Below are 72,089 nucleotides of genomic sequence, written 5' to 3'. Positions count from 1 at the left end.
ACTAAATACTTCGGATGAGAAGCATAGCATAGCTATTTAGGTACTTGATCAGAATTTGTAAGAGCACACAAGCTGTCACCACAGTCGTTATGTTTATACTGAACGTCACCTTGACTTATTTGAATAGAAATGAACCAGGCAATTAGATAACAGCATCTCCATTTAGCCAGTAGTTCAGACCAATGGAAGTGCTTTCATGCCTCTGTAAATCTGTCTCCTTATTCCACTTGCCTTGAAGTCTACGTTTTTCCATTCCAAGATACACGCATTTTCCCACAGAATATAGTACAGGGTGTTTTATATAAGTGAGAAAATAAGTTTTTGATCTTCTTCCCTGGATCTATTTCTTGACATATGCCTGTTCCCCTCCCATTTCATTTGGCCTTAGGAATGGGGCTGCTCTGGTCAGGAATGATTAAGTGGTTTTTTTCCACCATGAAAAAGCAGGCAGATTTCCTGAATATCATTTCTTCTGTATTCCCTTTTGTCTTGGAGATTGAAAAATATTGCTACCAAAAGTCCATTATTTGGAGTCTTGTTTGGTTCCAGAGGGGATTCTGTAACAGGTTCTCTTCATACTGAGTCTTTTTGGAGTAATTTAGGAAAGAAAAAAAAAAAGGAAAGAAAAAGCGCCACAACTATAACCAGCTCAAACAATTATTTACCTTCTGGCAGCCAACAGTTTTTATATTGCATCCTCTGATTTGATTTACAAGCTGTTCCAAGCTCCTGGCAAATGCCACAATAGCTTTTAAGATTGCTTTGTTACTTGCTGCTGGGTTTTGGGGATTTGGAGATTTTTTGTTATTATTTTATTCCAGTGTTTACCTTATTTCTAAGCTGTATCATTCCCTTAACTTCTCCCTTGTATTGTCACACCAGAGAGAGTTAATAGCTTTACCAGTGCAGCATTTAGCATATGCATGGCCTGATCCAACTATAGACCTGGTAGATTATCTGTTATTTAAAGCAAGACCAGGTGCCTATCTAAAAATTGTACTCTCATTCAATTGCAAAGACTGGAGATGTACCAGGATTTTGTGCATGAAATTCTACTATTTCCATCCTAAATGATCACAACACTTCTTCCCAGGATGTTAAAATACATGAATCTATGAAACTTTTTAATCAAGTTTTTAACCTTTAATGGTAGTAACGTTTTTAAGCCATCTTCTGTTTAGTTTTGAATGTTCTAAGTCATTAGTAGAACTTATTTATGCATAATATGATAAAAGATAGTAGGCATAAAACCAGTTATCACACATTTTTACAATTTATGGAGAGTGGGGGAAAAAATGACATGTAGTCATAAACGACTTGTGGAGTTGACTAGTGAAGTGAGAAAGCTTGCATATGACTTCAGATTACCTGTAACAGTCAGATTTAAATCTGACTTCAAAGTGCTGCATCATCTTTACATAATACTGAATGTTGGAAAGATTAAACAACAGGTAAATTTGGTGGCCATAAGAGGAAATTAATGTCTGTGCGACAAAATATATTGATGACTATTATTAACAAGTAGAAATCAGGAGAGGAACTGAGCATTACTCAGGCTAGATCTCTGAAATTACCAGTTCATGACAAATAGCAGTTAAAATGGCTAGGAAAGGCTAGGACAGAATTAGAAGAATATTCTACTGCATAAGCATGTGGAGCATCCTATATGTAATTGTTGTCAGTTGTATGATAAAGAGTTAGTAAAATCTTAAAAGATCTAGAAAAAGGAAGTAAAGTTGGTTAGGAACATGGAGCATAGGCTGGACAGAGTCTGTCTGTTCCATGACTGATGAAGAGCAGGTGAATAAGAAATAGTTGCTGTTTCTCACAGTAAAAGAAATAGGGTCACCAATGAAATTATTTTATAACGTTTAATTAAATTATGAAACTGATTTCCACAGGATGTTGTGGAGACCAAGATATAAATGTGGTCAAAAAGGGATCAGACAAATTCAGGAAAGCTAATTTAATCAGTGATTATTAGACATGATAGTCTGGAGAGTCAATGAAGAGAGAACAGCACCTCCAAAGTATGACTCATCCCATCCGAGGAGAAATGTCTCAGATCAACTTGCTGAATCGCTATTTGGAGATGATTGTGTCTCTGACTTAAGTAACTATCGTAGTGTAGGCACCAAAATTTGACAGCATTTGTACATCCCACTGTAGATGTTATATTAACATATACTGAAGTTGTGGGGCATTTCTGCAGTTAAAAAAACTGTGGATGCAATTAAATTATGAAGATGGCATTGAATATAAAGAAAGTATATTTTTCGATTTGTCATCCAAGATACTCTTTTTCTTTCTTAACTGCCGTTTAATTTGTGTGCTTTATTGCAGAAGTATAAAAAATATGAAAGTAATTTTATCATCCTCAAAGTCACTCTCAGCCTCTGGAATCATTAGAGAGGGCAACAACCATTTTTCATCCTAAACCCTTTCACCTCCACATTCTCCAGCCATCAGTGAAGTAATCATGAGGTAATGCCAAGGAAAGCAGTGTTTGATATTTCTAGCTTTCCAGATTTTACAGACTTAAATAGCCCAGGGTGGCTGTCAATGCAGTTGCAGCTGCTTGGTATGATAGAATCGCAGAATCATTGAATGTATCGTGTTGGGAATAAAAGTATTTCACCCGCTGCCGTTTCCTGTCCCTTGGGAGCAGCAGTGCCTGTGAAGGGCACAGCCATGTGAATGCTGTCCAGCCTGTTCCGCCTTGCCCATTGCCTCCAACAATTCCCCCTCGACTTGGAGAGATGCTCCTTGGTTGACTTCAGCAAGACCCTCACAAGGTTGTCTCAGAAAGTGAAACTCTGCTTTAAAATGGAACTGTTTTTTATGGTTATTTTTTTCTTTTCCATCCAGTACTTGGTATTCCAGGTCCATGGGCCTCAACTGTTTCCAGGGACAATTCAGCAGCAGGCAGCCCTAAGTCAGGGAAAAACATCCTGCCCCTTGGGAATTAGAATTACACCTCATGCTTTCCAGGATTCATAGCCTATAATAATGTCTTTTTCGTGCTAGGCTTTCTAAAGTAGATTTCCCAGGGAGTACTTATCTTCCAGAGGTGAGCAGTAAATCATAACAAAATTTTATTTTCCTAGACAACTTGCTGGAACTGCAGGCTGATATTTTAGATTTGCAATTTTGAGACCTTTGAAAAGATTTCTGAGTCAGCTTGTCTGTGCTTAGCAACCTCAATCAATTGCTTTATCCTGGTGGATGACAAACTCAAGGAATTCAGACAGTATTTCCCGTGGATTTCATAATCATAATACTTTAAATGTTGATATAGCTTTCATTTGTTTTCTTTCATATTTTTATCTGCATTTCCATTGCTTTTGTCTGTTTTGTTGGATGCATTGCTATGGCGAGTCTCAGACCTGTTCCTTTTTTACAGCTTCCCATGTGCTTTGCTGAAGGAATTCTACATGCATGGATGTCCAAATCAAATATATTGCTAGCATTTTTTATCTCACCTTTATCACCACCAAAAAGCTAACTCCTGGACTGCATGTCCTAGAAAACCAGCATTTTAGAAAGTAATCTGAAAAGCAAGATTTTAAAGTAAAAATCAAACAGTCAAACAATAGACTTTGCCTTGTATGTTGTCCTTTGCAGGTTGAGGCACTGAAGTTCTTGTGGATGGTGTGGCACTACAAATGTGTGACATGTTGTATAGATCTCTGTTTCCTCCTCTTTTTTCAGTATAGATTTTATTACTCTTGCCCATGGTAAATACTACTGAAATCTAGACTATCTCTCTTACTATCATTTATTATTTCACAAAGAAAAAAAAAAAGAAGAGCTTGTGTGCACACACACAGATTAAGCTGAGCAAGTATATAAGTTTCATTAGCACAGCTAGACTAATCAGTTGTTATAAAATTTGTTTCAGTAGACCTCTCATAGAAAAACAGTTGGAAGAAATTATTCCAATTATTTTTAATGTATGAAATTACAAAATTGTGCAGTCCTTTAGCATGAGAGGTTTCCTCTCTCTCCCTGCCTCCCTCTGGCTTATCTTTTAGCAGAAAGACCGTATGCTGTGATTCATACTTGGAACTTATGAAAAGTTACATGTTTTACCTTGCTGTCTCTCAAAACTCTTCTATGTAAATGAAGTCAAAACTAGAAGAAATAGCTAACAGCTTTCAATTAATGCTTATCTGAGATTTTCTGGTTTATGATTGTAATTAATTGTTTTTGTTATGAAGGACATACATGAGGCTTAGAGGCTTGCCATTAAGGTAATGAAATAATAATGAGACTCCTGTACTGGGGACATAGAGTCTCCTCAGAGACAGCCAGCTTTCCTTTTGCTCTGTCCTTTTTGCTCATTTTGCAGTTTCTATCAATATTAATGTCAGAATGCATTCTTTTTTTCCCTCAACATATAACCTTGCTAGGAGCTCTGCCATCCTTCTGAGGAAGAAGAGTTTGTGAGACTCATCTATGTTATCTCTCAGTCTCATTTCAAATAGCTGTAGTGGTTTCAAATAGCTATAGTATTTTCAAATACTAGGTACTGGTTATGTGCATTATTACTTTGACGCTGGGTTTGCCCATGTAACATAGATGATCTGTACTGAAGAACTCATGTTCTTAATCTGCATTAAAGCCATTTGTACATTTTTAATTGCTTGTGTGCTTTATGACAGAAGTTGGATTGGCAGCTCTGGAAAGTGCAACTCCTGAAGGAGGAAGCACAAGGAATACTTCTAATTTCAGTCCTGGTGGGACAAGTTCAGTTTCACACTTTCCCAGCCTTGACCTTTTTGCTGCCATGTCCATCAATGATACTAGTCAAGGCCAGCACCTCAACATCAGCATGTTAAGCTAGATTAGAAAAACCTTACTTCCCACCTAACCTGCAGGTGCATAACAAAGCTGTCTCAGTAAAAGTGGGGTGTAAGGGAAGGCAGGCATTTTTCATGGACTCCAAAGGGAAAGCCTATAGGTATAAATTTGATGAATCAATTTAGGTCTTCTCTGTGTCGGCAAAACAGGGCACTTTGGCTCTTAGCTGGTTTGTTGGGCTCAAGTTAGCTGTCCAAATTAGGTGGGCAAGAACTCATTGAACTGATTTGGCTGCTTAAGCAGAGGTGTCTAGTGCCATCTGAAAAGCCACATAAGGCTGGCAGGTACAAACACAGTGACCAGCCAGACACCCTGTGTCTGCGCAGCTGCGTTGATTGGAGTCACCCTGACCGACACTGGCTGAGGCATCTCGTCCTCTCGTTGCTGTGACATGGTTACCAACCTGCCTGCTTAGAACTGCATTGAAGGAACTAAAATGTTATTTCAAATGAGCCATCAAACCACTCTGAGTAGAATGGTTATTTATTCCAAAACATAAAAATCAAAAGTGATGGAAAAGCTTTGGATTTCATAGTAGTGTGATAAAGGAATTTTTAATTGAAAATCCGTTTTGTGATTCTGTGAAAACTTTTTCAGGTTTTCTTATGTGTTTCTTTGATAGTGCTGCTACCAGTCAAATTTTAAGTATATTTTTCCTGTTCAAGTTGTTTACGTGATTAATACGCTCACTTGTTTGTATGAGTAACATTTTGACTGCCCCTCAATGTCCAACTCAAAAGTGTAAAGCCATTGATTTCTTCCTGCAGAATTATGATTCATCTTCTCAGTAATGTATTTCCTCTGCATTTAATCATGCTCCATCTGAAGCAGTCACAAGGGATAGTTCTGATGATTGGTTTATAATGAATTTGGGGCAGGCTTTGCACCAATGGATCACTAGCCACAATGATATAAACACTTTGTTTTGACTTTGAAAGGTTTTTAGTAAAATAAAAAGCTGTAATCTGCTTTCTTGCTAACCACTTCTGTTAGTATCTGTCATAATACAACCATGTGGCTTTTAGTAATGCAGTTGTTTAGCACGTAGGTCAAAATCAGCAGTTGAAATCCGCTCATTCACAGCTGTCATAGATGCATGTGCAAAAGCAATCTAACTCCAGAGTCTTAAACATTCCTTTTTCGTGCAGAAATTGAATGGAAGCAAAAGATTTATGTATTAGCTTATATTTTTTTTCGGTTATTATGACGCTATTTATAGACCATATGCTGATACCCCTGCTCAGAGTTTTACTCCATCTTTTGTCAGTCACAGTTGTCATCGCAGCACACAGGAACATGAACAAGACAAAAAGGAGACCCTGACGCTGCTTTCTGAATAGGCAACAGAGTGGAAACAACCTGGGCACTGATCCTGCTGCTGTTACCCCAGCAGAGACTGGAGGAGGCTGTACCGTGCTCACCGTACCCAACTCTCCCGGTGAATCTGCAGCCATGAGACAGCACCTTGCACTGCCAGACACGGCTGTGGTGAATAGAGAGATGAATACTAGAAATGAGCTGGAGAAGACCAAACTTTAATACAGCATTTAGATGGTCACAGGGAGCTTTCTGATAAAAATATTATATTTTGTAATAATAAATGTTCTCCTTACTCCTTGATGTCGAGACTTCATTTGGCTAATGACTATACTAAGGAAGAAGCAGGGAATGATAAGGGTACGATGAAACGATTTTGAGCAGCCCAGTCTTTACAATCCAGATACTTAAAACTATTTTGGTTTTGTGGGGGCTGTAAAAGGATGGAAAAGAGTTAATTTTTCCACTGCTTTGATGGAAGTAAATAGCAGTTCTGGAAAGACTGCCTCTATTCGGTAGACCAGCATGTTGTACTTGCAATGGCATTAACTACACTTGAACACAGGTTCTGATACATAGGAATAACAATCAGGCTCAGCAGATCTGTGTTATTCTGACGACATCAGGAACAATGTTTTGATTCTAGGTTATCCACTATCAGTGAGCAAGGTAGGATTTTTCTTAATTCACTTTAAGTATGTAGAAATCCAGTTTCAGATCTGAGCAAGTTTACAAGGCTGCCTCTACAATCAGCAGAAAGAAAGAAGCACTTGTAGAAGGTGATTCATCCTGTCTTAAAATAAGTATGCATGTATTCATCCTGCCTCTTTCAGGCATCTCTCTCTGCATGGGCTGAATCACTCTGAAATTTCTGGGCATCTCCATTGGTTGCAGGGGCACCAAAGACAGCTGATTATTTAAACAGCTAACGTTTAATGCGATTAATCCAGGGAAGTAGGGTAGTATTGTTTAAGAGCTGTGATGAGGACTATGGATAGAAATGAAGAGTGAAGCCTGTACCATTAAGTGGAGTGCAATGAATTATGAGTCAGAGGTGCGGTCCGAAAAATGCATGTATTGGATTCAAACCCAAACTAAAATGAGGCTGGAAGGGGAGCAGTAAAAGTAACTCTTGGTAAGCATACCAACTTAGAGAATTTGGCTTTGCACATATCAAACATAAGGGTATAGTTACATTTCAAACTACCAATAAAGCAAACTGGTAGCATAAAAGAAGACCCACGGTAATGTAAGTGGACACAAAGCATGTATTACTTTTATTTCTAGGCAATTACAACAGAATAAATCAGTATTTGTTTAAAAACAAACAGAAACTAAGAAAGAAAATTTGGTGCATATATGAACCATCAGTAGTGTTTCTCTCAAAGAAAAGCAGCATTTTAATTAACACTAGTCTCTACAAATAGACTAATAGGCAGAAGAAATTTTGATCTAGTTTGTCAAAACAAAACTAGATTAATGTTTACAGTCTACATAAATCTTGTCCCATGGTTGCAGAAGATGACATGAACCCACTCAGGGAAGCTATTGTCTTCAGGCATGCCTTGTGAAGCTTCCTCCCAAAAAGGAGTTAGATTGCAGCAGCTGTCCCAGAAGAGGTGCAATACTGATTAGTGGATACATCTCTGAAATGTCTAAAATTGTATAAGCTACTCTTTCAAAAAACAAGGCTTGGAAAGTGATCAACAGTGCCGATGCATAACTTGTTCCAGTAGCCAGTCTGAACTAGTGATGTCCAGGAGGTTACGGGTTTCTCTCTTAACATATCGGCATCTCATGAGGGAAAGCCTATTGGAAACCATATTCTAGAATAAAACCTCGGAGAAAGCAATCAAAAACTGTTATATTTGGTATAAAGTGTATAATAAGTTTGTCACATCAATCAAAGCTCTGATGTTGGAGCATTCCAGATAATCAGACTAACCATCACTCAGGTGATTAGAACAGTATTCAGCGTAAGAATTATTAATAAAAGGTACAGTGAATGTACTGCATGCATTTTAAGATTGTTATTGACAAGGACAAAATTGAAGAGAATAGAACAGTGAAGAAAATAACTTGTTTCACTACTGAAAAATGAGGTGCCTTCCTCAACTCATACCACCTTGTTACAGACTGATCACCACAGCTGATAGAAGCTGGGCCAATAGCAAAATGAAACTATGGCAACAGATGTACTTACATGCTTGTCTGACAGTCAGCATTAACAAGCATATTGTTCTCTTCAGAAATTAATCACGGAATTCTCTAGAACATATAAGTCACCAAATTCTGTTGAAATATTGGAGAAGAAGTGGACATGAAAAAAACCAAACCAAACCAAAACAACTAAAACCCCAAGTTTGTGTTACGGCATGCAACAAAGCCAAATGATGGAATTAAGGATGATCATCCAAAGCCTAAGCTTTCTGTAGAAATACAGACACTCCCTTTGGTCTGAAAAGAAACAGAAAGAGCAAGCAAAAGAGGGATTTTGTCCTTGTCTCTCCAAGTCTAAAGCTGAGTGATAGAGGCTGGAAGCTCTTTTGAGCACTCGTGTCTTGTTGTACAACCCGGATGAGTGTCTGCTTTACCCTGTGTACCTCCTTCCATGTCTACTTGCAAAGGAGGGAAGCCAGCTATGGCATGTCCATACGCCATTCCCCAATCCAGATGAGAAGAGGGAGCAGAAATAAGACCCTGTGATGTACTTCAGAGCACATGTCTGCAGGTCATTTTATACACAAGTTGCCACCTTCAGCATTGGGCTCTGAATAGATACCTACTGTGACCCACAGGGCTGCAGCAACAGTGGAGCCACTGGTGAGCCTGGTATTGCCCTTGATTTTCATGTTGAAAATGTAGAGAACTCTCTTTTTGGTTTATTCCATACTGAACAGAAAACAAATCCACACTTTAAATGAAATAAATTAGCCTAGAGAAAAAAATGCTCTACATACCAGTTGTTATGTTAGAGCATCCTCCTGCACAGCTTTTACCCTTTCAAATGTTTTCTTTATTGCTTGAATCTAATTGAATAGCCATCTCATTTCAAATAAAATTTTAAAATGTATCTCTCTTCTTTTTCTTAAACCTCTTCTCTCCATTTATTATTTAATTCCATTGGACAATTGCATTCCTTAATGTCATTACTCGCTATTTTTCCCCATTTCTTTTACACGCAGAGATCACAGGCCTGAATCTGATCTTTGATAAAGCCAGTAATCTGAAATCACTGGATTTATTACAGTTCTTGCTGTAGTGCAACATAAATCAGAACCTAGCCTGTTTGTTTCACCCTTAGTTTGAGGTTCATGTTATCAGCAGTAGATTATGACTGCTTCTAACTTCAGTATGATGGTACGCAAACACAAATTCTTATTTTTCGCTGATGGACTTCCCATTGTTTTGGGATGGGAGTTTGATTAAAATTTCAGAAGAGGGCCCTCTATGTTGCATGAACGAGAAAGCTGGTAGTTCAGGGTGAGTTTTTCTTCTGAGTAGGGAGAACAACACATTCTGGAGGTCATTGGAAGACAACATACCACTATCATGAAAGTATATTAACTCTACCTATACCTGATAGTTTATCACAAAATTACTACTGAAAGGATGTCCATAGTTCTCGAGTCACAGAACCCATGGAGGTTTGCAGGGACCTCTGAGGACTCTGTAGTGCAAGGTCCTGCTCAGAGCAGGATCAGCTGGAGCAGGTCCACAGTGCTCGGCATTGCCTGACTCTGTTCGGCTTTTGCTGTGTCTGGTGCTCTCTGCCCTGGTGCCTGGTGTCTGGAGTGGTGCTCTTTGCCTGGAGATGAATTGCTTTCATCTCCTACAGGTTATCACAGCCCTTCTTCCTTGCTGGCAAAGTACAGGCATGGAGCTGCTGTGTGTTGGGATCTGTGGGTTTTGAGGGAAGATGTGGAGGATGAGACTGAGCCATGTGAGGGAGTCTTTTACCCATAGGGATTTTGGAGAGCTGCAGATGCCACTCCGTGATGCAGTGTCCATCATGAAGTGAAGGCTCCTGGTCACTGAAGAGGACCTAGCTGTCTGGCTTACAGAAGAAACAGTGAAGGGAGAAAGACAACTGCTGTCATCACTAGTTCCTTCTAAGATGGCTGACCTGTTTTTCAAAAGGTTTAAGATATCTGTATTGGGTTTGCATGGCAAGGGTTTGGTAGCGGTGGGCTACATGGGTGGCTTCTGTGAGAAGCTGCTGGAAGCTTGTCTGGTAGAGCCAATGCCAGCTGGCTCCAAGACAGACCACTGCTGGCCAAGGCTGAGCCCTTCAGTGCCAGTGGTAGCACCTCTCGGATAACATGTTTAAGAAGGTGGAAAAAAAACTTGCACAAATGTAGCCAGAGGGAGGAGTGAGAATATGTAAGAGAAACAACTCTGCAGACACCAAGGCCAGTGAAGAAGGGAGGGGACAAGTTGCTCCAGGCACCAGAGGAAGATATTCTCCTGCAGCCATGGTGCAGCTCATGGTGAGGCCGGCTGTCCCCCTGTAGACATGGAGGTCCATGGTGGAGCAGAGATCCACCTGCAGCCCATGGAGGACCCCACATCAGAGCAGGTGGATGGCTGAAGGAGGCTGTGACACCGTGGGAAGCCCACGCTGGAGCAGGGTCCTGGCAGGACTTGTGGCCCCGTGGAGAGAGGAACCCAGGCTGGAGCAGGTTTGCTGGCAGGATTTGTTTCTCCATGGAAAGGACCTGCGCTGGAGCAGTTCGTGAAGGACAGTGGAGCAGGGGAAGAGTGTGAGGAGAAAGGAACGGCAGAGACAAGGTGTGATGAACTGACCACAACCTCCATTCCCCATCCACCTGCATCACTTGGGGGAAGGAGGTATAGAAATTGGGACTGAAGTTGAGTCTGGGAAGAAGGGAGAGGTGGGGGGAAAGTGCTTGTAAGATTTAATTTTATTTCTTATTATCTTACTCTGATTTGATGGTAAAAGACAAAATTAGTTTTTCCTCAGGTTAAGTCTGAAAAGGCAGTGTCGGAAGTGGCATGAGGAGAAGTGAACAAGGCTGGGAGTGGTCAGGAGTTATAGTTATTGTCAGCACACATCTGGAAATTTGATAAACTGCCTGCTCAAAAATAATACTGAAATTATTCTGTTATTGTAGATTATACACATAATTATTTGCTTTCCCCAGCATTTAATTGTTTTGGGTTTTGTTACCCCTATGTAGGTATGTATGTTGGAGTCTATACAGTGTTTAATGTACCGTGTATAGATTTGCATTGTATCAAAGATTACAAAGACACCCACCACCCTTGCTTGCTCAATGCCTGAATTTCACATGTAGTCCCCAGGAGTCAGCACGTTCCTGTGGGAGCGTGTGGGCTGGGAGTGGGCAGAGGGGTGGGGATGGAGCACAGCTTTCCTTCCAGCCTAATGAGTGCCTGCCAGCACAGCTGAGCTGGCAAAGTGAGTGTTCTCATTTGCTTCTGGCATAGTCCACAAATTCATTCCCATTTCCCAGAGCCAGGGAAGAGCAAGAAAAACATGCACCATACAAGTGAACTGATTTAATGCACAGACCGCATGAGGGTGCAGAGATGTTGGTTGACTAACCCCTTCATCTCATGCAGGATTACTGAGAAAACAAGAGCACGAACGTGGGCAGGTGTCAAAGCAGCCAAAATACGCTGAGATGAGTTGGGGTAGCCCTGTTCAGTTAGGTGCCTGTGCCCAGAGACATAAGGTAAATCTCCCTGCACTCCTGGAGTCAGTGAGGGGAGGGAGGTGTCTGCAATCACCAGCACATCTTCCCCAAACAATCCTTGGGATGAGCCCTTTTTCTCTCAGCTACCCATGGAAGCAAATTAGTGAAACCAGGCAGCTACTGTGGATACTAAAAGTTAAGTAGCATGACTGCCCCATTTCCCTCCAACTGTTTCACGGAGTCACAGAATCACTGAGGTTGGAGGGGCCTCTGGAGATGCTCCAGCCCAACCTCCTGACCAAGCAGGGTTATCTGGAGGTGACTGCCCAGAGCAGTGTCCAGTTGGATTTTGAGTATGTCCACGGATGAAGGCTTCACAACTTATCTGGGTAACCTCTTCCGTTGTTGGATCACCTGCATAGTAAAAGTATTTTCTTACATTCAGACAGAATTTCCTGAATTTCAGTTTGTGTCCATTGCCTCTTGTCTCTCTGGGCACCCCTGAGAGGATGCTGGCTCTGCCAGTTTTGTTCCCCCCATTGGGTATTTAGAAACGCATTCAGAAGACCCCCTGAGCTGCCTTTTCTCCAGGCTGAACACCCCACCTCTCTCAGCCTTCCCTTGTATAACAGATGGTCCAGTCCCTTCATCACCTTTATGGCCCTTCGCTGGACTCACTCCAGTGTGTCCACAACTGTCTGGTGTTGGGAGCCCAGCACTGGTCTCTGTGTTCCAGATGTGTCTCACCAGTCCCGAGCAAAGGGGAAGAATCACCTCCAGCAACCTGCTGGCGACGCTTTTCCTGACTCAACTTGAAAATAAAACAGTTTTATATAGCTGGGTTTGAGGAGAGCAAGCAAAACAACACACAGCTGGGATTTTAGGGATGTGGTTGGACATTGCTGGTCCTGTCTTCTCAAAGGAATCTGAGTCCTTTTTCAGCATAAATACAAGATCTTCAGCAGCAGCAGTTTACCCTTTGTTAGGAAGAGACAGCCAGAGTTATATTTGTTTGCACTTGGTCCCTTTGAACATTGAACACTTGCCAAAGAGGCCAAAGGGGAACAGAGAGGAGGGAAAAGAGGAAGCAGGTGGGAAAGGAGCTGTCGTAGGAACAGTTTGGGGGTGGTTTGAAATTGTTAAACAACAAACAAGCTTCCATAGGTCACAAGTCACTACAACTTTTTTCTTTTTTCCTTCTTCTTAGGTCTTTAATAACATTTTGGTTTATAAAATTGTGCTCCCACTGGTAGTTTAGTACTGGTGAGCCAAGTGGGAGAGGCAGACCTGATAAACCTATGCAGGAATTGCTGTAAAATATTCCAGGGAAAAAACCTTGCCAGTGGCCAGGAGGTTTGGATGATGATCATGCAGAGAGTGGAGAGCTTTTGAAACAGCACAAGCATGTGTGGGACACGTGATAGCATTGCAGGATAGTTATCTAACGAAAGAGAGAAACTGGGAAAAAAACTGTTTTAAAACCAGTTATGGTCTTAAAACTGAGGAACTGTATTTTTCTTCCTGTATGTGACTTAATGCCTGTTACCTCCAAAGCCCCCAGTAAATCATATGAAATCAGTTTGCTAAGCTGTGCTGCTGAGTCATTTCAGAGTAACCCGCAGCTGCTGCTGCTGCCCTTTCCTTGCTCCAGGGCTGGCCGGGACCTCCTGAGGTCCAGTGGGGCAAAGAGCAGGTAAATACATCCTCACACTGTCCGTGCCTGCTGCTGGCACAGCCTGGACTGCTTCAAGCTGGGGACTGCTTGTTTAATAACACTCTACCTTTTAGACCTGACCCTCCCATGAACCTGTAAAAGCAGCAATTAAGGTGTTACTTAATGAAGTACTGAAGTACTACTATGCTAAGCATTTTGGAAAAGCTTGTTTCTCTGAGTGGCTGACGGCCTCTTTGCAGCATTTCAGCCAAGATGGGTTTTCAATCTCAGCTTTCATTGGTGTTACTACTTGTGGCATAAGAGTAGAGTTTTAGTGTTTTTCTTGACCTCTAATCTGGGTTGTGCTGCCCTTGCTAATATTAATAAGCATTCTCCTGCCAGAGTAATCTCATTGGGAAAACACTTGACACCTTTACTAATCCTAAGTGGCACCCATGGACCTGGTTCTTTGTTTACTGTGAATCTCTTTCCCACAATGGTTTGGAATCAAAGCATATTGCTTTTTTTTTTGTTGCATTGTGGGTTTTATTTTCCCCTTTCATGATTTTTGCCAATCAGAAAACACAACAGAAGATGAATAACAGTGCTTGGATTGTCACATTGCATGGCTGGAAGCACAGGAGTTGCAAGCAAATTTATAGTTTCAAAGAAAAAAAATTACTAAACAAATAAATGCTTGCAGAGTGACCTTTTCTCCTCTTGAAAATTTAGTGATTGTGCAGCTGTTCTCTCCTGTCTTTTCCTAATGTATATTCATAGATTTTCACAAGGAAAAAGCATGTTTGGGAAACCATGATTATAAGTTAATTAAAAACAGTTTTCATTTTAGAAAATTAAATGTGTTGGCAGGGGCATACTCATTGCTAATGGGTGATTGTACTTTTTCAATAATAATAAGAGATTCAATGAAACTCTAGAAGATGTTAGAATATGTTTAACTAGATAATCTATGTATTTGAGTTTTTATTCCCAAATAAGCCAGATCTCCCAGAGCCAGAAGTGTGAGTTTATATTTGATAATTATATGAGACTCTTGAGCTTTCTTGCAGATTGTAATTCAATTCCGTAAGAAAAGAACTTTAAAATAAGAAGAATTTGTGCTTCTAGGTACAGGAAGGCTTTGTGCCTGGCTTGGTCAGCTTGTCTCAAACAGAGCATGACAGATCATGCACTGGAGCAGCAAATAAAGAGAACAGAACCCAGAAGGCCCAAATTATACCTTCCTCAAATACTGCCTTGGTTTTGTGGAACAAATAGTTACTGGAAGTGTTTATCAAGATGTCACCTGTGTTTTTCATTTACTAGAAAACATTATATGGTGAGGTACATCAGCGATGGCTGGAAGGTGTTTGGGACTTATTGGACAATTTATGGTGGAACAAGCAGCTGACCAAAACTGAGGACCTGTATCACAGAGCCAGAAAACTGGTGTCTTGTTTCTCCAAATCTGATGATATAAAGGGTTATTTGTGGATATATGTGTGTGGCTCTTCACTCATGTATTCTCACATATGTGCAGACACACTCCATTTTCTGTAGTGTTACATCCGCACTACTGAAAACAACATAGGTAACTTTGGAGGATGGTGCTGAGATTCACAGTTCTGTCTGCTTCCATCTCTGTGTGGTGCCAGGTCCAAGACTTGTAAAGCTAACACAATAAATACAGAAAAGTTGCTATTGCGTAAAATTTGTCATTTAAAACCACCCAGTCTTTACCCATTGAAGATGCTTTTTTCGTGTGTAAGTGTCCTTGAGTTAAATATTAATGGCTATAAGAATCCAGGTGAAAAGAGTCAAGTAAAAGCACACTTGGATAAATTAAGAGAGCCAGAAAGTGCCTTATGAAGCTACTTAAGGTAGTTACTATAGTTGCTGAGAATCGTTAAGGGTCTCCTGGGTCTTAAGAAAAGCACCTGATGACTGCAAAGGGTAACACAGTTCAAAGGAGAAAAAAGAAAAGGGGGAAATAAACAGACTGCTTAAAGATTAAAACAAATAAAACAGTCTGTTGTTTCACTTAAAAGCCATCTGAGTTAGAGCTAGAGAAATAACTATTAGTATACTTCAGTCTCTATGGGATTTAAATTCAGATTATGCCAAATTAGGTCAATGTCATACATGAGAATATGGGAATTTACAAAGAAAAGGCTGGGACAATTGTTCTAAATACTATAAATTGCAAACCCATCGTTTAGTCAAAATGGCTAATTTCTGGGACATCTGCATGTGCAATTAGGCCTGTGGCAATTAACTGAGAGGCTGAACTCTACCACATTTGTGCTAAGTTTACCAAAATGTGTGGATGAGATCTTGGCAAACCTTCAAAGTGAGTTTAGAGCAAGCAGCGTGCTGCCCTTAATTAACAGCTATGTGAGTCCTTGCAGCAGGTTCTTGTAGTTTGGACAAGATGCAGGGCCTCGAGTGAGCAAGCTCTGCAGCAGCTTGCAGCCTTGGTAGAGGAGGGATGTGCAGAGCCTGAGAAAGGAGGATCAGCTTGCTGGAAGCACTGTAAGAACTTGTGGCCCACTTCCACCTCTAGTTACATCTGTGCGCAGCACCACGCACTTCTCTAACAGCCGTGTCCTGAAGGTGGTGAAGCATTTCTGGCTGGAGTTTCTAGTGCTGTGGGATTTAGCATTTTGTACTTTCTGATGACTGACCTTGAATACTGTGTTCAGTTTTGGACCCCTCATCATAAGGACATTGAGGTACTAGAGAGAGTGCAGAGGAGGGCGATGAAACTGTTGAGGGGTCTGGAGCACAAGTTTGATGAGGAGCGGCTGAGGGAACTGGGGCTGTTCAGCCTGGAGAAAAGGAGGCTGAGAGGAGACCTTATCACTGTCTGCAACTACCTGAAAGGAGGTTGTAGCGTGGAGGGTGTTCGTCTTTTCTCCCAAGTAGCAAGTGACAGGATGAGAGGAAATGGCCTCAAGTTGTGCCAGGAAAGGTTTAGATTGGATATTAGGAAAAAAATTCTTCCTGGAAAGGGCTGTCAGGCATTGGAACAGGCTGCCCAGGAAAATGGTGGAGTCACCATCCCTGGAGGGGTTTAAAATGCATTTAGACGAGGTTCTTAGGGTTTAGTGCTAGAGTTAGGTTATGGTTGGACTTGATGATCCTGAAGGTCTCATCCAACTGAAATGATTCTATGAGTCTATGAATTTCCCAACTTTGTACCAGCTGAATGCTGTGATGAAAAACACCTTCCTTCTCAGTGTTAAGGATGTTTGTGTAGCCAAGTCGTGTGCAGTCTTGGAAAAGGTGTTTGCTGCCAGCCCTGGTTGTCCTGGTGGGCTGGGGGCTGGAAGGGGTGAGGACAGACAGGAGCACCATGGCCAAAGGGGACAGGGACCAGGAGGTGGGTCAGGAAGAGACCTGGTGTTACCAGTAATGTGGCAGTGGAGGATGTCTTGGCCACACACAGACCAGGAGGAATGGTTAACTTTGCTCCTGCTCAAGAGAGGTTCCCATGAAGGAAGTTATATAAATATATTGATTCATTAGGACAAAGCAAACTGTGTCCTTCTGAGGAGAAAGAAGCTTCTCCTTCAAAATAGGGAAATATGCCAAAAACAATAGATTAATATGAGGAATGGGTGGTGTTATGGACTAGAAATCGATGCATTCGATGTGGTGCTGTCATTAGAGATAGATGCTGTACTGGGAGATAAAAATGGAAATGCTAAGCTTGGCTCATGAAAGAAATTATTCATCACTTTGCAGTTCTCTATAGGACAAGTTAAGTACTGTCTGTCATCTGATAAAAAAAATAACTGAAAGACATCTCCTGTCATGAAACAAACTGTAGTAGAATGGGAAAAAGTTTAAGAAAATGGTTTCTCAAAAGATATTTCAAAGGACAGGTTTGGTAAAAGGGCAAAGGACCTGGAAATACCTCAAAGGGCCAACATGAATAGTACTGAAATCACTGTATTTTTCTCTACGCATATGCATATTTTCTGTTTCTGTATGTTTTGTGGTTAGTTTTTATAAACATGTACACAAAATATATATAGCAAATGTAGTAGATATCTCCAGAGTTAGCAGTGATGAAATGTAAACCATGTATTGTTTATCAACTATGCAGTAAATATATAAATATACATATACTTACAGGTATATATATGTGTAAATATACATGTATATAAAAATTGCATTTGTTTTTCCCTTTTGGTTTCATCATTTTTTGAGGTCAAGTGTGTGGACTCTCACGTTGCTTCCTCCCAGTGGAACATCTAGTGCTGTACATTACCAGCCTATCTGTCCACAGCCTTGTACCTGTGAGGAGTAGCTGCTAATGTGGGTGTCATATCAGAAGAGATTTTCAAGACAAAGATAAAGAGAAATTCTGTAGACATTATGAATCTGTGAAAAAATTTTCTTAAGTTCAAAGAAAAAGTGAAGTCATTTTTTTCAGCCATAGTATAAAGAGAACTAGAAATTACCTAATTTGAAGGCAAATAAGCAGTCTGTCTCCCAGGCTTAAGACTTGTACATGAAAGAAGAATCTGTCTTCATAGCATCTAACATCCAAGCGTAGCTTACTTTTTTGGTCACTAGTGAATGTGTGAAGCTGTGTTTGACTAAAAACAGCAGTGAATATGAAAAAAGTGATGTGTTTGAGCTTTGTCGCTAATTCCAGTTTAAAATGTTCACAGCAACTTGACTAATTGTATTAATTTATTTCTTCTTAAGGCAGAATGGGGAAGCAGAATAGCAAGCTGGCCCCTGAGGTGATGGAGGATCTGGTGAAGAGCACGGAGTTCAATGAACACGAGCTAAAACAGTGGTACAAAGGATTTCTAAAGGACTGTCCAAGTGGTAGACTGAACCTTGAAGAGTTTCAGCAGCTCTACGTAAAAGTAAGTTGTTTAAGTTCCTATTATATGGCTGTAGAAAAAGTTGCAAAGTGATGTAAAGCAACCATATGGTCAAGAGTTGCCATTTGTTTAAACTAAGGAACACCTCTGCTAGGAGCAGCAGTGGTGAGTAGAGGGCGATAAACCCCAAGTGCTGCCCTCATCATCCCAGTGATTTGTATTGCTACAGTGACCAGAACCAAAGTTTAGGAAAAAACCCGTGCTTTACCCTTTCACCTTCGAAGTGTGGTTGCGGTCCCGTTCAATAAATCGTGCTGTACCCATGTAATACCACTGGCATATAAATGGTGTGACTGCTGGACATACTCATCTAAAAGACTGTCCTCCTTTTGGTTTCAACAAAAGTGGTGGTGTTTCATGGCAGCATGCCCTGCAGATAAATTGCGCACTGTGCAGAAAGGATTTCTTTCTCTAAATTTTAAGTGTTGTCTTCCTTTTTTCCCTGCTGTCCCTTTGCCCTCATTATATAGGAAAGGAAAATCAGTCTGGTTGGTTTATTTTCTTCTTATTTTTCATTGTTTTATCAAGTTGAATGTAGTATTTTCTTTACATTTATTATGTATTTATTCTGTAACGAGAAGAGCGTGGGGGCAGCATAAGAAGTATATTCATATTATGAAGATAATAATATTTTAATTCAGAATTGAGTGCCTGCCTAAAGGTCAGAGACTTCAAAGTAATTTTAATTAGGAAAAATATTGGGTGGCAATGATGAACAGTAGGATCAGAACAGTTCATAAATACAGTGTGAGGCTGAATAAAAATAAAAAAGCCTTTCAAATGTAAGTAGTTAATAATGAGCACACTGACAATTTCTGGAGACAAGTGGGACTGTCTACCCATAAATGCATGCTAAGGTCCTTTCCTAAATTTCTTCAGCCTAGAACTAGCACTGCAAATTATTACCTGGCCTCTTTTTCCTTCTAGTGAATGGTCTAACAAAAACTGTTAACTCCAGCTTATGTAATTAAGCTTCTGTCTTCATATTTTAATATTTATGGATCAAGTTGTTGCCACACAATCCTTTTCTTAAGAAACTACTCACTTCATAATAGCTGTTATTTTCAGATGGACGAATTTTTACTGCCTCAGATATTATGCTTGTTATTGACTGATAATTTACAGCTTCCATTTTGAATACTTGCTGCACATCCACCAAGATCAGACATTTAAGCTGTTAAGGCTTTTTCCCTTTAAAGTGGCATTTAAGTATTCACAGATATTTCATAAGAGACTTTACTCTTGAAGAAATATCAAGAGAGTAAATTCAGTATTATTTTTACAAAAATGGTAGCACAAAACATAATGTGAAGTGTACAGCAGTATTTTGCTCTTGAAATTTGGAGACAGTTCTGTTGTCTTATTAAGCTGCAATATCTGGCTTTTAGTTTTATGGCCTCATATATTTTTAGACATGCACATCAATTAAGATTGTCTCCCTTGCTTTGGTAGTTATGGGTTTTGAGATCTTCTCTGTAATGCTACTGTCATATATTTAGTCCACTTTATTGTCATTCTATATATAACATCTATATGCAGGGCGAAATACTGATTTTGCAAAGGAGAAACACAATTAGCAGTACTAAATCCAGAGCTTTACTTCTCCTTCTGTCACAGAAATATTTGTAAAATAATGGCCTTGGGCTCTTGGAGGAGGTAATGGTCTGAGTGCTGTCAGTGCTGGTGGCTTGGACAGGTGCCAAACTCTTTAGTGACCAATGACAGAACCCAAGGGAATTGCAGGAAGGTGTGCCATGGGAGGTTTAGGTTGGACATTAGGAAAAAGTTCTTCACCCAGAGGGTGCTGGAGCACTGGAACAGGCTCCCCAGGGAGGTGTCACGGCCCCAACTCTGACAGTGTTCAAGAAGAGACTGGACAATGTCCTCAGACACATGGTGTGAACTGTGGGGTTGTCCTGTGCAGGGACAGGAGCTGGACTCGATGATTCTTGTGGGTCCTTCCAACTCAGGACATTCTGTGATTCTATGACTTCTCCTGTGTAGGACACTCTGCTTGTAGGCAAAACCACAGGTGCCATCTTTCCAGGAGGGGCTGCCAGCAGGAGACCCAAATCCTTATGATTACATTAACATCATTTCAGTTCCTTTAATGCATATTCAGGGTGAAAATGTATGAAGTGTATATTGATTAATAATTCCTCTATGTGAGTTTATAGTTGGGAGAGGTGACATTTTATCTGTTGGTCTGAACTGGATTGTATTGCAGAAGATTGCCATAAATAAATATATTTTGAAAAGAAATACAAGCCTTACTTTCAGTTCAGATTTACATTTTCTTAAGATGACACCGTTTCTTTGTTCATGAGAGTTGTGTGGTCATTTTTTATGTGGATCATTAAAAAGGGTCTTAGTCTTCTGACTAAAATGCAAAGAAAGCTCTTTCCTTTTATTCAGACACAATAGAAAATATCCTCAGCTTAAAGAGCAGAAACATTTTAGGTTCTATCAGGAGCATTATTTTGAAGTGAATTTCTTTCTTATCTCCACTTGCTTCACTTCCATCGTAATTACACTGGGATGCATAATCTTGGATCACAGAAACTGCATTTTTTGGGGTGAAACTTAAGTAGAAAATGTGTCCTAGAATCACACCTAATGTGCTACTCTGTCTAATGCCTGCTTATAAGCTAGAGTTAATATAAAGTAAAACCTCCAGAATATGTGTGATGTGTGGATGTCATGTCCTCAGCACTGAATCTTCCACTCTACATATTTGCATCAATTGTACTGTGCTGTTTAGTGATGTAGATGAAGTCTGTATTGACTAAAGGGGGAATTACTCTAGTTTGGCTTGGAAGCCTTTCCTGTTGAAGTTTCCATTATGAATACAATCATGCAGTGCTTAAAATAAATAGCAGTTATACAAATGGACTCTGCAGAAAAAGTATTTGCAGCACTGTTAGTGGAAGTGTCTATAAAAATATTTAGTCAAGAACACCTCTTTTAAATAAAGAGCTAATAGATGGAAATATACTTTCTGCTGTTGAGTATTCATCACTATCTGCAATCTATTGTCTGCAACCTGCTATTAGTACATTTTGGGGTGGATAGATTCTTCTTGGGATCCAGAATCTGTGGCAAACTATTAGAGCTCATGTTGCTGAATAAGGTGAATGCTTCAGTAGGTTTTAAAATAGTTTATTGAAGAATTGTTTATATACGATAAGCCCAGAGCCACAAAGAGACCTAAATGCTGAAACACCAAGTTAGCTGGGTGCTAGCACAGGGCTTGGGAAGGGGATAATTTTGTGGACACCATTGGGAGAAAACTGAAAATCAAGCCAGCACGTTGTAAAAAAAAAATGGTGAGGCAAAACCACAGGGTAATGCTCAAGACAGGGATTTATATTAAATTCTACTTTTCTCCAGGGTACATGCATCTGTTTTCATATGGGAATTGCATCTTTCAGACCTCTCCTGCAGAGCATTATCTAGGACATTAGAAGTCAAAGCAAAATCAAGTGACTGGAATCCTTTTTCTCTCTCTCTTAAGTAACGAAGATAATGCGAATGCCTCATCTTTACCACAGCAGTTTAAGTACTCATCAAGCTGTAGGAAACTCTGAATCAATTATCATGTCCCTGTAGATTTTTAATTCGCACTGCTCACCCTTTCATTGCTCTACCTGTGATGAGATTGGCCCTTCTGGGCTGCTGACAATATCACAATTAACCTCTTTTTCTGGAGGAGATAATGGTAAGTAGCATCAGACAGGCTGGAACCTGCAGTTTCCATCTTCAGAGTGAATATCCTAACTGTTACACTTAATCCTCGCTTGCTTTCTTCATTTTCCTTTTTTCTGTCCTAAAAGTCCTTAATTCTTTTATTTTACATAAAACAACATTAGCATTGTGGGCAGAGAGCTGAAGGAATTAATATGCAAAAGTGTTATTAAAACAAAATATACCAATAAAACATTCTGGACTGTTCCTGTCGTTTTTTAGGGTTTCTTGCAGTCTAGAGGGCCAAATACATTTTTCTTCAGATCTTTTGAATTCACTTGGTTTAAATGAATATGCCCTAGAGTGTGTAAGTGTGCATAATCAGTGCTAATGTTTATGCATGTTTATTAAGTGGAAAATAGGCTTCTATATTGTGATACTTCTTGGAACTGGGTCACTGAACATGAAAAGCATATCCTCTGGATTAATAACATAAACAAGCACCTGGTCCTTTAACTGGAACGGCAGGATTGGGACTCATCATGATATAATGCTAGCATTAAATAATGTGATTTGCTTTGTGAATTTATTACACATTTCTTATTTAGTTATGTTTTGTGGGTTTATAGAGAAAGTTTAGATAAAAAAAAAAAAAAAAGCCATGCCTTTTGATTCATTACCATCAAATGGTTTGTCATATTTTTGGCTTCTACCTCATATTTCCTGCCTTGAAGGGAAACAACTTTGAGTCCTTCAATTTAATATGTGTAGAACGAAAGAATCTCAAAAATCTATTGCAATTTAAGTGGGTATATTTGAAGCCTCTTTTTCTTAATCCAGATTTTCAAGACAGACCAGCATCTTTCTAAAGACAGCTCAGAGCTCCTCAAACTGTCAGGTTAGAGCTGCATTTCAGGCTTTCAGTGGCTGTGAAGAAGTGGGATTCCAGAGAAGCACAGCTGTGTTTACAGATGCCCGTAACACAGATGTGGTTACACTGGCAGAAACTGATTTTACCCAGATCATTTATTTAACTGGAAGAGCTGTGGTTGTTTTACAAGTGCAGTTTGGCCACTTAAGTTCTCCCTATAGTAGGAGTACACTTTAGCTGTATTATACTAATATTAGGTATATCATATTAAATATATTTAATATATTTAATATATTATACCAATATATTTAATATATTATACCCATCATATATCGCTAAAAAACTACAGCATGTTTTGAAATCACACATTATAAAAAATACTGATGTACCTCCTCATACAGTGATTTTAGCCCATGTGGTTGCCACTTCCAGACGATCACATCTGGAATGCTCGCAGTCTTCTGGACAATATGGCAGCGTGTTTGTTGGATGCATCACCTAAATTTAACTGCAACGTAGAAAAAAAAAATATATGTATTTATTTATAAACATGACTCTAAAAACTCCTTAAGCAGCTTCATAGTATTGCTGTGTTCTTGATTTTTTTTAAACTGATACAGAATCACAAAACTATTATTGTTACATTAGAGCCAATTTGAAATAGTATTGGATGCAAACTAGTAAAATAAGGAATAGCTGATCCAAGGGCCCTACAAAGTGGCTCTACACTAACATACAGAGACAAGCAAACAGAGGTTAGAAGTAACAGTATTGGCATCAGTGGAAGTTTGCTTTGTGGGCATTTGTAGAACAATCTACAAAGTAAAGATTCTTAATGCTATCCTTAAGCACTTGATACAAATCCTGAGATTTGAGACAATTACGGTAAAGTCATTAGGAACAAATGCTCCTAAAGAGTAAAAAAGCTTTCACCAGAAGTACAGTGAAAGTTCCTGTGAAAGGAAAATTAACATAACAGAATCCAAAAGGCAATATGCTGAAAAGCAAATCTATTTGCGGTCCGGCATTATCACGAGGGAGTGGTTTTCAGGATGAAGTAAATGTTTAGTGCTCCAAAGCTGTATTAAAATTGGGTTCTGATAACTTCAAAAACAAAAGAGATCACAATTGCTTTTCATACAGGACTTAGTTAAAAAAACAAAAGACATGGCCTTGTTGCCTGGATGTATTCCATGCTAACTGCTTTTGCCATTATTCCTCCCCCTCCTTATAAACATGAATAGGCAGGTGCTGTGCCAAAATGCAGGTCTACTGGAAAACCACATAAGAAGCTTATTATATGTTTCAAACACAAGCTAAGATTGTCATGCATCAATTTTAAAACAAAGGGCCAGAATGCTTATTACATATAAAGCCCAAATCAAACAAATCCCAAAGGCAGTGCTAACTTTGAAGCTGACTTTGAATGATTCGGGGAAGGGGAGGATACTGGTAATATGCCCTTCTGCTGCATTTCTGTCTCTCCACTGATCCCAGGAAAAATAATGGTTTGGACTTGATATCATGTTACGAACCGTCTTTTAAAATCTGTTTTTAGTAAACAGAGCTTTAAAGATCAGCAACCCTGTTGAAAAGTAAAATACAGTAAATAAACATGGATTCTCATTTAAGCTGCAAAGTAAAATGAAAATGCTAATTTTCAGAAGAGGACCAGCACACCAAGTAGTGAATTGTTCTGAAAATACAGCCATAAATCACAGCATTGGATACTAAGAGCCTTTAACAACTTAGAATGGGGTCAGTTTAGATTGAAGTCCTGATGTTACAGAAGCTAATAGGAGTTTTCCTTCCTGATCCTTATTTAAGCACTTAGGACTACTCTGAGCTCTTGAAAGTGTTTATCATTTTGAGCCCCAAGTCCTGTGAATTCCGGTACAAGCTCCATGAACATCCAGTTCTACAAGCTGGATCTGGAGTCTGCAGAGCTCCTCTCATCACGTGTGAAGAAAGTACTCATTGCTAGCTGTCATTTTAAGGCAGCAGTTATGTAAAAACTAAGTCTGTATGGAGGAGTGGTGACAGTAGAGGTCCTGAAGTTAGTAGAAAAACAGTTTCAGAGGCAGAGTAGGACAAGTCCTTGTCTTTTTGCAGCATTATGGCTAGTGGCTAGTTTAAAAGGATAAAATATATTTTTCTTTGCTTCTGTTGCAGAGCACATAATGGCCCATATCCTCCAGATGATCTCTGCAGACTCTAAACCTAGAAAATTAGGAAGTCTGACAATTCTAAGAGATGAAATCTAAATAGCTAAATCTTAAGTGCTCCAAATAGCTTGTGGAGTGCCCAGGCTTGTGGGATGAATCTTCTTGATGCTTGAAGAATTCAGTAACATGCTGACACCCTTTGCATGAGAGGCGGGAGCGGTGGTCACATGAATCCATAAAGCAGTCCAACTGTCCAAAGGCATCTCCAAGGCTTACAGAGTCAGCAGATATGTGGGGATGTGAAGGTTTAGTCAAAACCTCTCGTTATTACTGAGTATTGAATAGTTCTGTAATTCTGTGGTTGTATGTGGTTCCTGGAGACACTCTAAACTAACATGAAGTCCAAAGCATTGAGGAGAGCATGTCTGGCCAGGGCAAGATGATCCAGCCAGGATCCAGGAGATGATCCAGAAATGCTTAAAAGCCTCACCATGTACATGTATGCCCTGGTTTCCAGCATAGCCTGATAAAAGAATCCAGGCTGGGTAAAGTTTCCAACAATAACATGCAAATTACTTTTATTTCATCTTTTATTTTGAAGGAAGCTCACCAGTTCAAGACACTGTCACGCATTTTTATAAGAGACCTTGTTCCTTTACAGCTCACCTTTGCTCTGTGTTGGGTTCCTCAGAGAAATCAAAACAAATTTGGGATACTGTAATTATTTCTGTAGCAGAACACTGAGTTCATTAATATGGTTATGACTTCCCTGAAGGGTACTACAGAAGGAGTGGTGCAGTTTGGATGGGATGGAGAGAGCCATTGTTAACACAGTGTCAAAGCACCTCAAAGAAAAACAAGCAAACAAACAAAAAACATGGGAAAAAAAAAAAAGTCAGAGCCAAGTCCAATAGCTTTAGTGGTGTTCAAGTTTACTATTTGTTGTAACAGTGCTTGTTTTACCATTGTTAAGTAGTCCTCAGAGCAGCTGTCGAGACTGATCAGTGGTTCATGACATTTACCCAACCTGTTGGCAAAAGTCAAGTGTTGCGATTTCTTTCCTTCTGAAACTTATTTCCTAGCTCGCTTCATACCACCTCCGTGCTTTTCTTCTTATCACAAGGAAAGGTGTTCACAAAACCAGTCAAAACCCCTGAGGATGTGCAGTGGAGAGGAGGAGTGGTGACACTGCCTTTTTTTTTCACATATATTCTCTTCTCTTGCAGGCTGAATAAAATAACCATGAATGGGGTATATATTATGTATGGATAGTTGAGATACAAAAAGGTTAAATCACTTGCTTGGTGTCTTTGGCAAGGACAGGGATGAAATGATACCGTTGGTCAAAATATAAATGTCCCTTATTTTATTTATTTGGAGTAAGATTTTTTTCCTACAGAATGACGTAGGATGGGGTTTCTTTGGCTTGCTGGGTTTGTACATGCACATTATTGTGGCAGTTCTGGCCAGACTTTGATCAACTATCTGCTCTAGATCTACACAATGAACTGCAGTCTATGGTAAAGCTGTGGTCACGTCTTAGTGGAAACCTGCATTTTAGGTCTTCAGTAACTTTGATTTGGAAAACCACATCATCCTAAAACTTTTCCTGAAGGCTACTGAGTATATGGTTTTGTTACTTGAGACAAAGTGAAGAGAGGTCTTTCAGGGACTGTAGCTTGTCACATTTCTTGAACTGTAAACATTTCTGTTTGTTTAAAATGTAAAAAAAGCTGTTTGGTATTACTGGGTTCCTGAAGGAGACTTTGAAACCAGGGCATGTCATTTCAACACTGGAGGAAACTAAAATGATGTAAAGTGTTTTGTTTTAAAACACTGAAGTGTTTTCCTCTGGTATCAAAGTCTGCTTCCAGTATCTCACTTGTACACAAGGCCTGGGGCTGAAAACAGTGTTCTTGTTTCATAAGATTGAACGGGGACTTGGTGCCCTGAACTGAGTCCCTTCACCCTGATGTGACGTCCCTGACTCCAGGCCTCAGCTTCACCTCCCCCTCTCCTGCTGGGGAACTCATCGGCCCTTCAAAAAATTAAATTACCTTAGTGATACGTATTTCCAGAGCTTCCCAGATACACAGCTGTGGGTCGCTGTAGCTGGGTACAAATACTCCAAAACTGAAAGGGGTTCGATTAGGCTGGACCATGGCTCTTGCAGCCATGCATTGCATCTCAGCCTGCTCCATCTCCTTGTGGTACTTGGAGATGGCAAACCACTGTTACCACTGCAGCGGGCGCTGCTGTGGGGAGCTGTACCTGTGCGAGCAATGGCGTGTCAGGTGTTTTTTCAGGGTTCTGTGGTATGGAGAGACATTTGGGAGCTTGCTTAGTTACCAACTTAAATGCAGTTCTTATTATCATGTAGACATTAGTTGAGATTCCAGTCAGGTTTCTTCTAATCATAGTCTGAACATTTCCAGTACCTTGGGATATCAACTTTATTTTTCTTCAATAAGAGTAAATTTCCATCTTTTCATATTTAATTAAGGCTCATAGGAATAGACTATTTGCACCAACAAATCTATTGATTGCTGAACTGAGATGACTTACCACTGCTTGGCATGAGAATTAGCTAGCTATCTTAATTTTATATTCAATCACAAACAAAACAAAATGAGAAAAACATGTGGTTTGGAAGATAAAGTAATCAACACAAGGAAATACAGACTAGAGGAGACTTTGCCATTTTGCTGAAATGCATATGGAACATTCTCAGAAGAGATTAGTGTGAAATCCACTCTGTATAAGAAGTTCTGAAGTTTGGCTATCTGGTTGCAGGGATAGCCCAGAACTGAATATGCAGCTTTACATAAAATCTCCCCATAGTCCAGAGAAACAGCAATGCAAGCAGTAATGTAAATCAACACTACGGTTCACCTCAAAATGAATATCAAAGTCAATTGGGGATTATTTCCATGTTAACAAAGCTTGTAAAAAAAAAGGCATTACAAATTCTTAGGTCATTAATTGAAATAACATTTTATATGGACCTCATCAGCAGCTTTCAAGAGAAGTATATTCAATTACAAAGTTATTTCTAGATGTCTGTGTCCCCTTTCATTTGGAATGATATACCCTAGATTTACTGTTATCCCTTACTAGGAAATTACCTGTATGCATCCTCATGACTCTTCATAGCTTTCTTTGAAAGTTATTCACTCATTTGCTCCCTGTCAAACTGATCGGGCTAGAACATGGTTAAAGCCCTAGCCCAAGACACATGAGTTTTTGCTGTGTGATTCCTGTCCCTAGTGCTAACACCAAATACACAAGAACTAGTTAAAAGGAGCAGTCCTAGAATTTGCTTTCATATTTGCAGGCTCCACCACCACTACTTTTCCTGTCCATGTTGACTAGATCTGTGTCTCTCTTGTAAATACCTTTTTGGTAGTGGAAACACTTTTATTTGTGTCGGTGTTTATGAATGTAGCAATTACAGTGCTTAATTTTATAATATGTGTCAGTACAGATAATTATGTAATTAAACCATGTAACTCAAATGATGGAGTTTTCTAAGGATGGACCAATTAAAACAAGAAGTTGTGCTGTGAAAAGCTCCTGGGACACCACAGGTAAAGCCTGCAGATGACTTCAGGGACTGATCCCTCCTAGCATAGAGCTGTTTTCACCAGAATAAACTACAGCCAGCTGCTTTTCAGCCAGCTGCTAAACATGGGTAGCTGGAAGGTGATGCTCTTTGGATGTGGTCCCAGCGAAATGCAGATGTCCTCAGTTCCTTTCAGAGTCTCCCTGCCCACACACACGTGCCTTATCCCCGCGAGAGAAGGGAAGCAGTTGTTCCTCCCTCTAAATCACTGCTTCCCACTTTCTCTCTCACAGATGCTGGTGTCAATTTGGAAGGCTGGGTGCCTTCATTCAGGAGTAAAACACATCTCCTTTTCTCAGAGTCCCATTTCTACATTTCAGTACGAAGCACCTTCAGCACATTGAGTCTTACATTACACATGGGTTGGTAAACTTGGTACAGACATTATATATATATATATATCTACAGATTAGACTTTTCTAGGTTTCTTGATTCGGACAAGTCACTTAGGTGGAAATCCACCACGCTCAGTTGCTTAGTGGTGACCTAACCCCAAAGTTTTCTTGGAGGAATACAGTCATGCTATTTCATGTATATCTAAAGCCACAGGAAGGTACCGCTGAGCATCAGCTTCACAGTCATGGTACCGCACACAATTTTCTTCTCATCACTTCTGCTGCTCATTTGTGCAGATCAAGGGAAACCTTAACACTCCATTTCTTACTTTAGAAAGTCATAATTATCAGTATTGGGCTTTTAAAAATATAATATCCATACATGGCATTTTTTTTGGTTGTTTGGATTTTTTTTAAGTAATACTTCAGATAACACTTGGACTGAGAAAGGTGCATCTTCCGAGTTCCTGTTTATGGTTGTCCTTAAAAAGCCAGCAAGAAAACAGTGCTTAAAGTCTAGAACAGCTGTTTAAAGCATATCTAATGTCTTTCTTTTTTTTAGTTGGAAAAAATGCTGGTGTGTAAAATAAGGTTCTGAAATGAGAGTTTATAATAGCAATAGTCATATTTAATTGTAAGAGTGCTATGTTAATCTTGGCTTGAAGAAGCAATTATTTATCTATCAATTAGTTTTTGCTACAGTTAAATACATCATTTGACATGGGAAGCCCAACAAATTAGTAGCCCTGTGTTAGAACTGCAAACTCCGTGCCACAAATTAGCCCCTATGGTGTATTAGTCTATCCACTCATTTATTTTTAAGATTCTTTTCCCCTGGAGTTTTTCTGTATAGCAGGAAAATGGTGTTTAATGGGCCTGATGTTATTTTCACAGAGACATAAATTCTGGGGTTATTCTAATGTACGGCCAAGAACAGGGAGAACAGGGCAGTTTATGTTTCAGGAGAACGGGGCAGTTTATGTTTCCTGTGTCTACTGCACTGGAGTATGCTTGAAACATGAAAGGCCATGGAAGAGAGCACATGCTCTAAGAAAACATGTAAGGAAACCTTCTTTTCACTGTCAGAAATTTAAGTTTCTCATATAGAAAATAACTACAGGTCTAGGGTGATAAAACTGAGTAAAAAAATAATGCTAACAAAAGGCAAATGTTGGAAATAAGAAGTCTTTCTATTCAGCAGTTTCTTTTAAAGTGATATACCTCTTAGTTACCTTTGTAAGAATAATGACATTTCTCCAAAGAAATCAAATCTGTTTCCAAAGGCAGATTTTCACACATTCAGCATAAAAATGACATTAACACGTAGCCAAATCTATTAAAGACTTGTGCAAATGATTGCTTTGGCACACAGACTTCTAATAGGCATCCTATAGAAGTGGGCTATCAGTGGGAAATTAGCTCTTGAGCTCTATCCAGCGGGCGATTGTCAGCGCGAGATAAAAGAACTGCATTCTGGCTATCCGAGGGTGGAATTTTTCCTGCGCAGGCACAATAAATAGTTGTTGCTAGCAGTAAAGAGGCTGCCAAATCAACGTATCTGAATAAAAAGGATGTTGTGCTTTACACATGGGAAAAGTGCTCCAGAACAGTTAATCCCTATGAAAACATTATCCCTGCATTATCGCTAATCGTACTTGCCTTCAGGCAGTTTTCAGTTATTTGTTTCCATTTTCTATACATATACCCAGTGTTCTTTATTTCCACGTGATTGTTCATCTCAGTCATGTTCTTTGCTCTCATCTATTCTGGGCTCATGCGCATTCGTTTTACATATTGCCAGAATACTTTGGGCTATATTTAAGTTTCCAGATTCATAGAAACATTGTTCTACATACAATGCTGTGAAAGCAAGCACATAGTCCTGAGAGGACCACTGATTTCTGTGGGATGGCCCATGTCACTGTGAAGTACACCAGTGGGCAAGAACACTTTTTACCTTTTCTCCTTCACTTTTATGTAGAGTAAAAGCCTGGAATGATATAAAAATTACCTGGAAGTCCTGTATATGTGTGGTGCAAATGAGTTCCTGTAACCCTCTGGTTGAAGAAGTCTCTCCCAGGTTTTATTGCCAGAACGTTGGTACAATAGCTTGGTCAAGGCATAGCTGAAGTCACGTTGTTGTGCAGACAAGATGTCTTGGAACCGAAAGAAAAACAAGGGAAAAAAACCCTCTTTACAAAAAGCAGTCCCTAGGTACTGTGTAGATCATTTACCATTTAACAAAAATGAACTGTAACAGTGCACAAGTCACATGTATGGTGAAGTGGAAGCATTATGGTAGAGGGAGAGTTTGACCAAAGTGAGAATATTTCTTTAGTGTAGCCCATGATGGACTAAAAATACACTTTTTGAATTGTTAAAACTCATTTATTGTATCTGTTGTACTTATCTATTATATCTACCTTGCTATCACTGGGTAAATTCACAGAATGCAATATAGTGATAAAGCAAAAGTTTTCTTCCACAAGGAGCAAAGCGCCCTCGTTCTTCCTGGAATGGGCCAGAAGGTGGAACCTCAATGTCTCCAAACTGTTGTGCAATCCTGGCTGTCAAACATAGAGAGTCTTGAGCTACATCCCCATCCTTTTCCTCACCATAATGTGCTTTTCTTCTCAGCTAGCTCATCTTCTCTTTCCTAGGGCACTGGTTAGATGAATGGTGAAGCCTGATGTGATGTCTGTTCCTTTGTTGTTTTCTTCTCCAGCTTTTGAATTTCTGCAACTGTGCCTTGTTGGACTTTAACCTAATGAGAATCTTGCTGTTAGTTGTGTTCATTCAGCCTGTGATGTGGGCTTGGTAATTTTATTTTGTCTCTCTCTTTATGTCATGGGGATCGCCTAGATATTAATTCAGGCAGGTGATAAGCTCCAAACAGACTTTATTCTAACCAGAACTCTTTAATGGAAAACCAACTAAAAATGCAGTTTATCAAAAATTATTCAGCACCCTGGCAACATTATAAAATGCAGATTTGGATCCTGGTTCAGTTACTATACAGCCAATTCAGACTCAGTGGATCAGATCCCACAACTCTAGAACAATTATTCAAAATGCTCATCTTCCCACTTATATGAAATGAGGACTTTCAGGGGTACCCAGAAGATCACTTACCAATAAGACAAGGTGTCTCAGTCCTTGAGGAGTGTTCCTTAGATGGCCAGTCTAAGGAGGAGAGTGTTCCACTGCAGACCTGCTGCTCTGAGGAAGACCAGCCCAAAATGGGGTCTCTGAGGGGCTCCATTTATACCCTAGTTGAATCTGTGCTGTGGACATTTATTGTAGTTGTCCAGAGTTGTCAAGAAACTTCTCTTAGCCAAGGCATTTTATTGGTCAAGGGTCCTGTCTGTCAACCATGGGGCATGTGTATGACCACGGTGGTCCATTGGTGTAGCAGTTTTTGGTGTTTTCAGAGGGAAAAGGGTAAAAGGGGGAAAGTGCATCTGCCACACCTTATTACAAGGGCAGTCCAAGATCAGAAAGCCAGCCCGATCCATTAGGCAAAGGTGGACCTTATAGTTGAAAACTTTTTGAAAATATGAGCCTACAAGCTCTCGCATTCTGCATAGCAAGCAAAATGAGGGGGCATAGTTGAGTGTTCATTATTCACTGCTAATGGAGCTGAACTGTCCAGAATCTTTCACTTGAACTAAAATGAAATGTCTTTAGAAATATTTTTGAAATGCCTTCCTTTAAATCTTTGAACTTATACATTTCTCATTTACTGTGTCAGAGGTTTAGGGGTTTTTTCTCTGTCTTTTTTTTTATTTTTAATTTTTTTTTTGGCAGTAGTGACAGTTATATGAGTGGTGGTGGTGTCAAACAGCACAGCTTTGAGAAATGAAAGGAGATTAAAAAGAAAAATGGAGGCTGGATAAGTGTAAGCTTACATTATTTTTATAAACCTATAGATTTTAAAAATTAAGACAGACGATGAAAAGAATGTTGGCAGGGAGACATTGTCTGGACAATCCATTCCACGTTTAATGTTATACATCTGTAATAAAATGCATGGTTCTGAAGAACTGTATTGCAGTCTTTAAATAACGTTAGAAATGAACAGAATGAATAGCCAATGGTCCTATTCAAATCCATGGAAGATTTGACACTTTCTGTGGGACTAAAACATGGCTTGCACTTTACCAGTTGTTTGTTTTATAATATATTATATACTCTGCAAAGAGTGACAGATGGCCTTATGACTGGTTTTTGTTTGTTGTTTTTTTGTAATGAGAATATGTTCACTTCTTTTTTCTTTTGTATGGAAATTCCTTCTCTCTTGGTAACTTCCGCAAGCAAATAATGTGTTACCAAGCTCATCCTAAAATGACAAATATAGTATCTGGAGGCGCACAAGGGAAGATGCTGGACTGGGCACTCCTGGGAACTCCCATTCAAGCCATTGTGAGTTTTTTTCAGTTCATTGGCCCAACAAATCAGATTACCACGTCTGTTTAGCCAGATGGTCTTCCTAGTGTCATGAGGCAAGTACAGACAAAATACTATCTACAACTAGCAGAAGGATTGTATTGGCAACTTGCTGCAGAAAAGGATTTCTGTTATGGAAAGCCACTGTTGATGGCATCTGATGGTGAGTGTCCAGAAAAGGGCTACGAACTTGGTGAAGGGTTTGGAGGGTAAACTGTGTGAGGAGTGGCTAAAGTCACTTGGTTTGCTTGGCCTGGAGAAGAGGAGACTGGCGGGAGACCTCATAGTGGTCTATAGCTTCTTCACAAGGGAAAGAGGAATCTCTTTTCTCTGGTGACCAGTGACAGAACCTGAGGGAATGGCAGGAAAATGTGCCAGGGGAGGTTTAGGTTGGACATTAGGAAAAGGTTCTTCACCCAGAGGGTGCTGGAGCACTGGAACAGGCTCCCCAGGGAGTTGTCACGCCCTCAAGCCTGACAGTGTTCAAGAAGAGATTGGACAATGCCCTCAGACACATGGTGTGAACTGTGGGGTTGTCCTGTGCAGGGACAGGAGCTGGACTCGATGATACTTATGGGTCCTTCCAACTCAGGACATTCTATGATTCTATGATTTTCTAACAGGCAGAGAACTGAGCACCATGCCCAGCCATGGCTGGGGTATGCAGGTGACAACCTAGAAGACTGACTAGTGCTCTGGTTGGGTTTTGAATTGCAAGTTAGAAACATGAATCTTCCTATATATATCTTCTGTTAATCTTGGACTGACCTGCTTGATACTATCAGATCTTTTAACTTGTTTCTTTTTCCAGCAACTGTCATCAAAACAGTATTGTGTGTATTTTATGTTCATTATTCTGCTTCTCTTTCTTCTGCTGGATCCACTGTACATACATTAGTACTGTTAGGTCTATACTACATAATTAGAAAAGAAGAAGGAGAAAGAAATCATCACAACTGCTGTGCTTCAAGCTGAAAGAAAGTACCTGAGTTCCTTTTCCAAATTATCATTCAGTTGATTATGGCTTTGTAACAAAGCTTCTCCCAGAGGCTGACCCAGCTGTGGTTAACTCCTAAGAATTTGCAGTGACTGGCTATTATAATAGAGCCCTTTGAATGTTCAAATGTTGTATGACACCTTTGTATAGTTACTCAAATGGGTTTTGTCCCCATAGACCTTGCAAATTCCAGTATCACAGGAGAAATGTATGGATGATGTCATTACTGGAGATCAAAGGCATCTCCAGTTGGCACATCATCTCATTACATGACAGATGTATGAGAGAGGTGGCAGAAACCACTCTCTGAAGAAAGCTACTTGCATCTAAATGGTGTGAGTGAGCTGTTAGAAGCCTAGAATTAGGAAGAGGAATGCAGGCACTAGTGAGAGGTATTTGAGAGAAAACCAGTTTTACATAATAAATTAAAAATTAATGCCAGTTGCAAGGTATCATAGAGGCCTTATAGTATTGTTTGGAACATATAAGCACATTTTTTATCAAGGTCTCAAAATGTTTTCTTAGCAAATAGTAAAAATCACAGAGGTAAGCTCACTTAATAGTTTTTTATTGTTGTTAAAATCAAGGACCTCCTTTGATCATTACCAAGATTTTCTTCCCTTTGGTGGAGGCAAGATCAAATCCTGTGAACTCAGATGAACAACAGAAAAACAGAAGCTGAGATACATGAAGAAAAAGTGTACTTTAGGCATTTCTAAACACTTTCTTTGCTTAGCCTAGGGTACATTCATACTGAAAAGAAAAAAAAAAGGTTGTTTCTGACTTTTTATTAGTTTTATGATAATTATTATAATTACTTTAAAAGTCACAAGCCAGGAAATTCTAAATGAGACAGTATAATTATAATATATAATCGTAATAATGCTTCCTTCCATTCCTCACTTGGGTATTGTGAGGCTTAATTAGTTAATGTTTGTACAGCAGTAAAATGCAAAACACCATGAAAGTATTAAGTATTTTTCCTGTTTTGGTTCTTCGATATAACTGATTATCTTTCACAAGATTCTTAAAGGGGGGCAATTTAAAAAGATCTGTATAAAACAAACTGTATTTTATATCTGTCTTACTGGTGGTTGGAGTGGCAAATCGGTGTTTAATTGCATCAGTATTTCTCATGAATATGCTGATACTGTGACAATGAATTTGACCTAGAAATATTTGTTGATTGTCATATTTCTAGGCCTTGCAACAAAATTGAAGTGTTCTCAAGGGAGCCAGAGGCACAGCTGATGGATATGAATAGAGAATGAGTGACACAGGCTTATAAACTATCATATTTAGAAGGGAGGAAAAAAAATCACAAATAAATGATGTTCAGCTGGAATAAATAAAGCCTTCTGTGAAATATTCAGAATAAGAAAATCTGCTATTTCTTCCTTTCTGCTGAACAGAGTTCAGTGGAAAGAAAACCTTGTGCAAAGTGTAAATCTGCAATGTATAAACAACAAATGGAGTTAGAGCTCAGGGAATGTGGCACCGTATACTAAAATATGATGTTTTAAATTATCTCTAGGTAGAAGAAGTCCTAAACAAGGTCTGGGTATCAAAATAACTCGTTTCCAGACTGTAAGAATCAGTCTGAGTTAGAAGTGGAAATGGAATTCAGATAATTTTGGGGTGATTGTATAGCACCTTTGGGGATAGCTCTCAGAGCCTGTGAGTTAAAATCCAGTACGTTCTCGACTAGCCTCATTGCTTATTTAGTCACCCTCATCCCCACATTTGAGCTTCGCCACAAATGTAAGGGTTAAGATTAATTTTTCCATCTGAAAGCTAGTTTGTCATTTAGGCTCCACTCAATGGAAAGAGAGTGGCATTTCCACAGGATTATTTATTTTGTCTGCCTTATACAAAACCACCTTTGTTTCTCTAATAGCTTATGGGCTGAAGAAGAGTTCTCAAAGGAATTTATCTGATCTTAGACGTTTATTTTTGGAAGAAATTAATGATAGTATGGAAATGCCATTCTCCATTTACGATAAAGGGATTCTCAAGTTTCACAGCTGTTTTTTAGGCTTAGACAATTAACTTTTAGATGCCTCAGCCAAACTGCATCCTACATGTGCAAAGAATTAGGCCTTAAGTCTTTAATGATGTGCATGGGCACAACTCTCCAGGATGCTGCATGCTGGCAATGCAGAAGATACTGAAGCACATACAGGAAGGGACAGCCCTCATCATTGACCTGGGTCATGGTCAAGTCCATTTGTTTCCATTTGGAGACCATTTTAGGTTCCTTCTTGCTGATGGTACCATAGAATTAAGAAGCTTCAGCTGCAATCCACATGTTCCTGTGGGCATATGGACCTATCAAATACACATTAAAACAGGTATTTTTTTAAGCCGAGGCCGAGTGCTTAGGAGTTGGCTTTGGATTCACATGGACACTTGGATCAGTGCTTGTAAAAATACGTTTTAATGAAAAAAAAAGAGAAAATATGAAATCCTAGTTCTATAAAGGCAGTTAAAGTTTTACAGTTGACTTTAATGAATCCATTCTTTCACTCATTAAACAAAATGGAGTGTGGTCTGTTTTGTTGGTAATCATATGATGGTTAAAATACTAGAGTGATCAATATATAAAAACAATCATAATTAAATATTGACTCTTGGTTTTTTAGCCTCATTCTCTCTATTATTTAGGTTGTGTCAGGCTGGTTGGCTTTGTATTCAAGACTGTATTTTGTTTGGAAAGAATTTTTCTAATCTAATATTGCCACTTACTCTCCTTCCAGCCGATTTATAAACATCCGCTTTTAGCAGGCAAGAGCTTTCCACTTCTGTAACCGCGAGAATTTCCATCATTGCATTTACATGTGTCTCAGCTGCTGCTAAGCAACAGGGCTGAGTTACCTGCCAAAGCTTCAATTTAAATCCCAGGTCTGTAAAAAGGATGGAAGGAAATATAGATGTGTAATATACTTAAAATAACAAGTGAAGAATGTGTTTTTGAAAATGTGTAGAAATGTGGAGGTGTAAGAGGAATACAATTCCATTCTAGAGACGTGTAAATAAAGGTAGTATGATGTGTTAGAGAAAATTTAGAAGGTCGATCAGTTTGAAATATTTAGGTGATTTGTTCTTGAAAATAGACTGTTATCAGATCATTTTTGCTTTGCCAAATCTTTCCACGAAGTGTTAGGTCTATGTGCGATGTTAGATAATGGGCAGCAAGGAGCAGGGAGAACATCAAGTAGAAAACAACAAAATGCATGTACTATTCTTAAATAGACCTTATTTGATTCATAATATTTAGTATTGGTTTTGTTTCTTTTAAAGACAGATGTATTTATATTGGGATATGGAATGAGTCATTGTCAAATGCTTTTCTAAGACTTGATTGACTTTCTTTTCTGTTGGTGTTTTTCTTTTTGGTCTCATGCCTTTGGCTTGACAGAGTGGGACTGTTTCTAAGAAATGGTTTGGATGTTAGAAATGCTGTTGCAGTTAATAGCATTAGGATTTAAGGCTAAGGGCACGTTATGAGCAGTGCTGTACAAGGCACCAAGATGGTCTTTACCCTGCAGACCCTTAGAGTCTGCATTTAAAGAAGAGGTGGTAGATAGAGGGAAATGGACCATGAGAATAAAAGTGCACAGTGAAGCAACACCAAGAGCCCCAGAAGTCAAAACCCGAAGGCCTGTTGTCCAACCTTGGGCAGCCACAGACAGACTTCGAGAAGACATTTGGAAGAGGAGGAAATATCCCGGAGTGGGCATGCACTGGAAGGATACGTAATGCTGCCTGCTCCAAAGCCGTAGATAGTTACAGGCAATGTCGCTGCTTGTAGAGAAGAGCTGGTCTACATTTCTGCCTTGGTACAGTGAAGAAAGAGGTGCCACGAAGGCTGCAGGTTGAAGTGACAGGACAGGTAGATAAATTTTGCAGCAGAGTGGGCATGGTGTTAACAGTGGGAAGATAAATTTTTGTAGGACAGAGAGCACTGTCAACAAGTTCAAACTGTTTGGACAGAGAAAATGTCAGACTTTTTTCATGTACAACAGAGCAGAAGTTCTTATTCTCCTCGGAAGTTTGTTCGTATTTTTCCCTGCTTGTGAAGACATTGTATAATTCCTTAAGGCATTCTCTCCTTTAAAATAGCACCACTAGCCAAGTAAAGCATTTAACTGTCTTTACTAAAGCATTTAAGAGAAGTTTCCTAGAAAATGGTTACTTTTCCATGCACTTCAAGGCACACTCTGATGAGAATATAACATCATAAAATGTCATTTTAGACAGGCGGTTTATGCAGTAAATGCCTAATATTTTCTTTCGTTTCCTTAGTTTGCTTGAAATTACGTACATACGTGTAATCCCTTAACAGTTAGGTTGTAAGAAACAAAACATTTTCACATGTATTGCTTGTACTTTGGTACACACTGTTTTACTAACAAGACTGTTGAAATAAGGCAACAAAACTGTTGTGACATTTGGGTCAAAATATTTAGGCTGTGGAAAACAATGGGACAAAACATTATGCAGAAAAAATATACTAGCACAGTTATGGCTGTGGAAAACAGGAACAGAAAAATTGAATTTGCAATGTAATTTTTTTAAAAATAGGACTAGTTTATATCTCTGTAATAAAACTGCACTATATTTAAAAAAAAATAAAATTGGCAAGTGACATGGAAAAAGTGACATACAAGAAATTAGATAAAATCAGTGGTTCGATCTAAGTGAAAACAGGTTATTTTTCTTCAGCACCCAGGTACCTGGGTTATATTTCCATTATCAGCATCACTAGTATGAAGTTGCAATTTATTCATTGGGATTTATGTATTTACAGTCTGGTGGGGAAGAGTCAATGCCATGTGCTCCTTCCCCACCTCTTGGCAATCTCCAGAGTGGTAGATGGGCATGTGTATAAAGGTAACATGGTTGATACCATTTACATGACTTTCCAAAGAATTTGACAAAGCCCTTCACCAAAGGAGGAGTGAGTGTCTCCTAGATTTCTTTACAGTTACAGAAAAGGATGCTCCTCAGGATCACCCAGAACCAGGATCTCATGTAAGGTCTCTGGTTTGACCCCATGTGAAACCTGTCACTCTGTTGACTCCAGAGGAGCTTTGGGCCACAGGCTTGCCTTGGATAACCTCAGCCTTTGCAACTGCTCCCTTTAATATCCATGCTGGGTCTTTAACTGGATTTTCTGCATTACTGTATCTCACAATGCTTTATTATTTTGTTGAATATGATATGTTAATGCTGTTTTAAAGGGCAATGTATTCTCGGCCTGAACTGTCTTTTCTTCTGGGGATATATTTAAAGCTGTAAGGAGAAGCAATGGTTATCTCATTTGAAAATCTCACTGCTATTCTCAGAGCAGTAATTGATATTTCAAGGGGTATGGCTACCTCTTTCTTTTCTCATGTGTATTAAGATTTATAAACAAGGATCTTATTGCTCTTTGAATAGCAGTGCCTGAAGGCGCCAACCTGAAGTGCTTGGAATGAAGAGATTGTGTCATAGGCACCAGTGGAGAAAAGCCACGGGAAGAAAAATAAACCTCTAAATAATTTGATTACTTCTCATGCCAGCACTTCCATTAAAGCTCTCACCTGGCCTCATGTGTTTTAACTTCACTGAAGTAATTTAAGTTAATGTACCTGGGGAGAACTTGAAATGCAAGATAAGGTTAAAACTAAATAGCATCATGGGTCACCAAAAAAAGCCTTATAAGTAAAACAAAAACAAAACAGCTCCCTTGGTTAACTACCCAAGAGAATGAACCCCTTAATCCCACTGATTTTGGATGAGAGCAGAGCCCGTGTTGCATCTCCTCTGACATTTGCCAATGGTTGTCCTGGCAGCTGTGGTCACAGTGACCCCAGCCAGGTCTCCCCAGGGGACAGGGGAACCAGTAGTTTTTGAAGCTGGGACCATAGGGTAGACCCAGAAAAAGCAGGTAATCTTTATTCCTGCCCCCTTCAAACTGTCGCTGCAAAGCATCCCTGCAAATTGCTCCTCTATGTTGAAGGAGTAAGCTGGCAATGCTGTTTCACTTGCAGATGAAACAGAAGCAGTCTGCTGCTAAAACAGTGTACTGGTAAAATAAGAACAGTCTGCTAATAAAGGGAGAAGTCAAAGTCAGGTGGACAGTTCTGGTAACTGACGAATAGAAGGAAAATAGAGTCCAAAAGCTGTGATGGTTTCAGTCAGCTGTCAAAACAATCTTTAATTCCTCTAGAGAGCCACCCATTACTAAATTAAGAAGAAATAAATCATTGACTGGTCTTGTGAGGCAATATTTGAACTCATTAAGGATATGTCTTCCTCTCATTGCCTTAATCTTTAAAAGACATCTTCCTTTTGTATATAAAAGCACTTTTCTGGCAAGAAGGCTTACCAGTGTCAGTGAGAGATCCCTCTGCAATGTTGCACAACTAAGAACATATTATCTTACCTTCTAGTAAGCTAGTGGAGGGCTTAACATATGATGTGTGTAATCAATAAACTCTGCAAGCAGTGGCTGTTCTACATGGTAAGCCTTATTTTTTCACAAGTCAGGGTCCATATAATACAGTGTGTTTGCTTCGGTTTTGTCTCTTTTTTTCTTTGCCAGTTTGTGAGAAAAACATACTTTATCTGCCTTGGACAAGAAAGAGGGACCTGGTATGGATGATTCAGTGCTAAGATATGTGTCTTAAACATCCCTGTGTTATACTCTGGCTTCAGAAGTACAACCCAGGTGCTAAAAATCTGCATAAAGAAAATTAAGCATTCTCGAGCAAGAACAGCCTATTGCTTGTGAGTGATTTGATTTGGAAAAAGTGACATGAACAGTGTGCATTGAAGGAAAGTACTGTTGGGGAGAGTTTGTGCAAATGACAGGTGCACAAGAGACCCTGGGTGTACCAACATAATATAAATAGTAAAGAAACATAAAAAATGTGCAATTGACCTAACAGAAGAGATTCAACGGGAAATAAATTTTTGGGTTTTTTCTTCACCCAGGGTGTGTGTATGGTGCCTGCTTCATGGGTAGGGTGGGCCAAGTCACTTGAGCCAGTATTTTAAGGGAAGAGATGCTTCTCTGATGAGAAGTGCCCAGGAGGGCATTAAGGTTAGGCCCTGCTCCCAGGAAACCTTGAATCCTGTGAGCTGTGCCGAAGGTGGCCGTGTCCCTCGGTTCTTGATTCCTAGAGCAGAAAGCCCTTCCTGGAGCAGGGCACCAAAGCAAATTCAAGCCTTTCCACCAAAGTAGTGTTTCTGTCTCCTTTAAAGCCCCCAGCGTAGTGCTTATAGTATATGGGTGAGGTCGAGGTGTAGTCTGGCCCCTACTTGCGAGGATTTAAACTCAGTTTTCTGAACTCCTATTAAGGTGCCTTGACACGTGGTGCTAATGTGACTTTGTCAGTCTCCCTCAACGTCTTCTAGATGATGCTGAAGAAAGGGGAGCAGCACTGGTCTGTCCTGTGTCAGAGCTTCTGTCTGAGCTTGCTGGTTGATCCTGGAGTTAGTCTGTCATTTAAATCTGCCTGGACAATATTTGCTGTCTCCTTTCTAAAGGAAATAAAGATGATGTGATTGAGCTGTGTGCATGTTTACATCTGTCTTTCTGACTTCCCGTAATGAGTTTTGAATCTATGTCTATGATTCATGCAATTTGGACAGAGGAATGAAAGTCTCAACACATAAAAAAACCAAAACAAAACCCAAAACATTCCTACAAGTTTTCTATAACAAATATCCATGTGAGCCCAGGCACACCTATTAATATCCTCATGGAGGAAAACCACCAACATGCACTGAAACCTTCGTAGATAACAGAGAATTCACATGAGCATCTGATTATAAGATGCAATGATGAGTTTCTCCAAGTCTGCTGCTCAGGAGGTTATCTGTCCCCTGTTTAACAAGTTTAATAGATCGTTCAATATTGTACTTAATAATTAAACTCAATTATTAAAGAGTTTAAGAAAGTATTTGATATTAACTCATTAAGATTATGAAGCCTGTGGAAGCAATCAAGTTCTTGTTTCTCTCCCATTCTCTTAATAACAATATAAGATAAAAATGTATTAAATTAGTTTTTTCTCTTATCATTCTGATTTACATTTATTGCTTAAAACTTAGTAGGTTATAATTAATAGCCTTACATGCAGATCTTGATAAACCTCCCTGTCATTGCAAGTTTGCAAGCCAAGGCTTCAGGTATGCACTGCAGACTATTTTCATGGCATCTCAAGACTCCAGTGATGCGATGCAGTGATTGTGTGTGGAAGAGGACTTCTTTAATAAAGGTAATAACAGAATTTGCTCAAATCCCCCTAGATATGAGAAGCATTGTTAGACTGGCATATTTCTGTGGTTCATGCCTGATTTTCGAGGAATGAATGTGTGCCTCAGACAGCATTGCATGTGTTCATTCCCTCCAGTCACAAAACAAGAAATGAAACCTGGTGACTTCACCCCCAAGTGTTCCACATCAGTGATAGCTTGAGCAGCATCACCCAGTTCACTACCTGATGAACTCATATTAGAAAAGAACCGCTTATAAAAGCAATATAACTAGGGCTTAAATACAAATTATATTGGCAGGCAATATCATTCAATCATTAGAAACCATGACCTTGCTAAATGACTTTTGTTTGCATTATAGCTGAGTTTAAAAGGTGCTTCACTACAACACATCAGTCTTTCAGCACAGAATAATCCCGATCCCTTCCACTGCCAGGCATCAGATGTATTAGTCCTCATGTAAATTCAATTGGTTGAAAGATATGCCATAGGAGACTGTGGGCTGTGTTTTCTGCGTCACTTGTCTATCAACGTCATGTCATAAATTTACTCCACTCTTTGTAAAACTACTCAAATAATCTTTTCTCATGTTAGATCATTAAAATAATCTTCTTTCTCTCTAATCTGGGATGATCATCTTTAAATGAGGTTTGGGGGTAGGGCTTTCCATTTGCCTGCTGTTACCAGCTAGTGGTGATTATATTGAAATTAAAAGTCTCTAGAGCTAAGCTGTTAATGCCATAAATGATTGATGTATTATCACTCTTTGGAAATGAGTTTGTCTTGGAAGAGAGGTTGAGAAATCTGAAATCTGTCTGTTGCAGACCAAAAAGGACAGGTTGTCAGTTAAAAAAATAAATTAAAAAAGTGTGGATGTTGCGATTAGTAGGCTGTTAATTGTGAGGAGCCCTCAGAAGGGCTGGGGCTCTGTATGTGCCTGGTCAATGCATGGGCAGGGGAGGGGCCAGGAGGGTCCTGGAGATGCCCTTTATGCCGGTGGGGTGGCCCATGTCCCAGCTGCTCAGGTCCATATCCTTATGGACAGCCCAAACACAAGGGGGGAAGAATGCCAGGTGTTGGTGCAGTGAGGAGAACTGCTTTTGTGGGGGATGGACACACAACTGCAGCTGATCCAAGTGGTTGCTCAGTAATGGAGGTCCCAGGTACTCCCCAGGAGGTTGTTCCTCCTTCCCTGTTCCCTCAGTGTTCATCTTGGCTGGCTGTGCAGGACTTACTGCAATATTCCCTTCAACATCTAAATCACTATGTTGTTGTTTCAGATCAGGTTGGGGTGAGGATTTCCCAGGAAGATAAATCAATTTCAGCAAAAACTCTCCAATATGTAAGAGCTCTTGACTACACAGCACCCTCTGCTCAGAGGCTAGATACTCTGGGTTTGCAGACATGGTTTGCAGAATGAGCTGTATAATTTAGGTTTACATCAGCAGTGCAACTCAGAACTGGGCTGCAAATTGTAGCACCTTTCAAAATGAAGAACTTTTACAATGCAAAATGCAAGAAATTGGTGGACAGGAGACTAGATTGCAGTACACTTGAAGAAGAAGTTTCACTTAATGCTGAAAAAGCCTTTGGGATACAATCCCATTTCATCCAACCTGTTTCACAAATTAATTATGCTAAGCAGGTTCTTTTAATTACATTGCTTGAAGGTAAAGCAGCAGAACATGTAAATTCCATAAGAGAGAAAGCAAAGGTTTCCACCGCCAATTATGGAGCTAAATTCAACAAAGGCAGCTGTAGCATGATGGGGCAGAATGTGATTATTTTAAATGAAGTCTAGAAAACCTCCTGAATTCCTTATTTTTGTAAATGTCCTGCAGAACCAATTGTGTCACCCTGGGCATATTTTTCCCAAATATTAAGACATTCTGTCATGCAACTTTTGTGACACAGCAGCCTGTAACAAGTTAAAGCACTTGGCTCTTGCTTGGGAAGGATTAAGGATATTGTTTGTCGTAAACCACAGTGGAGATCTGTACAGTGTGCTGAAATGTTTCTCCTTCCTCCAGTTTTCTGAGAAAGCCGAGCAAAAAAACATCAGGTACTCATGTGTGGTAGACACCACCACCATCTAGTGGTTACCTTACAGCTTGATGGATGGATGGAGACCACCAAACAGAATTATCCTGGAAATTGGGAAAACTCTCACCTGGGGCTGTTCTACCTCAGGACATTTCTGTATCGTTTATTTGTTTACTTAGGGAAAGGATTCAAAGAAAAAAGAAATCTGTCAATAAATCTGTCCCTGATTAACAGCTAGAGAGGCTATTAGAATGATCAGTATAGAATTTGCACAATTCTAAAAGACAATACGAAATAGCACTGTTTTTTATAAGAAATTGCTGAATACGAAATACTTAGAAATGGGATTCTTGCATGTCACTTACACAGTTTAAAAAGCAAGTGGATGAGTTTTACAAGGAAAATACTTTAAAAAAAGGCACAGGTCCTTCTTGGGCATGTTTCTTGTGTGCTACAGCACTGGTCATTGTAAGGAAGAAGGAATTAAAACCATAATTTTAAACTCTAAGCTATTCTTTTTATGCATGTTTGATGTGTCATTTTTACAAATACATATCTTCAGATAATTTGACTGTTGGATGTAAAAATACCGTGCTTTATATAATAGCATCAAGAGTGCATTGTTCAAGGCAGGACCCTCCTATTTTCAAGACAGACAAGTCTCCTGTTAGAGGCAATTGCTTCTCTCTCTCTCTCTATATATATATAATTTTTTAGTTAAACATAGAAATCAGAGCTCTCTGTTCTGATCTGCAATTGGGAATATCTGTCTTGCAAACTGTAAAATAACATCTTACTTCCTGATGTGAATGTTAGATATTTCACATAGGCTTTGGAAATTCAGGCCTTTCTCCTATTGTAAAGAAAAGGTTTTGAAAAGGCAGCAGTAGGGAGTTCTGTTCCTTATTAATCTTTTCTGGGTGGACCCTTTATTCTGATTATGTGAATTACAACTTCATCCTCTCCTTACATCTCATGTATTGCGGTGACTCCTGAGAGGGACTCCAGGCTGAGGGGCAGTGTGGGTCAGTGAGAGGTGGCCACCTGGGCTGTTCCTCCCGTCCATGGTGTCCACTGTGACCCACCTTAGAGACACTAGTGGGACCAACAGTGTACATAATAGACTCTTGACTGGACCAAGATTTGAAAACCAGGGAGCTCCATGTGGGGAAAGACTCATGCTAAGGTCATCTTCTAAGTTCAGAGCTCCTTCTTCCCTCTAAGTTTCTTTTTCATGGCCTTGGTCTGCTTGCTTGCTTGCTTGCTTCCTTCCTCCCTCCCTCCCTCCCTCCCTGGCTTCATGGCTTCATGGCTCCATGGCTCCATGTGTTGCCGTCTCATCTGCTGGTCCTGCCGCCTGTGCTGCTGTTGTTGGAACTATCAGGGAGAAGCCCTGGGCCACTGTGAACTGATGTCACACCAGCACTTTGTTGGAAGCACCAGCTGTGGACCTGGCCCTTGATCTGGGTTCAAGGTAGCGGAGTTTCCACAGCTCTCTTTGAACTGTTTTTTGCTTTCTTTATCCTCTGTTGCCTCACAAAGATTTATTACCCTTGTGATAGCTCGAGCTGACACTAATAGAAAATGAAGCTTTTCAGTGGAGGCCCTCTCTCAATGCCCAGTCAGTCCTTGACCTTCCTGCCTATACTTTCAACAGCATTACAGTTCTGTTGATATGCTTTATTTTGCAGATACCACTAACAATTAAACTGGGACCACCATCTCCTTCTACATCACTGCCAGACAGCTGTCAGATACTAATGACTAGAGTTTGCTATGACCAGAGCTGGATTAAAACTGGTGACCTACATGTGGAAGACTTTGTATCTCATTACCTCAAGCTATTCAGCCCTAGATTTCTTTGAAGTCTCATGGTGTTTTCTGTCTTGCCCTTATTAATCACATTTGCTGGTGTCTGCCTGCTTTATCTAGTGAAATGTCTGGCGATCGATATTCAATGGTCCTCTCATAATTGCATGCAGTTTTCACCCATCCTAATTTTTGTTCTCTCTGATTGACCTTAAGAGATCTAGAAACTGGATAATAACCCAGGAGTAAGAAGATCAAAGCTTTTCACATCTAGGTCACTACTAATAATCCAGTGGTGGTCATTAGAGCATATGTTTAGCAGATGATGTAAATTCTTTCAGTCCCCTTCCTTGTGGTCACAAAATAAAATGTGCCTTCATTTTATTAGCACTTTTGATGACTTCAGTGGGTGTTTGGCTAATTGAGAACAAATCTGTGAGTAAGGCCATCTATATTCAAGATCTGACCCCAGCTTAGTAAGCTGCTTTGTGACTGCAGTCGTTTCTGTAAGATGGGAAGCAAATAAAGATCCAGTGCTGGAGAATTAAGATGCTCCAGGCTGTCAATACAGTTTAGGCCCTGCCTTGCTGTGTGCTTCCATTAAGGTTGTCAGTGTGGGGGTCCTACAGAAAGCCTGCAGCTGTTGCATGTTTCCAGAGAACACTGAATATGAAGAAATAAAGGTTCTAGGCAGAGATCCAAAGCAGGGATGTTGCCAGGGTTCAGTCTGTGTTTTAATCCGCTAGTGTACAAATTTTCCAGACACACTGGTTCAGCGATTCAGATGGTCCCACCCCGACTCCTGGACAAAGCGAGTGAGACACATGACACATCCACGTGTAAAAGGGAGCTCTGTATGCTGCATAGCTACTGCCAGATACAAAATACTGTGAAGGAACAGAGAAATGCTTTGAATTCTGTCATGCATGCTTTTGGAAGGAGAGTGATGTTATTAGCAGTGAGATTGTCTCCTGAAATAGAAATACATAATTCAGTTTGTGCTTCAGTTAGTTCTATTAAAACTTTGTCTTTATTTCTGCTGTCAAAATACATTTAGAACTAAACTTTCAAGTCGAAGGCAGGAAAGATTAAATTGCTCTTATCTTCTCAAGTTAAACTGACAAGAGATGTTGGTGGAAGGGGGTTCTGGAGGTAGAGCAGTGCCATAGGCTCTTTGTATCTGCTCCGCAGGCAGGAGGAGGACAAGCCTATGGGATCTCAGTGCAAGCTTAGGAATGTGGGGGAATCCTCCTTCCAATATCATAAATGTTTCCAGTGAAAACAGTCACTAATTTCAGGGCCCCAGAGCTCTGGCAGTTCCTTGAAGCTTGTTTGGATGCTGCCTGGCTTTTAGGAGCCCAGAAACATGAAACAGTGTTAGACACAGGGACTGTGTTAAGCTGACCCCCAACTGTGGGAGCTCCTACTAGGTCGTTCATGCTTCACACTCTCGCTCAACTTTGGACAATCTTTAGGTAAAGCTGAAAACCTGGCTTTAAAAGTGCGATATAAAGCAACAAATTATGCAATATTCAAATGTGAATGACTAAGTAAATGGTTGGGACTTGTTCAGAAGCATAACACAGACATAAAAGCCTCATCTTAGCTCATTGGTTGGCCTTGACGTTTGTTTCTAATGCCTTAAACCAAAACCCAGCCTTTCCTTGGAGAATTTGCAAGGCGATCAGATTCATGATCCAGCGTATTTAGAAACCAAGATCTCACCTGCTTTACATGGAAACTGTAATTCCTGAGCTTTTCAGAGCAGCCAGAAATTTGCTGTCCCTCTGCGTCGTGCAGATGTCGTGTAGATGATTCAGCCATGCTAATTCTTGCCAATATCTGAAATTTAAAAAATGCTGTTTGTCACAGTTGTGTCTGGACTTCTTGGTGGTCATCCAGGGGAGAGCTATGTGCTTCCACAGCATGCAATGGGAACAACAGGTCAACACCTCATAACTTCTGTATGTTGTATAACTAATGTCTGTATGCTGTATAACTGATGTCTGTATGTTGTATAACTAATTTGCACTGAAACAATGAGCTTTGCACCTTCTGGTGTCAGCCCCAGGCATGTTGGACATGTGCAGATTGACCTGCAGTGCATGGGCAGCCGCTCTGGTGCTCCTGGCACTTGTCAGATTGGCTGTACTTCACTGGGGACTCATTCTGCAAATGTGGGGTGGCCCTTTATCTGGGAACTTTTTCTTAAAGGCTACTTAAAGCAAATATTCCATGCTATTCTTCACACAAAAGTCCCAAGCAGATGGACCCAAAAAGTAATAAGGTGATGTGCCAGATATAAAAGTGGTAGAGTTGGTAGGTTGATAATTTATGTATGATCTCGCAAGCTCATTTATTCTGTTACCTTGCTCTGCTTGTACTCTGGTGTCCACCCGTGTGGGTAGGATGTGGGATTAGACTGATGCTAGCAAAGTACTTTGGGATCACTCAGATTTCTGTAGGTGTGAAAACAGCTCTTTTAAAAATTGAAAACCTGTTATTAACCACACGTCTTACAAATCGGTATAGCTAGCTATATGTACAGACTGGTGCCTCTCCTGAGGCAATGGGAGCGTTGATAGCTGTCAAAGCACAAACTAGTTTACTGTGACTAGAAAATGTACATTGCCCTCTTGTGAAAACAGTCAGCTCTGCTGCAGCAATAGAAATATCCAAGGATACGTTCAGTTGAAAAGTCAACATGTTCTGCCACTCTTTAAATATAGCACAGGTCAGTGTTTGCTTTAGACTGACATCTCAGAGTGTGCTCATAGCACAACAGAACAAAATCTTTCCTATTTATGTACACAGGGTAGGAAAAAAATAAAAGGCTTTTTTTCCCTTGGCTCTCCAGTCATACTGGATTTCAGTCAGTTCATCAGCGTGCTGAACTATACTGTCACTGTATCACTGTGACAGCTTCACTTTTATTTCAGCTTCCTGACAGGTCTCAAACACATGATACTGTGACCTCAAATTTGCATCACATTCAAGCTTCAGTGCCACACCATCCCATTCTCTCCCTGTCATTTCACATTCCTGATTAGAATAGTTTGTTTTAAATTGTAGATATTTATGGATTTTACTGGAAATTCAACAGGACTGTCTAGTTCATTAGTTAATCTGGGAAGGTTATAGGTTAAAGACAGCATTGTGATTTAACCCACGCTAACAATATAACCACGATAGCTGCTTGCTCACTTTCCCCCCTCCCATCCCGAATAGGGGAGAAAATCGGAAGGGAGAAGCTCGTGGATTGAGATAAACACAGTTTAATAAAATAACAAAATACCACCCATATACTACTAGTACTATATACAAAATTGAATATAAAATAAGAGATACTCAATGCAATTCTATGAACTCCATCCACACCAAGCAGCCAGTCCCAGGAAGCAGCACCTGGTCCCGAACAGCTGATCCCAGAGAGAGAAAAGAGAAAAAGGCAGAAAGGCCCAGAGGCCTCTGCAAGCAGCATATTGGCAAAAGGCTGCAATAAAGTAAGTCCCAAACAGAACTCCTGCAACCCGTCTCCATCCCAGCTCCAAGAAAGAGAAGCGAGAAAGGAAGATCACAGCTCTTCCTAAATATGAAGCATGATGCTAATGGGATATTCTTATTGATCAGTCTGCATGTCAGTCAAGCTCTGCCCATCCATGCCCCCCTTACTGCCTCACACCTGTGGGCAGAGCTCAGAAGGTCCTTGGCTCTCAGACCAGAGCAGTTAAAAACGTTAACTCTGTCCCAGGGTGTTATCTTCTTGTTCTCAAACCAAATCCAAACAATGACCGTGCTAGCTATGGAAAAAAAAAAAAAAAAAAAGGTTTCTAACAGCATGAAGAAAATTAACTAATTTTCAGTCAAGCCAGCACAGACAGTTAAAGACAGGATGAGGAAATAACACTTGGTATTTCAGCTGAGAATTAAAATCTCATTCTTTACTGAGCCATTCAGTATTCAGCCTATAGTCATGCAATCCTTCATATCTCAAGAAATCACAAAGTGCTCGTTGAAATGGGATTCAGGTCACGCCTGCTGTTGGGATGTATAGCCTGTCTTGGGATATATTGCCCCATCAAGATGCAGCCTCTCTTTCTGTTGATGAAGAAGAATGGAGAAAGGAGCTTTGGATTGCTATTTGTCAGGCTGGCTGTTAAACTGAATGTTACAGACAGTTTAAACACTTTGTCTTGCAAAAATATTTTTTCAGCAAGCAGTGCTACCAGAACAGAGATCGTGTATTCACAAATGACGAATGCAGGTACTCTGGTACCTATCAGATATTAGGACTGTCCACAGCTGAGCGTCAGTCAGAAATCTAGTGAATAAGAGAAGCCAGACACAAGCATTTTTGGGCTGGGGCTGGAAGAAGTATCGATGCTGACAGCAGGTAGAAATTATTAAATTTAAGACCACCTTTCTCTGCCAGCAGGGTTTTATTTAGGTTGAATTTAGATGGTTTTCTTTGTGAGTTACCTGGGTGGCTGTGAAAAAGCTACCTTTTTCTGTGCTTGCTTTGAGTACACTCTCATTGTTGCCCAATTGAAGAGCCAAAACCTCGACAAAGGGATTCTCCAACTGGTAGACTTCTGTGACATTACCATTGACCCCTGGGAGCTTCCTAAGAGTTGGTCATGTCCTTACACTCCAGCAGGAAAGACTGAGCTATGTCAGAGGTACAGACTCCTTCTGACACTTGTGTAAGATGGGAAGAACAGAGCTACCTCAGAAAGCAGTCTCTGATTGACCATCGTAGATCTTGGTGCTTTCAGAATTCTCTCTCCAGCTTAGTCAGAAAATCCAAAATACTGCTGCTGCCTGCTAATGGCTTTTGCTTGAGTGAGTGCTTAAAATTCACCGTGAGAACCCTGGTGCTGTGGTTTAGGATTTTACCTTCTTTCTCCTGAGTTGTCTCTGCCCAGGGTCGTGGCAGATGATGCTGCTAAATCTGCCCTGGCAGCTGGACTGGGTGTCCTCTGGGCTTCATCCCAGGCACAGGAAGAAATGCCAGTGTTGTGTTTTCTAGTTGGACCCTACACCTCAGCCTGGAAGACAAGCTTCTCCATATTTTGACAGCTCTAAAAAGCACTGACGCCCATTAGCTTGGTTGGCTTTTTTTTTTCTTTAGATATGTCGTGTCTAAGGCATATTTTAAGTTTCTTCTCTCCTGTTGTTTAACAGGAACTGTATACAATTCTTCTGTGTTTCTTGTTCCTTATTTGTTATATGCTGAGAGACTGAATTCCCTGGCTAGTTTGTTGAAGGTCTTTGCCTGGGCAATATTATCACCCGTAGGTATTTGTCTCTCATTAAGGAAAGATAAAAATAGTTTTAAGACTTCATTACAAGGAAATCTGGTTGTAACCTTAATTACAAAGGTGCTGACACCTCTCCATAAAGATCTCCCGCTATGAGAAGGGAGGCTTTTCCCTATTTTTATTAGAGCATGACCTCTAAACCAGACAATTCTGTCATATATCTTAAATAAGATGCCACATGGAGTCTCTGTGAAACTACTTAGATTCTAGAGACAGCTACTTTCAGAGGGTGGTTGTTCGTTGAATGCCTCTCGCAGATGATTTATGAAGTTTTTAGAGGCTTGAAAATCCTTTGACCATCAAGAAGACCCTTTAAGCCAGGAGTGTTTTGAGAAAGGAATGCAATAGAAAGGCAAATTCAGAACACCCCTGTGCTAGAGAAGATGCCCACCTATTATGTCTGTGATAATAGCAATCAACTGAGAGAATGCTTTCTTATTTTATTCTCATCTTCTTTTAACTTTGGTTTTGATTTTTTTCTTGTTTGAGAATTTAACATCATGCTAGAATTAGCTCATTATTTTTCATCATTAATTACATCTGGTATGAAATGTGACTCTATCAAGCACGTGTGAAATACATGTCATTACTCTTCCTCTAGCAATAACTCATCTCTAGAGAGCATTATATGCAGTCAGCTCATAGAAGAGATATGAAAAAGCTGGGGGTGTCAGGAACTGGATTTTATCTCCCAGCTGTAACCTTTAAAAGGACATTTTGGGAACTGGCATCACCCAGAACAGTTTTCCTGGGAGGATCCCTCTTGACGAGCATAAACCAGCATCCGTCTGGAAAGTAGTTGGTAGCATAATAGTTTGGTCATGATTACATAGTTTATTGTTCAACCATTGATGTTTATAGGGCTTTTTATTAATCTTTATTGACTCTGGGGTACAAGAATATTACAGATTATGTGATGTGCTGCCCTCATAAGAGAGCTGACTTATCCAAAGGCATATATGACTAATTCTCCTTTGAATTTTCACCTCAATACTGAATTATTTTTTTGCCGTTATTGTTGTTGTTGTATTGTTGCATGCTTGCTAAGGACTGAGTAGCTGTTGTGTATTCATGAAAGCCTACAACTTGATTTATTTAACATGTTTACCAGAGTACTTGGGGGAAAAAGTCAAATCTATTACTCATATTCATTACTCAATGTGGAAAAGCAACAGTTGTTCCCCAGTGTGAGCTGCTTACCATAATCATACTGCTGGGCTGTTCAGATTGCATCAGTCTACATTTTTGAGTGTATTTTTGAGGTAATGTTTATTAATGGGAAAGATTGATTTTGGTATATCCCTCTAGTTATGTTTTGCTGTGTCTATAAATAGACCTTGTATTTTGTTCTTGCAAGTGGATTCAGTTGGGCTTTCAGATTTTTAGAAATTTCTTTTGTAGCTGAGGGGAAGAACTCAAATGGATCTGATTTTGAAAAGAAGTTGCATCCACCACCACAGTGAAAACATCAGTTGGACATTTGACATGCTCATACTTCTATGTGCAATGGAAGTGGTACAGGTATCTTCAGCTGGTCTGGTGCACAGAGGGTTACTTCATCCTAAGGAGAACATGTAACTACACTAAGCTTGTGTGACAAAGCAGCAAGGAAACAGCACTAAAGACGTGTATTGCTTAAAGGATTTTTATTGTATCTTATTTTTAGCAGACTCCTAATTATGTTACTGAAACTTCAGTCGTTATAATGGTGTCAAATAGTGCATGCAATTAGATGTCCTGGTGTCGGAAGAATGGGCATGGATATTAACTAGCTTTCTTTTAAGCATGAATATTGATGCATCTTTTTTGTTAGTATAGTTTTGTTCACCTTTTTAGATCATTTTTAATTAAAGGCAACTCATTGTCTGCAGAATTTACCATTAATTTTATACTATCTCTTTGTATGGTCTTACTGAATTCTAGTGTTAAGTCATTGATAGACTAAGTATATGTATAATTTTAAGATCTTAAAGGAACCAAATGGACTCCTAGCTGGTTGTCTGTCTTTAACAGAAGAGACTGCTCTGCCTCTTGTAGCTTTTTGCTTCAGTGGTGGTTTTCTTCTGTCAAAAAGGAGCTGAAATTCAAAGGTTCCACATGCTAGAGGGATTTGAGTTACTCAAGAAGGCAAATGCAAGGGAGAAGGCAACCCTGCCTCTCTCTTGCTTTAAATCAGCAAACAACATATTCCAGTTTCCACTAATAGATTTACAGATTTCTCTAAAATAAGTCCTTGTGATCATGGCAGATTCCTGGAAGAGTGGATGAAGCCACAGAAACCCACTGGAAGGCGATGGTACAAAGTTACAGTACTAACCAAACAGAATCTGTGGGTAATTTTCTCCCTCCAAACATCCAGTCCATTTAAGCTGGTCTGATAAAAGTCTGTACCTCCAGGAGCTGATTGGAGTAGGAAGGGTGTAACGGGGGAGAAGCTCTACTCTGTGGGATGATACTGTGTTCTTAAGCTGGCCAGTTGCCTAAAAAGAGACAACTTTGGGAAACATCTAGTACTAAGTATCACTGTCATCAATATCCCCATTTTATCCACATTGTCTCATGAGCATAATCAGTACTGGCACAGCAACAGCATATCCAGGGGGATGGTGTCTCTGTGGGACAGCCGTGATCCATATGGCCCACGGGGAGTTTTTCTACATCTCTTTCTACAGATGGCAAAGAGCATGAATGATGGAAAAAAATAATTTGTACACAAAAAGGATTTTGCCTTCTTGCACCACTTTAGACATGGAATGAGAATATAATGCTCCTTTACATCCTTCCATTCATCCTTCGAAGGTCTTTTTTCAAGATCCCTTCTCCTTAGTGGAGTTGATCTGTGGAGCTAATAGGAAAAGAGACACTGTACTCAAGAGCTGTCATTGCCAGAATACCTGTGGTTTATTCTAGACTACATACTTTTGTAATTCCCAAAAGGTGCCACAATGGGCTGTGTCGTTCCCTCTCCTTTCCCATCCTCGGGAAAATCCATTGGATTCAAGTCACAAAGAAAAGTCTTCCAGGCTTCTTGCATTAAGGTTTTGTCTTTCCTCTTTCTTTTTCTTCTCTGTTGAGCTTTAGTTTTTATCTAAATGCTGCTCAGACAGAATTCCTAGGTATTGTGACTCAATAACTGCAATAATAATACTGTTATTCACATGGGACTACAAATGTGCAACAACACTTCATGTAATTAAAACTGTGGGGGTTTTTTAAAGTCAGTGAGCTCAACAGTGTTGTCTTCCAAGACTTTTTTTTTCTCAGCAGGAACTGATTTAGTCCACTCCCTATATATGTACATATGTATGCATGATCCTTTGCATCAGGATGCTGGTATATCGAAGTTTTTTATATACTGTTTGGCTTGTAAGTCTTGACATCAGCCCTTCAAAATGTTTGTGTTATAAAAGAAAGCCTAGATATGGAAGACAATACATAATCTTGCAAAGGTGGATTCTTAAAACTGCACTGTTCTAAAAGAGTCTCTTTATATTATTCTCAATTAAAACAAACAGAAGTGTTACAGATGGACGGATCTCCTAAGTAGGGCTGTACAAAATTTTCGGAAAGAAACCAGGAAACCAATCTGCTCACAGCTTCGTTGCAGAAGAAAAAATTCGAGACAGGCCTTGCAGCATTTAGAAATGTGGACCCATTTCCAGTTTCAAATTATTAGAAACTTCATTTTAGCATAGTTCCTTTGTGAGATGTTGGATTGTTTCGAAGCTCAGTATTGAAAATAAAAGTCAATAGTATATGCATCGAGACAACAAGGAAAAGAAGGACTCTCTGAGATCTTGAGGTTCAAATCTTCGATTCTCTGATACTCTCAGCTACAGCCATTTTCCTCCTCTTTCTGCAGTTTCCTTCCTGCAATACTGGGCTATAACAACTCCATATGCGTAAGAATGTTAGGAAGACATATTACATAAGTATATGAGACAGTCAGATATTTCAGGCACAAGAATTTTTTCTGCAGTTCCGTTTGTATATTCATAAGATGGTTGTCTCAGACTTCAGTGACTCGCGTTTCAAATCCCTTTTTGGCTGGAAATAGCACTTACTGGTGCTTCTATAGTCCTGTTCTTTAGGGAAATTTGCACTAAGGACTTTACAACACAGCAGGCACAGCACTCAAGTTAATACTCTGAACCTTTGGAGCCAAAACTCACTGGGAAAATAAAGCCTTTTTCAGAAATGAAGCAGAGTCAGATGATCTTTAATGGGGGGAAAAAAAAAAAAACAACAAAACAGAAGAAGTGTCCCAGATCAGTGTATTCTCCATCTGGTATGTTCCCAGATTCCTAAAGAGATAACATGGTGTCAAGAAAAAGGATGTTGTAATTAGGCTGGGGCATAGCTACAGCACAGCAGGATCCTGACACTGTCACAGCCCTGTGCTGTCGCTGACCTTGGGGTAGTGGAAGACTCTGCCAAACTTAAAATAAATAAAGCGTTCCAGTGCTGCTGCTCACTTAATGAAGATCAAAGAGAAACAACATTTAATCAGCGGTAGTCGTGGTGTTGTGCACTAGTAATACTAATTGTTTTGACAACAATTCTCTCTGAAGATTTTTTTTTTTTGTTAGCACTGAGTAATAACTGATCTGCTAGTGTATTGACCTATAGCACTACCACAGCTCAATTAAGTTTCTTATTGTCCAAATCTAATCAGAGAAAAGCTGAGATTGAAAATCGATTCATTTCTTTCTAGTTAATGACTAATTCCCCACAAATGTGAATATAGAGATTAACTTTTCAGCTTGAAAGTTTTTTTTAGAGGTGGACCCTGCCAGATGGTTGTTTAAGAAGAGCAGCTTCTCTTTCCCCATCCATCTTCCTCCAACCTCTTGGCATATTCTGACTTGTTTTTTTTTTTAATTGTAGGTCTTGCTTCAGCTCCTAAATTCTCACGTATTTCTTCTCCATATGCTTCAAATGGGTATTTCTGCAGTGGCTAAAAACATCTGCAAGACAGGGTGACTTAATCTTTAATAATAATGTAAAAGATAGTTGCTGTCCTTAGAGGTCTGGGAAAGACAAGAGACTCTTCTCTGATCCCAGTTCAGCCTCCAAGTTGTGAATTTTCCCTGTGAAGGGGAGAAATTAGATTTCTTGGCTCTTCTGAATATTTCTTCTTTATATGAAGAACAAACAGCTGCTTATGAGCATCCCCATGTGTCTGTTTATGCATATGTGTTCACAGCATTGAAGCTACTGAGCAGAGAGATAAGCAGCAAACATCGATGCAGTTTGGCAGTTCTCCCCGGTTTTTGCTCGTTGTACGGGTCCCGCTGCAGCAGTATCTGAAATAGTTGCAATCCTCTGTCGTGTTTATCCTCGCAGCGTGCCTCTGAGGTGGGGACATCACATGAATTTGCACGTGGAGAACTGAGACCTGGTTCTAAATAGTCATTTAGACTGTGGTCTTTGGTGATCCTCAAGATGGTCCTTTCCAGAGGCTCAGTCCTATGGCTCAGCTGCTGCTGAAGCCTGTAGATCCATGGCTGTGGCTGGTGCCCACTGCCTTGGGACCCTCCAGCAAGCTGAAACCAGGTGGCTGGAGGCATTTTTCCTAAGGCAGGACATTTCTACCTTTTACTGCAGGTGTGCGTAAGAGTGCAGCTCTATCAGACTCAAAATCTATGAGGTCAAAAGGCTGGAGGGTTTTTACTGTGAATATTAGCTCTGGGACAGTGTACAAGGTTCTTTCTCATGTTTCTGTATCATTCCTGCTCTGCAGTTCACGTTTAAACTCTGATGTCTTTTTTTAATTCATCTTGCTACAGAAAATACCATGCTGGTTTCTGCTTAGCAGCAATGAATTCTGCCAGTGTTGAACGGTTCACGTCTCTATCTTGTCAGCCTGAAGCCCAGATTCATGTGTATCGATCCACTGCGATCCTATGGGGTAATCTCTTTTCTGATACTCAGCAAAACATAATAAGAGTCCTTTTTTTGGCTGACTCGAGAGAAGAACTTGATTGCTCTGAAAGAATCTGGCTGGTAAAACCCATGCAGACCTGCAGTACAGGGTTGTGGTATTGCAGGCCCCAAACCTGCATTTTTCCAATGGCTCGGTCTCATGGAGTCTTTTTGTGTGTGTGTGAAACATAATAAGAAGGCTAGAGTAGAGCCAGAAAATGGCCTTTATCACAGATACTGGGCAGGGACTCACATACTTTGGGTGTGAAGCTTTTAGGTACACATATGACAAGGTGGAAGGAGATAATAACCCTTCAAAGATTGATTGGGAGAAGAGGGAGAAACAGGAAAATTGATTGTTTTGCTCCCAGTTAGGGCAGCTATAGGAAGAACAGAAAATGAATCTGACTTCTGAAGTGGTGAAGCTATATTAATATGCAAGAGAATAGAATACATTGATGCAGTTGCTTCATTGCATATTCCATCAGCAGAAGCTGCAGTTGTACACATGGACGATCTAAAGATCATTGTCTGCTTTGATAATTGTGCTGTTTCTTGGGTTACATTAGTGCCTAAGAGCTTGGGTTTCAAAAGGTACAAACTCTGAAACAGTAGTACCATTTATATTTGTTTATTTGTATTTTGGAAGTGTCTTGGTTTCAGCTTGGGCAGAGTTAATTTTCATCTTAGTAGCTGGTATAGGGCTATGTTTTGCATTTAGTGTGAGAATAATGTTGTCAACATACTGATGTTTTAATTGTTGTTAAGCAGTCAGAGATTTTGAGCTTCTCACGCTGTGCCAGGTGCACAAGAATCTGTGAGGGAGCACAGCCAGGACAGCTGACCCGAACTGGCCAAAGGGATATTCGATACCATATGACATCATGCTCAGTATTTATTTTGGGGGAAGCTGACTGGGGGAACTGCTACTCGGGAACTGGCCGGCTATCAGCTGACTGGTAGTGAGCAATTGCATTGTGCATCACTTGTTTTATAAATTCTTTTATTATTGTCATTATTATTATTGTTTTTATTCTTATTGTTCTTTCTATTGTTATTATTTTCCCTTTCTGTCCTTTTAAACTGTCTTTATCTTAATGCATGAGGTTTACCTTTTTCCTGATTCTCTCCCTCATCCCACTTAGGGGGGATGGTGAGTGAATGGGTGTATGTGATTTTAGCTGCTTGCTGGGTTAAACCACTGTAGGAAAACAGAGGTAGTGTAATTCAACAATCATGAACAGAGTTTGTTAGGACTGTGCTTGCTTTTTCCAGCTTCATCTGCAAAGTAAAAATAGCTTAGAAAAAAAAAAAAAAATTAAGCTAACTAGCCTGGTGATACACACAAGATGTGGTTGGGCAAGGCTCTCAGCTATGAAGTATTTTCCACAAAACCCTGCTGCTATTCCAGGCAGTTTTTACACGCATCGTTAACTTAGAAGATACAGCCAACCTGCCCGTTTTCCTCCGGCTGTACCGCATTGGAGCAGAGACCCAGGATCCACATCAGCCCCATTAGAGCGGCACTTGCTTCAGCTCACGTGGGGATCAGTGGCACCAGTGCTGTAGCTGGGGGTGAGCTACTGAGAGAGCTTTTAGACGTCTCACAGGATTTGTCTGCATAACAGAATGATGATGTAGGGTGGGGAGGAACAGAAGATAAGGAGAAGGTTGAGGAGAGGGTCCCATGTTCACCACACATCTAAACATTGTGTCTGGGTTTATTGCAGCATCCCATCTCTAGCACAGTGTGGAGACATGGTCCAGTTCCACCCCCTGGAATTTCAGTAGTGAAATTAAATCATTGTAATCCTCACTTTATTTTCAACGCCTATGAACAAGATGGCCCCAGACCTTTCAAAGGCAGGTGATGTGCCTTTCTGTGTTGATGTGCTGCCACTCCGTGTCAGAGAGCTGGGAACAGGACAGGAACATCTGCATCTCTGGGATCTGAATCCCTTAACATCCAATTGAATTGTTAATGGAAGCGTGCATAGCTGCTGAAATTACTTCTGCTTCTGTGGAGCCAAATTCTTGGGTGCTCGTTCATTGCCTGTTATGTCTCTGCAATAAACTTCTGCCTTGAGCACTCTGAGACTCAAATCCTCAGTGGTTATCTAAATGCATCTAAATGCTTTTCATTAAAATGGCAGTTGGGGATAGGAGCCACAGAAGGACTTCAGCACAGTAAGGGGTGGTTAATTGCCTCTGGGAGCAGGATCTCCAAAGTCTAGACAGAAGAGATTTCCAAGGAAAGCCTTTGGAAATCCACAGCTAAAACTTTTGGACAACTTAAAGTGGTGAGAGACCTGGCTATGAAGACGACTGCTCTGTACCTTTCATTGCCTCTGTCCTTTTGTAGGTTTTGCCTCGATTTCTTAAAGGCCCTTGAGGGTCTGGAGTTGAATAACATTTGGATATGTTTCAATTCGTTAAAGATCTCATCCAATGAATAGTAACGTGGGGAATAAGCTTTGACAGATCTAGAAAGCGGTAAGGAAATGCCTGCAAATTTAGCATGATCATAGGCCCAATTCAAAACCCACTAAAGTAATTGGATTGTTTGCACTGGCCCATACGGCTAATAATATACATTCTGCTTAGTATAATAGTGGTTAAGATCCAGATGAGATGAAAGGAGGACTGTGAAAATTATCGGAGTTAAAGTAGATTTTAAAATACATTTATTGGGGGAAATGCTAGAATCCAAATCTTCTTTTCCCTGAAGGAGCTCTTCAGCCACTAATATGTTTGTGGTTTTGATGTTGTTGTATTTGGTTGGTTGGCTGGTTTTTGTTTTTGTTTTGTTTTTGTTTATTTGATTGATTGGTTGCCTTTTTTTATGTATGTGGTTTTGTTTTGTTTTGGTGTGGTTTTTGTTTGTTTGTTTGAGGGTTTTTTTGTGTGTTTTGTTTGTTTGTTTGTTTGTTTTTAAAATGTTTGCTCTCTTTCTGATCCCTTTTAATATTAGTTCATGCAAGCTGTTCCCAGTTCGGGAACTCATCGTTCCCTGACCCATACTATGCTGTAGCTGGCACTTTCTCCTGAGCTGCCCATTTAGTTTATTTCAGATAAGGGACGCAAGTGAGTGTGGAGTTGCCACATCCAAGCTGAGAACTTTCAGCAGGGGAAGGATGTTACATCACCCACTGCGGTGATTTTGGAAAGCCTGGTTTGTAGGAAAGCACTACAAACATTTGCTTGGTCAAAACCATGTGAAAGATAGCTGGGAAGAGGCCTAATCTGAAAATTATAAGGACTAGAAGTCTCCTGGCCTAGGGACTGTGAAGACTTGCTTTTCTATTAAAAAAAACAACCAAAAAATTAAGCTTAATTATTCTGCTTCCTCTACAGCCAGTCAAGGGAAAGTCTCTGACGCTTAATTTGACCACTTCAGGTGGCTCTTTGGAGAAGCTTCTTGCCATTGCCCAAAGAGCGATGCGTGGCAGCGATTCGGGGTGCTGCTGTGAACATTCCTGCTCACAGCTCCATCCTGCTTGGCCTTGCCTGGTCCCACTGGTCCCTCCCCACCATCCTCACCACCCCTGGCAGGATGCTCTTCACCAGCCCTCTCCGCTCCAGCACTAGACATGGAGGCAGCTCGCAACCTTTCACATTCCTTTCACTGGCATTACTCTGGAGAGTGAGGGTGAGCTGTAACATGAATAAGAGGGGAACGTTGTGCCTTAGCCATTCCTAATCCACACATCCTCAGGGAGTCTTGAAAATATATCTTTATCTGTTCTAAAGGTGTGTCTGTCCTGACCTGCCCTTGAACTGTGTATTCCCAAGGCAGTCAAATCTCTTCCAGAAGAAGGATAAACATACTGGCTGTGTCTTTGTGCTGCTGTGGTTATGCTCTCGTTACAATAGTTTTCAGTTCTGTACAAAGAGGTGCTGGCAGGCACAGGCACAGCCCTGCAGGTCACCCCTGTGCTACAGCAGCACAACCTTCCCAACAGGTCCCGACGGTTACAGCCCGTACGTCTCATCCCCTTCTCATGCCTTCACAGGTGAAGTGCAAGAGCATAGCACATTATAGAAAGTTACCATTATTTTTTTTATGAAGGAAGGAATTTAAAAGTATTATATTATTTTTTTCGCATCTCCTGGACTCCTGTGTTTGCACTGCTGGCAGGAGCCCAGACTTTCATCCTGTTGAAAAGCTAGTGAGCAGCAACCTGCTCCCCAGTCATCGCAGGCATCCCCCTTAGTGACCAAAATATTGCCACAGCTTTATCTTGTGGTTAAAATATCCACAGCATTCATGTACTATAGTTTCAAACAGATTAAACGCTGTGGCTCTTGCAGGGTGGGAGATTGTGTCTGACTGGTGACATTTTGGGCCCCTCATCATAAGAAGTACATCTAGGTACTGGAGAGAGTGCAGAGGAGGCGACAAAGCTGGTGAGGAATCTGGAGCACAAGTCTGATGAGGAGCAGCTGAGGGATCTGGGGCTGTTTAGCCTGGAGAAAAGGGGGCTGAGGGGAGACCATATTGCTGTCTACAACTACCTGAAAGGAGGTTGTAGCATGGAGGGTGTTGGTCTCTTCTCCCAAGTAGCAAGTGATAGGACAAGAGGAAATGGCCTCAGGTTGCACCAGGGGAGGTTTAGATTGGATATTAGGAAAAAATTCTTCCTGGAAAGGGTTGTCAGGCATTGGAACAGGCTGCCCAGGGAAGTGGTGGAGTCACCATCCCTGGAGGGGTTTAAAAGGCATTTATATGAGGTTCTTATGGACATGGTTTAGTGCTAGAGTTAGGTTATGGTTGGACTCGATGATCCTGAGGGTCTCATCCAACCAAAATTATTATGATTCTACATACAAAGCTGGGGATAAAACCCCAAGTCTGAACTTGGTCTCTCTACAGAAAAGGTTGCGGGAAACAGCTGCTACAGCTGTTGAGCAAATACACTTCAAAGGGCTTCTCACTTCTGAGGATCTGCAAGATGGGGCTTGACCAGCAGCTGTCAGCATCTGGGTTCAAATTTAAGAGGTTTGCTATAAAAAGTACCTTTCTGGCCTTCTACCAGCAGCCAGTCTTTCTGATTCTCAAAGTGCTCAGGTTCTCCACTCACAAAGGTGAACTGTGTGCCTAGCAAAGGAAGGAAGGAAGGAAGAAAACCCTAACGAAGTAGAAGGAAGGGGTATGTAACTCCTTCCTAAAGTGTGACAGAAACAATTGTATAAGGTGTTTTCCATGCGAGCCAACTTCTAGGCTTGTTTCCATGTGCTGACCCCTGACAAGGCTCATGCTGCTTCTGGCGCTGGCTGTGTCCCATTGCCCTCTTCACTGCCTCAGCCCTTGGTAGAGCGAGGCAGGGCTGAGCCCCAAATGGGTCATCTCAGCTTCTCAGGGAATCGGCAGCTGCTTCTCCCACCTTCTCCAAGCCTGGGATACAGGAGGTCCATCCCACTACCTGCTCTCCAACCTCCTGTGCTCTCCTCCAGCTCCCACCTTGGTGCTGGATGCTGTGACCTTACATCCGTGAGCGAGTTGTCACCTCAGCATTGTGTAGGCAGCACGTTCAGTTTCCTGTGTACTACTCTAAATCTGGTTTTCTCCATTTTATAGCAGAATTTCACTTTGAATAGAAATTCATCTCAAACATGATAAAACATCGCATGAAACACAAAGCACCTCTCAGGCCTGTCTGTAGACTCTCTCCACCCCACCCCACAAATGAAGAAGAGTCCCTTCTTTTTTGGACCCTTCCATCACTAGGGAATTTAAGGAAATGTATTTCTTCTACATTTGTTTTTTTCTTTATATTTTAGTCATATGCTAAAGCTTTGGCCATATGCTTTAGCATATGCTTTATGCTTTTTCAATAACTCCCTCCCAAAGATGAAGGGAATAGAGTTGGTCACAGAGTTGGCTGTGAACAGCATCACTTCAAAGATGCTAAAGCATCTGCAGCCATGCAGACAAATATTTCTAGATGTTTGATCAGTTTCCCAAAGATTAAGTTATATACAATTTGTAGATGCTATTTGCTAGATACTCCAGGACCCTTTGAAAGATCCCCATATACCAGAAAGGTGTCCAGAAATACTCTGAGAACTAAGACAATCTTCTCCAAAATTTAGGAGCAGAATAAGAGATATTTTTTTTAGCAGGTCAGAAAACATACAGGCCAAGCAAGAGATGAGACTGGAGAAACAGAAACAAAGGAGTGACCAGTGTTTGGTCACCCATAGAGCCAAGTGCTGTAAAAAGCCCAGGCAGGTATAATTTGTCTTGATTTTTGGATGGAATGGGTAAAGCAGGAGAGAATGCTGGTGTGGAGAGGGCACTTCTCAGTAGCACCGTTGCAGCACAAGGAAGGGAGTTGCTGTTGTACATAGACTGATCACCTGGACAGGAGTTTGCAGAGGAGGCTGAAGAACCCAGTGACTTGCCCAGTGGCTGTAGCCACTGAAAATCCCAGTTGTGTTTCTTTATTTCTTTTGGGACATTCTCTGAGCTCATGTCAGAGGCCAAATGAGGCAAAATAAACTACCCTCGTATCCCCCTTGCCAAAAACGGGTGTTTGTCTTCCAGTGATCCCTGTCTCCCATTGCACTTGGCTCAGACTAGGATTAAAGTAGTTAACAGTCTGTGCCTTCATGGAAAAAAAGGACTTTACACATTGCTAAGGCCTCACTGTATTTTAATAGTGAAATAATGTTGTACCAGAGCTGGCTTATTTTGCTGTGTAATTGTTTTGGTTTTCTTTTACTCCATTTCTTATTTATGAATCATTTCAAAACAGGCCAGTGGAAGTCTTCAAGTAGGTTTTTAAACAAGTTCTGACACTGTTTTAATGTTTTTAGTTGTTCTGAGCTAAAAATAATACAAACCAGCAGGTACAGACTGGGGAAGAGTGCCTTCAGTCTCTAAAGGACCTTTTACTGCATTTGCTACCTAGAGGGAGGCAAACAGAGAGAAAAAGGGGGGAAAAAAGAGTAAAACATCAATTCTGTTTGTTTGCCTCACTAGGCTGTAAATGCCAAGGTTTAGCTCTGAGCAGTGTCACCACCTTTCTCCCCTCAGAAGAGAAAATGTTGCCTTGTCCATGATGAAAAAATTAGGATGCTTTTCTCCCTTCCACATGAGGTTAATGGTACGAGTGGCACGAGAGGTAGGCACAGCTTGCTTATGCTCCTCTGGTGGGAGACTGAATGATCTGAGTTTCCCTAAGAATAATTTAGAAATGGTCTTTGGCATCTGTAGCTACTGACCCCTCCTAATCCCCCACTTCAGTCTTGGGCTCCTGAGTATTTCTGGGCATCTGCCACTTCTTAGCCATTGTTGTAGGTGAGCTTCTTCATTGTAGTTTAATTCTTTGGTCTCACCAGTACATTTGTAACATTTCTCAGTCTGGATCAGATGAGAAAACACCTGAATATGTTATTTTTCTCTGGACAGTGAAAATGACGACGGCAATTTCCCCTGGCCATGTGTCTTTCTGTTACAGAGACAGAGTGACAGTCACAGACATACCGATCAGGCCGCATCCTCAGCGATACTCAGCTCTTAACCAAAACTCTTGGAAGGCTGTAAAATATTGAAGTATTGTGTTTAGTAACCTATATGTCATGAGACAGTGATCAGTACAGATTTAAAAAGCAAGAGATTATTCTAATTGTCTTTTTGGCTTTGAACAGCCAGCAAGCTCCCAGGAAATAAAAAGGGTGAGCAGTGAAGTCCTGGAGGAGCTACAGGGCACAAGAGCCACATTTTAACTTCTCACCAGTGATCTGTGGAAGTGTGCACACATTTATACACACACACATGAAATATCACCAACGTTAACATGGCCAGTTGATATGGAAGTTGGAGAAAAGGTAGAAGAGGAAGCTGTGAACAGGATTTTTAGTAACCTGCAAATAACGTTCAGGTTTAGGATAACATTCACATAACTTTCTTCTGATGTAACCACGTATAGGATTTTGAGCCCAAAGAGCCTGTTTGCTTTGACAACAGGTTGAGGTTTGCACTACAAGAGGGATTCAGCAAGGTCTGGTAGCTGCAGTCACTGCAGTCCTGAGTGGTATGAGAGCATCCATGTATCTTTGTATGTGTTTAACGAGCCAAACCATGCTTATCATACCAGAGCCCAAAAATTTTTAAAGGTCAAAAAACAGAAAGTACAGAAAAAGCTGCAACAGTACCTTGAGGTATTTACAGCTCCGTCAGTTTGGATTATCAAAACAGAAACAGCATCTGGCTTGAGTACAGGCACGTAAGTTACATTTTCAGGAGAAGATGACAGCAGATGCCTCTGTGAACTATTGGAGAAGGGGCATAGAAGTAGCAGCTGGATGCTGACCCATAAAAAAGCAATTTTAGCAGCAGTGTTAACCCGGACAAAATGCCACTGGAATGGGTGCAGTGTCTCTGTCTCTTGATGCCTTCACGCCATGTTCAAACATCTTCCCCAAAAGATACCTGGGAAGTGAGATGAGCATATTTGGTATCTCTTCTAGGATAATGCAGTGATTTGCATCCCTTTGGGGGTAATTCACAACAGGGCAGTACTCTGAATGGATGGAGGTGGGCAAATGGAACTCTGCTCTCTCTGTAATATATACTACTAATATAATGCCACTGAGAGAAGCGATTGTATCACACCTCTTCAGCAATGCAAAAGTTATCCAGAATTACACAGAATCACAGAATGTTAGGGATTGGCAGGGACCTCGAAAGATCATCCAGTCCAATCCCCCTGCCGGAGCAGGAACACCCAGATGAGGTTACACAGGAAGGTGTACAGGCAGGTTTTGAATGTTTCCGGAGTAGGAGACTCCACAACCCCCCTGGGCAGCCTGTTCCAGTGTCTGTCACCCTCACTGGGAAGAAGTTCCTTCTCAAATTTAAGTGGAACCTCTTGTGTTCCAGTTTGTACCCATTACCCCTTGTCTTATCATTAGTTGTCACCGAGAAGAGCCTGGCTCCATCCTCGTGACACTCACCCTTAATATATTTGTAAACTTAAATAAGATCACCCCTCAGTCTCCTCTTCTCCAAACTAAAGAGACCCAGCTCCCTCAGCCTTTCCTCATAAGTGAGATGCTCCACTCCCTTAATCATCTTCGTTGCCCTGCGCTGGACCCTCTCCAGCAGTTCCCTGTCCTTCTGGAACTGAGGGGCCCAGACACAATATTCCAGGTGTGGTCTCACCAGGGCAGAGTACAGAGGCAGGAGAACCTCTCTTGACCTACTAACCACCCCCCTACTAATACACCCCAGGATGCCATTGGCCTTCCTGGCCACAAGGGCACAGTGCTGGCATCTGAAAAGCTGGTATCAGAGAAAACAGTCAGTTCAAAGGGAACTTTCAGGTTAGGGCGCCTCTGGCAATGCAGCAGCAGCTGCTGAGACAACCTGCATGGCCCATAGTGCAAGCAGCCAGCTGTGCACCACGATGTGCCTTTTTAGAGCTAGACACAGTATCCAAATGGTCATTTGGCCTTGTCAAAGGAAAAGCAGCAAAGGCTTGCCATGGTCTACATCTGTATGTAGTCAGACAATTAGCAGCGCTCATTTCTGTATATGCCATGAGATCCCTAAGATCCCCCATATGAAATTTGAGCATGTTATTCAGGAGCTGTCAGAGCTGACCACAGCCACCGCCAGCCTGCAGTGAGAGCTCTGGATGGGGACATGGAAAATTGTACAAGGCAGATCCGCTTCCTCGGCTGCCGCTGAAGTCTTTTCCCTTCAAACTTACATTATTAAATGCAATACTTAGAACTGGAATTCAAACAAGCACAAAATGAGATGGATATAATATATATTTTAGGAGCACAAAAACCTCCACGAAATTATGCTGGTAATATAGAAACAACATTATTTGCGTATAGTCCCTGCACTGCAATGGGACTTGAGCACTGGTTTAAAACTCCCTTTCCTAAGAGGTATGTTTTCTTGAGTCTGTGCCACGAAAATAATATCTACTCTCTCAAATGTCTTAAATCATACATTTCCCGAGGGGAAAAAATACCAGCTGAAAGCCTACATGTTATGGTCATTTACATATTTTGTTAAGCTACAGTCAGTTCACTGAGAATGGATATTAAACCTGAAAAGCATTGCTTTGTATTGTTTAACTGAATCTCAGTTCTCAGGTACTTGTATGATGTTGGTTGGCAGATGAGAACATAAGTTTCTGGGTTTTTTAAGCTATGTGTGGATTATTTTTTAAAAATAACTGAGGTTACGTAACAGCAAGCCCACACAGCTACTCGCTTGCAACATGTCAAGGGCTGGTTACTCCCAAGCAGAAAAAATACTGTTAAAACACACCTTGGTTGTTGTATTTCATAGTCAGAGAATATTACACACAATCTCCCGTTTGCACCCAAGTTCATTCTAAGGTTCGCTAGATAATTCAGCTTTAAATTTGTATTAAATATACTTGTAATACAGTTTGAGGTAAGCTAAGATATTTTTGTAGAAATGAGTTTTTAATAATCATTACACTGTAACTGTTATGGAATCTTTCACACAAAGCCCACCAGCAGCTCTTCCTAACTGCCTCACAGCACTATTTCAGAGTCAGGCACATCACTTGCCCCCTTGCATTGACCACAGTTCTGTTTTTGTTTTGTTTTGCAGTTCTTCCCATATGGAGATGCTTCGAAGTTTGCCCAGCACGCCTTCCGAACCTTTGATAAAAACGGAGATGGGACCATCGACTTCAGAGAGTTCATTTGTGCCCTGTCCATCACCTCGCGAGGCAGTTTTGAGCAAAAGCTGAACTGGGCCTTCAACATGTACGACTTGGATGGTGATGGTAAAATTACAAGAGTGGAAATGCTGGAGATCATAGAGGTGAGATCAATTTGATGCTCAAAAATAACTTGTCTGAACATACATGAAATTTGATTACTTGTTCAAATACCCTTTAGATTTTAAGCACACAAGAGGCTATACTTCATCATTAAAAGCACACATTATATATATTCATTCTATACAGTGGTGCAAGCACACTAACATTTTAATAGATGTAATCTTGAGAATTGCAGAGAATATGTGCATATAAGCTTTTAAATATCCAGAGGTATTTTTTTTTTCCTGATGAACAGATTAACCGTAAGACCAACACAGCAAAGGATTTACAAAGTCCATCTCAAAATCACTTGACACCCATGAAATTACTGGTTTGCAGCTCAAGTAGCTGAAACCTTATTGGAGATTAACTTCGGATTATTACAGAAATTCACAGGGATAACATCACACTATTGCAAGTGAGCTCTCACAGATGGGCTTCAAGATGACCACAGCATGTAACAAGAAGGATAAAATTTACCACCCTCATCACCTGCCAGCCACTCACCACAGTAGTTCTTAACAGATTTTGCTTACATATATTCATAAAAAAACTATTATTAAAACGTGATGACTTCAAAAAATGGTTATTCAGAATTTATGTGAAATATTTCAATGGAGTGACTAAAACTGAAATAAACAGTTCATCGAGAGAATAGATGACAGCAGCTTTGCACTGTGAACCAGTAAGCCAAAGAAATTCATCCCAGGATGCAAAATGCAACCACCAAATTAAATGTACACCTAAAGAATGTAAAATACATTCTTCCTTGTTTTAAGTATATGGACATGGGATTCTAAGAGAAAAAGAAAAAAAAAAAAATCTTTAGGGAAACTGGCAATGATTTTATTGCTAAAATATCTTTCAGAATCACAGAATGTCAGGGATTGGAAGGGACCTCAAAAGATCATCCAGTCCAATCCCCCTGCCGGAGCAGGAACACCCAGATGAGGTTACACAGGAAGGTGTCCAGGCGGGTTTGAATGTCTCCAGAGAAGGAGACTCCACAACCCCCCTGGGCAGCCTGTTCCAGTGCTCTAATACCCTCACTGAGAAGAAGTTCCTTCTCAAATTTAAATGGAACCTCTTGTGTTCCAGTTTGTACCCATTACCCCTTGTCCTCTCATTGGTTGTCACCCAGAAGAGCCTGGCTCCATCCTCGTGACACTCACTCTTTATAAACATTAATAAGGTCAATGTTGAATTTTCCATTTGGTTTCTTTCCAAAGGCCATCTACAAAATGGTGGGCACTGTGATAATGATGAAAATGAATGAGGATGGTCTGACGCCTGAGCAACGGGTAGACAAGATCTTCAGCAAGATGGATAAGAACAAAGACGACCAGATCACACTGGATGAATTCAAAGAAGCTGCAAAGAGTGATCCGTCCATCGTATTACTCCTGCAGTGTGACATTCAGAAATGAGGTGGTGTACGATGCGTCATAGACTGCACAGAAGTTTAATGTTCCATTCAGTTTGCAGCTATTTCCACACACACAAAAATTTGCTTGGACTACCTATAAATGGACTTGCTTCTTGTGTTTGAAACACTTGTGTGCATGAGAATGTCATTTGCTAAAGAATTTTAAAAGTATATATTATAAAAATAAACTGCCACAACGTGATGTGTGCAATGTCATTTCATAACAACCCTCTTCCTCTGAAGCCTGTGCAGCAGTCCTGTGCTGCAGTGAATTATATTATTTATTGTTCATGTTTTACTGATGCTAGCTCTGTGTCTCCTAGACTGAGTAATGTTAGTGACACTGAATTCCCATGGTAATGTTAACTGTTTATTATAAATCATGTCACCATTCTGCTGTAAAGTAGTACTGGACAGACAGGGGAAGGGTTCCTCAGCTCTTAAGTCTGATCCACACACGTGCTTGTATTGTCAGTGGATATAAATGTACTTCATTTGCATGCCTTTTAGGTTTGCCTTAATTCTTACCTCATTTGCATCCCTTCAATCTGGAAAGAGCTATGTCAGAGGAATGCAGTATAAAAAACCCAGAAAATCCCGCGAAAATGATCCCTCTAATTAAAAATATAAATATATATATATATAATGTTTAAAATATTGTTTTATTGGAAGTTTAAAGGTTTTATTGGAAGTGTATTGATCTTTGCCTGAATTTTCAAAAGCTTCCACAGAGGTTGCAATATATATGTCCCAAAATAAATTTATAACATTTGACCTTTTCCCCTAATTCTTATTTCATGTCTTCAGCATCATAAAGAGGAAAAGAAAACCCAAAACCTTCTATTTCTCTGTCACTGTACAACTGGGAAATATATATTTCATTACAAAAGCGTGACGAAAACTTTGCACTCACTTGAAGAGTCATATTATATGAAAACAAAAGTGGTAGTTCTTGCATTGACCAAGAGAGCAGCTGTTTAAGATGCTAACTCTAAGATTTAACAGTTACTGACTACACCTGTGATTATGTGGCTTCTTAAGCCAGCTGAAAGTCAAATACAGTTTATTTGCTTGGCCTAAACGTGGTCTTCTAACGCTCTTCCCTCCTTAAGTCTTTCCTGTTACCATATCGCACTAAACTACCCTGTGTTTAATCTAAACAGATGTGTTGTTAAAAGTCATTACTGATAAATTAACCATAAAGTATGATGATTGAGCTGGAATAGTGAAAAGAATCACTTTCCTCCTCTGTTTTATTTGCATCTACCAAGTTAATACTGTGGCAAGTTCTGTACATCCCCAGGAAAGCATCGAGAACTCGCAGAGTGCAGAACTGCAGATAAAAGTCTTTCCTACGCATTTCCCAGTTGCTTTAAACAGTTGATTGCTTAGAAGATTACAACAAAAAGAACAAAAAAAATCTGAACATTTTACAATTGCATGTTTGATATTTCTTCTTTACCTTATGAAGAAACAAGATGGTACACTTAATAGCTAAAAATGAAACAATAAAACATGACACAAACCAAATCATTCTCGGTATTTTAAAATTCAAAAAGTGGAGCTTATCTTAAAAGCGAGGGGGAAAATCAAACAAACAAAACCTAGTTTTACTCATTTTACTAACAAACATGGTGGGGGGAAAACCACAATTGTTGCCACAGCCATTCTTTCATATTTAAGTTTGTGTTCCAAACAAACAGCAAAATGCAGAAATTTCGACTACATTTTTTTAATATCAGAATTTTACTTGGACTACACAGGCAACAGTCTTAGCAAATTAGAGAGTGGTATAATTTGTACATTTAGCTGTAACTTAATTCTGAAAATGTTATATTTCTGACAATGATAGCCCCATGATAAGCCCACTTCAGCTTAAACTACTAGTTGTAGAGAGGATGTTGAATATTCCTGGGAATTTATGCCTCTTCACTTTACATA

At 40.3% G+C, this 72,089-nt stretch overlaps 1 protein-coding gene across 2 annotated transcripts; it reads left to right on the top strand.

The window, feature by feature from the left end:
- Positions 1-18,236: 18,236 nt before the first annotated feature.
- Positions 18,237-70,149, top strand: VSNL1 (visinin like 1; the record flags this gene model as incomplete). Of its 2 annotated transcripts, XM_080340894.1 has the most annotated exons (3): positions 18,237-18,398; positions 68,509-68,724; positions 69,952-70,149. In XM_080340894.1, 3 exons carry the CDS (start codon positions 18,237-18,239, stop codon positions 70,147-70,149), a joined length of 576 nt encoding a protein of 191 aa, XP_080197020.1. The 2 variants fall into 2 exon arrangements, with proteins under 2 accessions (XP_080197020.1, XP_080197021.1); XM_080340895.1 differs by lacking the exon at positions 68,509-68,724.
- Positions 70,150-72,089: the final 1,940 nt, after the last annotated feature.

The sequence above is a fragment of the Nesoenas mayeri genome (assembly GCF_963082525.1).
Source record: "Nesoenas mayeri genome assembly, chromosome: 3".
Classification (NCBI taxonomy): Eukaryota; Metazoa; Chordata; class Aves; order Columbiformes; family Columbidae; genus Nesoenas; species Nesoenas mayeri.
The sequence above is the reverse complement of the archived record's forward strand: the minus strand, read 5'-3'. Positions and strand labels throughout refer to the sequence as shown.